Here is a 72,089-nt window from a genome sequence, read left to right as displayed (position 1 = left end):
AATGGTTTTCCAAGCTCATGCCCGGGTCGAGAGATATGAAGTCTCCGACAAATTCTTCAGATGTAAGATGGAGGAAAATAGTTCTGTCAGTGAGCACATACTCACAATGTCTGGGTTACATAACCGCTTGACTCAGCTGGGAGTTAATCTCCCGGATGACGCGGTCATTGACAGAATCCTTCAGTCGCTTCCACCAAGCTACAAGAGCTTTGTGATGAACTTCAATATGCAGGGGATGGAAAATACCATTCCTGAAGTATTTGCAATGCTGAAATCAGCAGAGGTAGAAGTCAAAAAGGAACATCAAGTGTTGATGGTGAATAAAACCACTAAGTTCAAGAAGGGCAAGGGTAAGAAAGCCTTCAAGAAGGACGGCAAGGGAGTTGCCGCGCCCGGCAAGCAAGCTGCCGGGAAGAAGCCAAAGAATGGACTCAAGCCCGAGACTGAGTGCTTTTATTGCAAGGAAAGTGGTCACTGGAAGCGGAACTGCCCCAAATACTTAGCAGACAAGAAGGCCGGCAAAACAAAAGGTATATGTGATATACATGTAATTGATGTGTACCTTACCAGTACTCGTAGTAGCTCCTGGGTATTTGATACCGGTGCAGTTGCTCACATTTGTAACTCAAAGCAGGAGCTGTGGAATAAGTGGAGACTGGCGAAGGACGAGGTGACGATGCGCGTCGGGAATGGTTCCAAGGTCGATGTGATCGCCGTCGGCACGCTACCTCTACATTTACCTACGGGATTAGTTTTGAACCTCAATAATTGTTATTTAGTGCCAAGTTTGAGCATGAACATTGTATCAGGATCTCGTTTAATTTGAGATGGCTACTCATTTAAATCCGAGAATAATGGTTGTTATATTTATATGAGAGATATGTTTTATGGTCATGCTCCGATGGTGAATGGTTTATTCTTAATGAATCTCGAGCATAATGCTACACATATTCATAGTGTGAATACCAAAAGATGTAAGATTGATAATGATAGTCCTACATACTTGTGGCACTGCCGCCTTGGTCACATAGGTGTCAAACGCATGAAGAAGCTCCATGCTGATGGACTTTTAGAGTCTCTTGATTACGAATCATTTGACACGTGCGAACCATGCCTCATGGGTAAAATGACCAAGACTCCGTTCTCAGGAACAATGGAGCGAGCAACCAACTTATTGGAAATCATACATACTGATGTGTGCGGTCCAATGAGTGTTGAGGCTCGCGGTGGCTATCGTTATGTTCTCACCCTCACTGATGACTTGAGTAGATATGGGTATGTCTACTTAATGAAACACAAGTCTGAGACCTTTGAAAAGTTCAAGGAATTTCAGAGTGAGGTTGAGAATCAACGTGACAGGAAAATCAAGTTCCTGTGATCAGATCGTGGAGGAGAATACTTGAGTCATGAGTTTGGCACACACTTAAGAAAATGTGGAATAGTTTCACAACTGACGCCGCCTGGAACACCTCAGTGTAATGGTGTGTCCGAACGTCGTAATCGCACTCTATTAGATATGGTGCGATCTATGATGTCTCTTACTGATTCACCGCTATCCTTTTGGGGCTATGCTTTAGAGACTGACGCATTCACTTTAAATAGGGCTCCGTCGAAATCCGTTGAGACGACACCGTATGAATTATGGTTTGGGAAGAAACCTAAGCTGTCGTTTCTAAAAGTTTGGGGATGCGATGCTTATGTCAAGAAACTTCAACCTGAAAAGCTTGAACCCAAGTCGGAAAAATGCGTCTTCATAGGATACCCTAAAGAAACTATTGGGTATACCTTCTACCTCAGATCCGAAGGCAAGATCTTTGTTGCCAAGAACGGATCCTTTCTAGAGAAGGAGTTTCTCTCGAAAGAAGTAAGTGGGAGGAAAGTAGAACTTGATGAAGTATTACCTCTTGAACCGGAAAATGGCGCAGCTCAAGAAAATGTTCCTGAGGTGCCTGCACCAACTAGAGAGGAAGTTAATGATGATGATCAAGATACTTCTGATCAAGCTCCTACTGAAATTCGAAGGTCCACAAGGACACGTTCCGCACCAGAGTGGTACGGCAACCCTGTCTTGGAAATCATGTTGTTAGACAACGGTGAACCTTCGAACTATGAAGAAGCGATGGCAGGCCCGGATTCCGACAAATGGCTAGAAGCCATGAAATCCGAGATAGGATCCATGTATGAAAACTAAGTATGGACTTTGACTGACTTGCCCGTAGAACGGTGAGCCATAGAAAATAAATGGATCTTTAAGAAGAAGACAGACGCGGATGGTAATGTGACCATCTATAAAGCTCGGCTTGTCGCTAAGGGTTATCGACAAGTTCAAGGGGTTGACTATGATGAGACTTTCTCACTGGTAGCGAAGCTAAAGTCCGTCCGAATCATGTTAGCAATTGCCGCATTCTACGATTATGAGATATGGCAAATGGACGTCAAAACGGCATTCCTTAATGGTTTCCTTAAGGAAGAATTGTATATGATGCAGCCGGAAGGTTTTGTCGATCCTAAGAATGCTAAGAAGGTGTGCAAGCTCCAACGCTCGATTTATGGGCTGGTGCAAGCATCTCGGAGTTGGAACATTCGCTTTGATGAGATGATCAAAGCATTTGGGTTTACGCAGACTTATGGAGAAGCCTGTGTTTACAAGAAAGTGAGTGGGAGCTCTGTAGCATTTCTCATATTATATGTAGATGACATACTTTTGATGGGAAATGATATAGAGCTTTTGGACAGCATTAAGGCCTACTTGAATAAGAGTTTTTCAATGAAGGACCTTGGAGAAGCTGCTTATATATTAGGCATCAAGATCTATAGAGATAGATCAAGACGCCTCATAGGTCTTTCACAAAGCACATACCTTGATAAGATATTGAAGAAGTTCAATATGGATCAGTCTAAGAAGGGGTTCTTGCCTGTGTTGCAAGGTGTGAAATTGAGCTTAGCTCAGTGTCCGACCACGGCAGAAGATATAGAAGAGATGAGTGTCATCCCCTATGCCTCAGCCATAGGTTCTATTATGTATGCCATGCTATGTACCAGACCTGATGTAAACCTTGCTGTAAGTTTGGTAGGAAGGTACCAAAGTAATCCCGGCAAGGAACACTGGACAGCGGTCAAGAATATCCTGAAGTACCTGAAAAGGACTAAGGAAATGTTTCTCGTTTATGGAGGTGACGAAGAGCTCGTCGTAAAAGGTTACGTCGACGCTAGCTTCGACACAGATCTGGATGACTCTAAGTCACAAACCGGATACGTGTATATTTTGAATGGTGGGGCAGTAAGCTGGTGCAGTTGCAAGCAGAGCGTCGTGGCGGGATCTACATGTGAAGCGGAGTACATGGCAGCCTCGGAGGCAGCACATGAAGCAATTTGGGTGAAGGAGTTCATCACCGACCTAGGAGTCATACCCAATGCGTCGGGGCCGATCAAGCTCTTCTGTGACAACACTGGAGCTATTGCTCTTGCCAAGGAGCCCAGGTTTCACAAGAAGACAAGGCACAGCAAGCGTCGCTTCAACTCCATTCATGAAAATGTTCAAGATGGAGACATAGATATTTGTAAAATACATACGGACCTGAATTTAGCAGATCCGTTGACTAAACCTCTCCCTAGAGCAAAACATGATCAACACCAGAATTCCATGGCTGTTCGATTCATCACAATGTAACTAGATTATTGACTCTAGTGCAAGTGGGAGACTGTTGGAAATATGCCCTAGAGGCAATAATAAAAGCATTATTATTATATTTCCTTGTTCATGATAATTGTCTTTTATTCATGCTATAATTGTGTTATCCGGAAATCGTAATACATGTGTGAATAATAGACACCAACATGTCCCTAGTAAGCCTCTAGTTGACTAGCCCGTTAATCAATAGATAGTCATGGTTTCCTGACCATGGACATTGGATGTCATTGATAACGAGATCACATCATTAGGAGAATGATGTGATGGACAAGACCCAATCCTAAACATAGCACAAGATCGTATAGTTCGTTTGCTAGAGTTTTCCAATGTCAAGTATCCTTTCCTTAGACCATGAGATCGTGTAACTCCCGGATACCGTAGGAGTGCTTTGGGTATACCAAACGTCACAACGTAACTGTGTGACTATAAAGGTATACTACGGGCATCTCCGAAAGTGTCTGTTGGGTTGACACGGATCAAGACTGGGATTTGTCACTCCGTATGACAAAGAGGTATCACTGGGCCCACTCGGTAATACATCATCATTATGAGCTCAAAGTGACCAAGTGTCTGGTCACGGGATCATGCATTACGGTACGAGTAAAGTGACTTGCCGGTAACGAGATTGAACGAGGTATTGGGATACCGATGATCGAATCTCGGGCAAGTAACATACCGATTGACAAAGGGAATTGTATACGGGGTTGATTGAATCCTCGACATCGTGGTTCATACAATGAGATCATCGAGGAGCATGTGGGAGCCAACATGGGTATCCAGATCCCGCTGTTGGTTATTGGCCGGAGAGTCGTCTCGGTCATGTCTACATGTCTCCCGAACCCGTAGGGTCTACACACTTAAGGTTCGGTGACGCTAGGGTTGTAGGGATATGTATATGCAGTAACCCGAATGTTGTTCGGAGTCCCGGATGAGATCCCGCACATCACGAGGAGTTCCGGAATGGTCCGGAGGTAAATAATTATATATAGGAAGTGCTATTTCGGCTATCGGGACAAGTTTCGGGGTCACCGGTATTGTACCGGGACCACCGGAAGGGTCCCGGGGGCCCACCGGGTGGGGCCACCTGCCCCGGGGGCCACATGGGCTGTAGGGGTGTGCGCCTTGGCCTGTATGGGCCAAGGGCACCAGCCCCAAGAGGCCCATGCGCCAAGAGATCAAGAAAGGAAGAGTCCTAAAGGGGGAAGGCACCTCCTAGGTGCCTTGGGGAGGAGGGATTCCTCCCTTGGCCGCCGCCCCCCCTAGGAGATTGCATCTCCTAGGGCCGGCACCCCCCCCTAGGCTCCCTATATATAGTGGGGGAAGGAGGGCCTCTCACCCCACGCCTTTGGTGCCTCCCTCTCCCTCTCCAACACCTCCTCCTCCTCCATAGAGCTTGGTGAAGCCCTGACGGAGTACTGCAGCTCCATCACCACCACGCCGTCGTGCTGCTGCTGGATCCATCTTCCTCGACCTCTCCTTCCCCCTTGCTGGATCAAGAAGGAGGAGACATTACGCTGACTGTACCTGTGTTGAACGCGGAGGTGCCGTCCGTTCGGCGCTAGGATCTCCGGTGATTTGGATCACGTCGAGTACGACTTCCTCATCCCCGTTCTTTGAATGCTTCCGCGCGTGATCTACAAAGGTATGTAGATGCAAACCAATCAATCATTGCTAGATGAACTCCTAGATGGATCTTGGTGAAACCGTAGGAAATTTTTTTGTTTTCTGCAACGTTCCCCAACAACTCTTCCGTGAAGCTCTGCTGGATCGGAGTTCGTGGGACGTCATCAAGCTGAACATATGCTGAACTCGGAGGTGCCGTGCGTTCGGTACTTGGATCGGTCAGATCATGAAGACGTTCAACTACATCAACCGCGTTCTCATAACGCTTCCGCCTACGGTCTGCGAGGGTACATGGACGATACTCTTCCCTTCCGAGTTGGCATAGATCGTGATTAGGATTTGTCACTCCGATTGTCGGAGAGGTATCTCTGGGCCCTCTCGGTAATACACATCACTATGAGCCTTGCAAGAAATGTGACTAATGAGTTAGTTATGGGATGATGCATTACAGAACGAGTAAAGAGACTTGCCGGTGACGAGATTGAACTAGGTATGATGATACCGACGATCGAATCTCGGGCAAGTAACATACCGATGATAAAGGGAACAACGTATGTTGTTATGCGGTTTGACCGATAAAGATCTTCATAGAATATGTAGGAACCAATATGAGCATCCAGGTTCCGCTATTGGTTATTGACCAGAGATGAGTCTCTGCCATGTCTACAAAGTTCTCGAACCCGTAGGGTCCGCACGCTTAACGTTCGATGACGATATGTATTGTGAGTTATGTGATTTGATGTACCAAAGGTAGTTCAGAGTCCTGGATATGATCACGGATATGACGAGGAGTCTCGAAATGGTCGAGACGTAAAGATCGATATATTGGACGACTATGTTCGGACACCGGAAGTGTTTCGGGAGGTTTCGGGCATATTCCGGAGTACCGGGGGGGTTACTGGAACCCCCCAGGTAGTATATTGGGCCTAATAGGCCCTAGTGGGAGAATAGGAGGGGCGGCTGAAAGTGCAACTATCCCTAGGTGGTTTTGGTAATTCATAACAACATATAGCTCATTGAGCTAATGCTATTCCAAGATGATTATTTCAGGAAAGCTCAATGATTGGCATGGCATGGATGTGAAAGTGGAACCCTCAAAATGCTAAGGACAAAGGATTGGCTCAAGCTCAAAAGCTCAAGACTCTTCATTTTATATTTTAGTGATCCAAGATCACATTGAGTCCATAGGAAAAGCCAATACTATCAAGGAGGGATGAGGTGTTGCTTAATGAGCCTCTTGCTTCATGTGCTTAGTGATATGCTCCAAAACCCTCAACTACTTTCCCATATCCACATATGACCTAAACCCTAAGCCAAACTCGGTCCTACCGATTCTTCCTATCCGGCGCCACCGAGTTTCACTTGTCATTAGCCACTGCCAAACCCTAGCAATTCGGTTCTACCGATAAGGATCTCGGTCTCACCGAGATGGGATTGCAAACTCTCTGTTTCCCTTTCGTAACTTTTCGGTCTCACCGAAAGAGCGAATCGGTCCCACCGAGATTGCAATGTAAACTCAGTGTTTCCCCTTTGTAACTTTTCGGTCTCACCGAGTTCCACTCGGTCTCACCGAAAGAGCAAATCGGTCCCACCGAGTTTGCCTGACCAACTCTCTGGTTAGCTAATTACCAAATTCGGTCTCACCGAGTTTGTGTAATCGGTCTCACCGAGATTACGTTATGCCCAAACCCTAACCATATCGGTCCTACCGAGTTGCATGTCAGTCCCACCGAAAATCTCTAACGGTCACTAGGTTTACATTTTCGGTCCGACCGAGTTTTTTGATTCGGTCCCACCGAGATTGGAAAACTGTGTGTAACGGTTGGATTTTGTGTGGAGGCTATATATACCCCTCCACCTCCTCTTCATTCGAGGAGAGAGCCATCAGAACACACACACCATTCCAACTCATATGTTCTGAGAGAGAACCACCTACTCATGTGTTGAGACCAAGATATTCCATTCCTACCATATGAATCTTGATCTCTAGCCTTCCCAAGTTGCTTTCCACTCAAATCTTCTTTCCACTAAATCCAAATCCTATGAGAGAGAGTTGAGTGTTGGGGAGACTATCATTTGAAGCACAAGAGCAAGGAGTTCATTACCTACACACCATTTGTTACTTCTTGGAGAGTGGTGTCTCCTAGATTGGCTAGGTGTCACTTGGGAGCCTCCGACAAGATTGTGGAGTTGAACCAAGGAGTTTGTAAGGGCAAGGAGATCGCCTACTTCATGAAGATCTACCGCTAGTGAGGCAAGTCCTGTGTGGGCGATGGCCATGGTGGGATAGACAAGGTTGCTTCTTCGTGGACCCTTTGTGGGTGGTTGCTTCTTCGTGGACCCTTCGTGGGTGGAGCCCTGTGTGGACTCGCGCAACCGTTACCCTTGGGTGGAGCCCTGTGTGGACTCGCGCAACCGTTACCCTTCGTGGGTTGAAGTCTCCATCAACGTGGATGTAGGATAGCACCACCTATCCGAACCACGGGAAAAACATCCGTGTCTCCAATTGCGTTTGAATTCTCCAAACCCTTCCCTTTACATTCTTGCAAGTTGCATGCTTTACTTTCCGCTGCTTATATACTCTTTGCATGCTTGCTTGAATCATGTGATGATTGCTTGACTTGTCCTAAATTAGCTAAAATCTGCCAAGAACTAAAATTGGGAAAAGGTTAAGTTTTTATTTGGTCAAGTAGTCTAATCACCCCCCTCTAGACATACTTTCGATCCTACAGCAGCCAAGGGCAGCCGCGTGCCCCCTCCCCCTCTAGTCCGAATTGGACAAGGGGGGGCCCTTTCCTTCTCTCCCTTCCTTCCCTTCTCCTACTCCTACTAGGAAAGGAGGAGTCCTACTCTCCCCCCTTGGCACGCCCTCCTCCTTGGCCGGCCGCCTCCCCCCTAGCTCCTTTATATACGAGGGCAGGGGGCACCCCATGGACACAACAAGTTGATCATTGATCTCTCCCGGCCATGTGCGGTTCCCCCTCCACCATAATCCACCTTGGTCATACTGTAGCGGTGCTTAGGCGAAGCCCTGCGACGGTAGCTTCATCAACACCGTCACCACACCGTCATGAAGAAGAAACTCTCTGCGAGCTCTACTGGATCGTGAGTTCGCGGGACGTCACCGAGCTAAACGTGTGATGAACGCGGAGGTGCCATACGTTCGGTACTGAGGATCGGTCGATCGTGAAGACATACGACTACATCAACCGCGTTGTCATAACGCTTCCGCTTAACTGTCTACGAGGGTACGTGGACGACACTCTCCCCTCTCGTTGCTATGCATCACCATGATCTTGCGTGTGCGTAGGATTTTTTTTGAAATTACTACGTTCCCCAACACTATAAAGTATGCCATGCTGTATACCAGACCTATTGTGTACCTTGCCATGAGTTTGGCGAAGGGATACAATGGTAATACAGGAGTAGATCACTGGACATCGGTCAAAATTATCCTTAGAGGACTAAGGAAATATTTCTCGGTTATGGAGGTGATAAAGAGTTCATCGTAAAAAGTTACGTCAATGCAAGCTTTAACACCGATCTAGATGACTCTGAGTCTCAATCTGGATACATATTGAAAGCGGGAGCAATTAGCTAGAGTAGCTTCATGTAGAGCATTGTAGACATAGAAATTTGCAAAATACATACGGGTCTGAATGTGGCAGACCCGTTGACTAAACTTCTCTCACAAGCAAAACATGATCACACCCTAGTACTCTTTGGGTGTTAATCACATGGCGATGTGAACTAGATTATTGACTCTAGTAAACCCTTTGGGTGTTGGTCACATGGCGATGTGAACTATGGGTGTTAATAACATGGTGATGTGAACTATTGGTGTTAAATCACATGGCAATGTGAATTGGATTATCGACTCTAGTGCAAGTGGGAGACTGAAGGAAATATGCCCTAGAGGCAACAATAAAGTTGTTATTTTATATTTCCTTATATCATGATAAATGTTTATTATTCATGCTAGAATTGTATTAACCGGAAACTTGATACATGTGTGGATACATAGACAAAACACCGTGTCCCTAGTAAGCCTCTACTAGACTAGCTCGTTAATAAAAGATGGTTAAGTTTCCTAAACGTAGTCATGTGTTGTCATTTGATGAACGGGATCACATCATTAGGAGAATGATGTGATGGAAAAGACCCGTCTGTTAGCTTAGCATGTTGTTCGTTCAGTTTTATTGTTATTGCTTTCTTCATGTCATATACATATTCCTTTGACTATGAGATTATGCAACTCCCGGATACCGGAGGAATACCTTGTGTGTTATCAAAGTCACAACGTAACTGGATGATTATAAAGATGCTCTACAGGTATCTCCGATGGTGTTTGTTGGGTTGGCATAGATCAAGATTGGGATTTGCCACTTCGAGTGTCAGAGAGGTATCTCTGGGCCCTCTCGGTAGTACACATCATGATAAGCCTTGCAAGCAATGTGACTAATGAGTTAGTTGCAGGATGATGCATTACGGAACGAGTAAATAGACTTGCCGGTAACAAGATTGAACTAGGTATGAAGATAACGACGATCGAATCTCAGTCAAGTAACATACCGATGACAAAGGGAATGACGTATGTTGTCATTGCGGTTTGACCGATAAAGATCTTCATAGAATATGTAGGAACCAATATGAGCATCCAGGTTCCGCTGTTGGTTATTGACCGGAGATGTGTCTCGGTCATGTCTACATAGTTCTCGAACCCGTAGGGTCCACACGCTTAACGTTCAATGACGATTTGTATTATGAGTTATGTGTTTTGGTGACCAAAGTTTGTTCGGAGTCCCGGATGAGATCACGAATATGACGAGGAGTCGCGAAATGGTCGAGAGGTAAAGATTGATATATTGGAAGATGGTATTCGGACACCGGAATGATTTCAAGTGGTTCGGGTATTTTTCCAGAGTATCGAGGGGTTACCGGAACCCCCCGAGGGAAGTCATGGGCCTCATGGGCCATGGGAGTGAGAGGGGACAACCCATAAGGGGTGGCCGCGCCCCCCATGGGAGTCCTAATTGGACTAGGGGAGGTGGTGGCGCCCCCCTTTCCCTCTCCTACTCCCTCTCCCTTTCCCCCGTTCCCACTCCGGAAAAGGAAAGGGGAATCCTACTAGGACTAGGAGTCCTAGCAGGACTCCCCCTCATGGCACGCCCCCTAGGGCTGGCATCCTCCCTCTCCCTCCTTTATATACGTGGGCAGGGCATCCCTTGGAGACGCACCAATTGTTCCAAGCCATGTGCGGCGTCTCTCTCCACGGTTTACTCCTCCGGTCATATTCACGTAGTGCTTAGGCGAAGCCCTGTGTGGATCACATCACCATCACCGTCACCATGCCGTCATGTTGACGCAACTCTCCCTCGACCCTTTGCCGGATCAAGAGTTTGAGGGACGTCATCGAGCTGAACGTGTGCTGAACTCGGAGGTGCCATACGTTCAGTACTAGATCGTTGGATCGTGAATACGTTCGACTACATCAACCGCGTTAACCTAACGCTTCTGCTTTCGGTCTATGAGGGTACGTGGACACACTCTCCCCCTCTCGTTGTTATGCATCTCCTAGATAGATCTTGCGTGATCGTAGATTTTTTTTAATTGCATGCTACGTTCCCCAACACTATTAGCAACCCACAAGTACCAATCTGAGATTTTGGGACAAAGATTGCATACAAGAGATGAACTAGGATTTGAGAGGAGATGGTGCTGGTGAAGATGTTGATGAAGATTGACCCTCCCTCGATGAGAGGATCGTTAGTGACGACGATGGCTGCGATTTCCCCCTCCCGATAGAATAGCTTCGCCGGAGCCCTAGATTGCTTCTACCTAGATTTCGCCTCGAGACGGCGGCACTTTGTCCCGAAAGCTTCCTTCTGATTTTTTCTAGGTCAAAACCTTTCATATAGCAGAAGATGGGCACCAGACGATGGCCAGGGGGCTCACAAGCCCTGGGGCATGCCCTGGGGGTAGGGCACGCCCCCCAGGCTTGTGGCCACCTGGTTGGTCCCCTTCTATAGTTTCTTCGCCCAATTTTTTTTATATGTTCCAAAATAATTCTCCGTAAAGTTTCAGGACATTTGGTGTAACATCCCAAAATTCTAAATTTTGGAATGTTATATTAAATAGATAGATTTGATTGATTGTTTGATTGATTGACTGAAAGTGAGTGAATTCGAAACTTTTTGAAAGTTAAATGAGAGGGAATAAAAGGACTTTCCCAAACTTTCATATTTGCTTTCTGATCTCCATGAATTCAAATTCTTTTCAAATACAAATCCCTTGAGCGAAGATGATATGGCTTCTTCCATTTAAATTAAATGAAAGGGTATTTGAAAATAATTGAATTTCATTTGGAAATATTTCAATTCATAAACTTCATGCAGCTCAATGATTTTCATGAGAGAAGATAAAATGACTTCTTCAAATTATATGAAATATGAGTTGGGAGTTTCAAAGAATTAAATTCAAAGTTCTTTTGAATTTATTTTCAATTTGGAGTTATTTGAGTTTTATTCAAATTATTTTTCTCCAAAAATAAAATATATGGAAATTAGGGTAACATGATTCCCTGCAACAGAAAATTGGAGAGAAATAAATTTGAAATCATTTTGATATTTTTAAAATGATTTTTATTGGATTTTATTAGACCAGCAGCACTCTTTGAATTATCTAAATTTGTGTGGATTCTATTTGGCATTATAAAAATGTTCAACTTGTAGAAAATCTTTTTCCGAAAATTTTGATATATAATATGCTTATATAAAGTTTTATTTTTATTTTCTTTTTTCAGTTTATCGCATTCTGTAAAAAAACAAAAAACTGCGCGCTCGCCTGAAACTAACTGTCGCTCACGTGCGCATCATAGTACCAGCGGGCACCCTATTTTTTTTCTTTATCCTATATGGGCCAAGCCCAGCCAGCCTTTTATTTTTTTTCTCTTAGGCCGATTTTTTTTAAAAAAAACACAGCCGTGCGGCCGGCCGAAGGCATCCGCCTCTTTTTTTTCTCTGTTTCGTATATTTTCGTCTACGTTTAGTCTCACATTGCCTAGCCTTTGACCCCTAAGCCTTTTTTCCACCAATAAATATAAACTCATAGAGCCTCCAAAAAATCATCTGATTTGGGTTAAATTAATATTTAGATTTGACTAGATTCATTTAAGAAAAATATTTTTCTCCTCTCCCGCGCGACTTCTGTAAGTTGTCTCCTCTCTCCAAAGTTGTCTTTTCTCTGCCTTCTAAAGGTATCTTTCTTTGTTTTTTTCTTCTTATACCTTCGTAGTTTATTATTTTTAGACTAATATGATAAAATAATTAGATTATCAATTAGTCTACGTATTTATACATTAGACCCTAGCCCGTAGCTATTTTTTTCTTCCGTAAAACAGCTTGGCCCTGATTTTTCAAATAGCCATAACTTTTTACTCGTTTGTCCAAATCCAACGAAATCAACGCCCACTTCTTCGTTATGATCTCCTCTATCCAGTAATCCAACTCAAACATGTTTTTGAAAAGTTTAAAATCTAAATTAGATCAAATTTGAATTCAAACTTCGTTTGATCATAACTTGAGTTTCGTAGCTCCGTTTGAGTTGATTCTTTTGCAAATCGAAGCTCTTGACCTAAACTTTCTGATAAGGCCAAATTCAAATAATTTTGGTACTGTTAGAAATTGTTTTATGTTGCAAGAGCTATTTGCTTGGTTTTGATGTTTTTCGAATCGACTTCTTCGATCTTTCTGGTCTTCTGAGTGATTGCTTATGTGAGGTTCCTATTGCTTGCTCCCGATAGATTGACCGAAGTGTGACGAGTAGAACTATCAAGATTTTTGAGTGCGAATAATCTTCATCAACATTGCAGGCAAGTTCACACTTTGATCATACCATTTTCATACCCAGTTTTATTTGCATTAGATCAAACCTCCAACATTGCATGATTAGGATCTAATTAAATTATGGGTTGGGAAGTAGTTGATGAGGTAGGAACCTATTACCTGTTTATTATCAAACCTTGGGAGTTACTATTACGTTATGCTTATAGTGCCATGCTATGCACGTAGACGTGGATTGGGTTTTGAGAGTATTCATGACAGATGTGAGATTGTTAATTAATGGTTTACTTAAGGTGGCAACTTAAACACACATCTGGGTGGATTGAGGCACCGGGTTATTCCAGGATTGCCTGTCTAGGCACCTGGGTAGACCAGGATTGCCTATTTTCTTTTGGACCGCCACCCAGGCTCAAAGGGATCATGAGATTATTCATGCTAGAAACTTCCGTGTGCAGCCACAAGCTATTATGGGCTCTAGCATACTTGACTAAGTCGTGTGAACTCTTACAGTGGTAGACTAGCAAATGTAGGGGTTGTAGGTGGTACGGTCTACCCATCGTAAGGTGCAAACGCTTCTGAAAGACTATGTCTCAGTCATCCGTCTTCTCAAACACCATGTAGTGCGAGAAACCAAACGGAGGCGATCGAGTCTTGTGGGGAAAAGTGCGCAAACCTCTGCAGAGTGTATAAACTAATCATGATTAGCCGTGTCCCCGGTTATGGACATCTTGAGTATCTAATTCTTGGATTATCCTGTTGATCTCATCATGTTACTTTAAATGAATATTGTTGGGTTTAACGATGTTACTTAATTGGGATTGAGAATGCTGTCAACCATTCTCAATGTTTAACAACTACCATGATAGTTAAAAATAAAATTTATTCCTTTGCAGTAGGGACAAATTGGCTTTTCGCAAAAACCTTATAACCATAGAGCTTTTCTACCAGCCAAATATGCATGTAGTGATAGTCATTGTTCATCATTCTCTATGGTGTGAATTTGCCAGTACATTCAATGTACTGACCCTTTGTGGCTGCAACGTCTCATGTTGCAGGATTTCTTACGACGAGTAAGTGATACGTTAGGGTTACGATTTCTACACTAAACTTTGCCGTTGGTGTTGATGAGAATCCACAACCTTGTTACTTCCGCTATTTTGGATTGAGGTAATAGTATTTACGTTACTTTTTACATGTGATTTACCTTTGTTATAAATCCTCGAGTACTGTGTGTGTCAGCATACCGATCCAGGGATAACACTTAAGCACAGAGACTTGACCGTCTGAGGTTGGGTCGCTACAAGATGGTATCAGAGCACATGTTGACTGTAGGACGTGACCCTAGAAACTGGCAAGCCCATAGCAAAGATTTTCTCTACAACTTTCCCTTTCAAAAGATCTTTTACCTCTCTTCTCTTCTGAGCTTATTCAAATATCCCCTTTTAGTGAGACCATACCCCCTTTTCCCTTTTGACCACACGAAGATTTGACTGATGAGACCACTCCAAGAAGTATGAGATATCGGACAACTAAGGCCACTTCGGAATGAAGAGTATTTTCCGTGCATCTGAATAATGGAAACTACAATGGTTGAAGGCCGAAGACAAGTAGAATTTGAAGGCTCTGAAGAATTCCCAGATTTGTATGACCTAGGAAGGCTACCCTTTTGGAACTTGGCAGACTATGAAAGTTGTCAATACCCGAGATCAAGGTGTATCGGAGAAAGACCGGAGCATGGAGAGTTAAAAACTCAAAGTTCTGCCAAGGAAAACCCTAAGGCAGGAGATATCAACTATGGAATGATAGCTCGAGGAAATGACAAGGGCAGAAACATGGCTATCCATGATGTTATCGCCCGCTTATGCTATTGTCACCGTGCTGAGTTAAGCATGCATATGCATGGAAGGATTGGATGGTAGAAGGCTAATGGAGCATCTGTCAGCAAAAGATGAAGTTTTAACCTTAGCTAGTGTATCACCATGATCTGGAGTATTACATCAAGGATTTTAAGATGGACCTGCAGGAAGCTATATTCGACAAAGAAGCATTCCGTGAAGAACTTAGGACCAAGAAGTTGAAGTAGCAAGCTGGAGGAGCAAAACCTCGAGATACCGGAGATTCGTTAAGAACTGAAGAACAACAGGATCATGGTTCATGTCAAGGATGTTGAAACTCGGAAGTTTGGAATGCAACTCCAGAAATATTAAAGGAGGTCACGAGAGACTTCACGTCAATAGAGATGATCTGGCAAAAGAACTGGAAAAGGACAAGCATGATTGGAAGAAGCCATTGGAGGCATGAACAAGACTTGATGGGTTTGATGACTTTGAAGATTTATTGACCTTTAGAAGACCAAACCCCTGTTATATACCTACGTTAGATGCGACATTTGTTAGCTGTCATTTGTTTGATGTTTTTTCCCGACGGCCACAAATAAAATCTGTCTTTTCAAAACTTTTTTTTGTATTGTATGTATCCCTCTCCCTCTCTCTTATCTTACCCCAAACCCACATGGACCCAATAGAGGATGAATGAAGATGAGCTTATATTTTCTGGACCGATGGGTCAATTGGAGACAGACCAATGGATTCAGAACATGGAGGATCACATGAAGAATAACCCTATAGTTGGAAATGATATGACCCAGCATGCTCTTCAGTGCTTTGAAAGAGGTGCTGCTACTTGGTGGAGGATGTACCAAACCATCAATGGATGGCAAGGAATAACCACTTGGAAAGAATTTAAGTTGACTCTGCAAAGATCTCACCTTGTGTCCCAGAAGTTGAAGCCTTATGGAAAGGATATGAGGAAACCTTGTGCATACAAGATTTGTGGAGAAATAGGACACACCCATAAAGAACACAAGGATGAATGCCCTAATTGTGAAGGAAGTCACCCAGTTGAAGAATGCCCAATTAGGCAGATTACTTGTTTCTTGTGTGAAGGGACTACCCACTACCCTGCTCAGTGTCACATTTACCCCATGGTACAACGAACCATCCAGCAGAAGAAAGAAGTAATGAAAGGAGCCCTCATGGAAATTTTAGAAGAAATTGTGATGAAGGAAGAGATGGAGGACACGCCTAAAAAGACCTGAGTAAACCCTGCACTAAGTCTTGCTATTCATGTGGAGAAGAAGGACACATCTCCCAAAATTGTTTGAATGGGGATCTAGTAGAATTCCCGATGGAGGAAGTAGAGTATGACCCATAGGAAATAGAAGCCCTGATTGAACTGGAAAAGTCCAGGAAGAGAAACCGATTGGAGCCCAGGAAGGACCTGAGTCATATCACCTGTTACAGGTGCAAGGAGTCAGGGCACTACCTCAACAGTTGCCCAAAAAGGAAACCTCGAGACTTGTCAGAAGTGATATGTTTTCGTTGTAATGGAGCAGGGCACTTTGCCAGAGAATGCCCCAAGGAGAAGGAAACTTGTGCTAGATAGTTGAGTTTGCAACAAAAGAAATGGAGTAGTAGAAGTGAGAACATTTTCTTTTATATTGAGGTGTTGAGTTGAGACATGTAATGGAAAAGCGAGAGATTGTAATCACTTGAGAATGAATAAAGTTAGCATCGTTGGTACTGATATGGATTTTATGAGTTGTTACTCTATGAAGAAGAATTTTGGCCATTCTGAGGATATGAGAAATATGGTCTATGGAAGATTCGTGCATTTTAAGGGTGGTAGTACCCTGTAAGAACCGTTGACCCCTGGAAAAGATAAGGATACTCCACTGAGTGGATTTCGGACAAAATGAATACGAGTTTTGTCTCGACATGTGTGATGCCCCAAGAGTATGTGGGATGAAGTTGGAGATCGTCAGTTATTGGACCAAATGTGATCAAGGAGTCAGAAGAGAATGTTAAGTTGATTCGAGATAGACTGAAGGTAGCTCAGTCCAGGCAGAAGAGTTATGCAGACTAAAAAACGTAAGGAGGTAGTCTATGAAATTGGAGACGGAGCATGTCTTCGTGTGCCCCCTCTGCGAGGAGTTAAACGAATTGGAGTTAAGGGAAAATTAGCCCCGAGATTTGTAGGACCATACCGAGTTTTGGAGCGTATGGGAGAAGTGGCCAACAAGTTGGAGTCACCCGAAGGACTGTCAGGAGTTCATGATGTGTTTCACATTTCCCAGTTGAAGAAGTGCCATGCAGAGATGGCCAATATTCCCCTGTAAGGACGCTTGACCCTGGAAAGGATAATGATGTTCCACGAAGTAGAGTATGGACTTCATAAGTATAAGTTTTTACCTCGGTATGTGGGATATCCCACGAGGATGAAGAGATGAAGTACTATTGGATATAAAGGAGGTATGATGTTGGTAATATGGAGCAATGGAAACCCCATGACAAGTCTGAGTACTCACGTCTTAGTTTGGTGCCAATAGAAGGAAGGAAGACAGTACAATTGGATGGATTTAAGAATACTAGGAAGTTGGAACAATGATCAGCTGCCCGATGATAAGTTCAAGGACTACAAGTGATGAGATGGGCCATAACCCACAGGCCCCAGGACCTACCAAGAAGCAAGCACATTCTTGCTGAAGGAAAAACCCTGAAAGAAGTTACGATTTTATCGACAGACGATCTTATAGGAGTTACGCAAAACCTGAGAGTTGTGAAGGAACAATAGATGGTTGTTTGGCTTGCAGAATCTATGGATTTATCCGAACTTGGTTCGTCGACAAGAGAAATTCTGCAATGCTTGTGAGGATGACCGAGTGTTAGAATGCGAGATTCACTAAAGCATATACAGGGTAATGATTTGGGTGCGGGATGGATTGATCACCATACCGACTTACTCTTATTATTCGCCTTGCTATATGGGATGGTAAATCTGAGTGACTTGCCTATAGTAGAGAGACGAAGATATTAAACCTTGTTAAACCTTAGAATGGTATAAGAATTTTTCCCTTGTACACGGCAGCTTTTTGCCAACCGTAGGTTATATGGTGAGGATCAACCCAGACCCATTTCCTGCAGGAGAAACCATAAATTGTTGACCACCATGAGATATCGATAGTTGATTAGTATTGGCGCCAGACCCGTCAGCTAAGAAGATCCAGTCTCGGAATAACCTTACCAGGATGAAAGTACAGAAGAATTGATGAAAAGGTTATGCCACTATCGAAAGAGCCCAGATAATAAATTATCCTAAAAATCTGAGAAGACCGACACTTTTAACAATATGGATGAAGTATATGAGTTTTGATGGAACCGTAACCACGCTTCTAAGGGTGGTAGCACCCCAGACCCCTTGTGATGATCGATGGATTTTAAGAAGACCCCAAACCGAACCTATTTCTTTCTAGCCTCTCTGAATCTCGAGGACGAGATTCATTTTAAGGGTGGTAGGTTTGTAACATCCCAAAATTCTAAATTTTGGAATGTTATATTAAATAGATAGATTTGATTGATTGTTTGATTGATTGACTGAAAGTGAGTGAATTCGAAACTTTTTGAAAGTTAAATGAGAGGGAATAAAAGGACTTTCCCAAACTTTCATATTTGCTTTCTGATCTCCATGAATTCAAATTTTTTTCAAATACAAAACCCTTAAGCGAAGATGATATGGCTTCTTCCATTTAAATTAAATAAAAGGGTATTTGAAAATAATTGAATTTCATTTGGAAATATTTCAATTCATAAACTTCATGCAGCTCAATGATTTTCATGAGAGAAGATAAAATGACTTCTTCAAATTATATGAAATATGAGTTGGGAGTTTCAAAGAATTAAATTCAAAATTCTTTTGAATTTATTTTCAATTTGGAGTTATTTGAGTTTTATTCAAATTATTTTTCTCCAAAAATAAAATATATGGAAATTAGTGTAACATGACTCCCTACAACAGAAAATTGGAGAGAAATAAATTTGAAATCATTTTGATATTTTTAAAATGATTTTTATTGGATTTTATTAGACCAGAAGCACTCCTTGAATTATCTAAATTTGTGTGGATTCTATTTGGCATTATAAAAATGTTCAACTTGTAGAAAAGCTTTTTCTGAAAATTTTGATATATAATATGCCTATATAAAGTTTTATTTTTATTTTAGTTTTTCAGTTTATCGCATTCTGTAAAAAAATAAAAAACTGCGCGCGCGCCTGAAACTAACTGTCGCTCACATACGCATCATAGTACCAGCGGGCGCCCTATTTTTTTTCTTTATCCTATATGGGCCAGGCCCAGCCAGCTTTTCATTTTTTTTTCTCTTAGGCTGTTTTTTTAAAAAAAACGCAGCCGCAGCAGCGTGCGCGTGCTGCCGGCCGAAGGCCTTTAGGCCCATCCGCCTCTTTTTTTCTCTATTTCGTATATTTTCGTCTACGCTTAGTCCCACATTGCCTAGTCTTTGACCCCTAAACCTTTTTTCCATTAATAAATATAGACCCATAGAGCCTCCAAAAAATCATCCGATTCAGATTAAATCAATATTTTGTTTTGACTAGATTCATTTAAGAAAAATATTTTTCTCCTCTCCGGCGCGACTTCTGAAAGTTGTCTCCTCTCTTCAAAGTTGTCTTTTCTCTGCCTTTATATGATAAAATATTTTTAGACTAATATGATAAAATAATTAGATTATCAATTAGTCTACGTATTTATACATTAGACCCTAGCCCGTAGCTATTTTTTTCTTCCGTAAAACAGCTTGGCCCTGATTTTTCAAATAGCCATAACTTTTTACTCGTTTGTCCAAATCCAACGAAATCAACGCCCACTTCTTCGTTATGATCTCCTCTATCCAGTAATCCAACTCAAACATGTTTTTGTAAAGTTTAAAATCTAAATTAGATCAAATTTGAATTCAAACTTCGTTTGATCATAACTTGAGTTTCGTAGCTCCGTTTGAGTTGATTCTTTTGCAAATCGAAGCTCTTGACCTAAACTTTCTGATAAGGCCAAATTCAAATAATTTTGGTACTGTTAGAAATTGTTTTATGTTGCAAGAGCTATTTGCTTGGTTTTGATGTTTTCTGAATCGACTTCTTCGATCTTTCTGGTCTTCTGAGTGATTGCTTATGTGAGGTTACTATTGCTTGCTCCCGATAGATTGACCGGAGTGTGACGAGTAGAGCTATCAAGATTTTTGAGTGCGAATAATCTTCATCAACATTGCAGGCAAGTTCACACTTTGATATACCATTTTCATACCCAGTTTTATTTGCATTAGATCAAACCTCCAACATTGCATGATTAGGATCTAATTAAATTATGAGTTGGGAAGTAGTTGATGAGGTAGGAACCTATTACCTGTTTATTATCAAACCTTGGGAGTTACTATTACGTTATGCTTATAGTGCCATGCTATGCTCGTACACGTGGATTGGGTTTTGAGAGTATTCATGACAGATGTGAGATTGTTAATTAATGGTTTACTTAAGGTGGCAACTTAAACACACATCTGGATGGATTGAGGCACCGGGTTATTCCAGGATTGCCTGTCTAGGCACCTGGGTAGACCAGGATTGCCTGTTTTCTTTTGGACCGCCACCCAGACTCAAAGGGATCATGAGATTATTCATGCTAGAAACTTCCGTGTGCAGCCACAAGCTATTATGGGCTCTAGCATACTTGACTAAGTCGTGTGAACTCTTACAGTGGTAGACTAGCAGATGTAGGGGTTGTAGGTGGTACGGTCTATCCATCGTAAGGTGCAAAACGCTTCTAAAAGACTATGTCTCAGTCATCCGTCTTCTCAAACACCATGTAGTGCGAGAAACCAAACGGAGGCGATCGAGTCTTGTGGGGAAAAGTGCGCAAACCTCTGCAGAGTGTATAAACTAATCATGATTAGCCGTGTCCCCGGTTATGAACATCTTAAGTATCTAATTCTTGGATTATCCTGTTGATCTCATCATGTCACTTTAAATGAATATTGTTGGGTTTAACGATGTTACTTAATTGGGATTGAGAATGCTGTCAACCATTCTCAATGTTTAACAACTACCATGATAGTTAAAAATAAAATTTATTCCTTTGCAGTAGGGAAAAATTGGCTTTTCGCAAAAACCTTATAACCATAGAGCTTTTCTACCAGCCAAATATGCATGTAGTGATAGTCATTGTTCATCATTCTCTATGGTGTGAATTTGCCAGTACATTCAATGTACTGACCCTTTGTGGCTGCAACGTCTCATGTTGCAGGATTTCTTACGACGAGTAAGTGATACGTTAGGGTTACGATTTCTACACTCAACTTTGTCGTTGGTGTTGATGGGAATCCACAACCTTGTTACTTCCGCTATTTTGGATTGAGGTAATAGTATTTACGTTACTTTTTACATGTGATTTACCTTTGTTATAAATCCTCGAGTACTGTGTGTGTCAGCATACCGATCCAGGGATGACACTTAAGCACAGAGACTTGACCTTTTGAGGTCAGGTCGCTACATTTGGAGTTGTGCGGAATAGGTATCTCAGATTTGCTCCTTTCGGATCCAGAATTCCAGCTGCCGGTATTCTCCCTCTTCATGTAAATCTTGTAAAATAAGAGAGAAAAGGCATAAGTATTGTACCACAATATGAAATAACAGACCATAATGCAATAAATATCAACATAAAAGCATGATACAAAATGGACGTATCATTGCGCGGTCCTCTGGTGATGTTTTCACTTGAGAGGTCGCGCTCCCTCGCGGAGGACCAACGAAGAAGGCCGTCGAGAGCCTGTCCACAGTCTCTGCAACCCCCTCGGCTCCTACATCGTTGGTCGCTGCGGCCGCAAGCGCGAAGGACGCCTTAAACGCCTGGCTGGATGGACTTGGCGGCCTCGTTAAAGCCAACTGCTAGGTGAGGGTTTTGCGTGACATTTGGTATGGCACCGGTAGTAGCTCTTCCTCTAAATCTTTCCCTAAAAAGTGCCACGTCGCCACTTTCAGAGTGCGTCATGCCGCTATACCCTTCGTGCTACCGCCACCGACAACCACCACGCCCCCGCCATCGACCACCTCACTGCCACTACCAACCATTGTCGCTGTCACTCGCCCGTCGGTCATAGTCGACCACCGCCGATCATCATCTCTCCGCTGTCGTCCGTCCACCGCCGCCGACCAATGCTTTCTATTGTCCGCCGCATCCCACTGCCCGCCATTGCCGTCATGCCACCACCAAAGACTACTTCTAGAAAAGTTTACAAGCGGACTCGTTGGAGATACTCACCTGCAAACTTGCGCTCATATATACACGCATACATTCACCCCTATGAACGCGCACACACACACCCTACCCCTATGAGCACCTCCGAAAGACTGATCCGGCATATCACCTTGAGATTTTACGAAGTCACCATAGGCGCCCCGCAGTCGAAGGGAACGTCTCCTCCCACTGAACGCTCATCGTCGAAAATCCTAAAATAAATCCAAAATAAATGCAAGCACCGGGACTTGAACCCTGGTGGGCCGTGAATACCACTGTCCACCTAACCATCCAACCACAGATTGGTTCACAATTCCTTTCTGTTTATAGTGATGCTCTTACAAAGACTTCTTTGGACGATAGCCCAACCTCCCCTCCATCTAGGGGAAGATAGCTCTTCCTCTAAACCTTCTCCTAAAAATGCCATGTCAGAGGGCCATCGTCGGAGTACGCGGCGCTGCCACCATACTCACTGCGCCGCCACCGCCAAACCATCGTTGTCGCGACCCGACTGCCCACCATCAACAACCACCATTTGCCCGCCTGCTGCTTCGACCACCGCGTCGCCATTGCCGACCATCCCGTCGCCCGCCACCGCCGACTATCATTCATCCTTGTCTGCTCAGCGGTTGTGCCACCGGCAAAAAACCATTTTTAGAGTCTGTATGCGGACTTGTCGAAGATTCGCACTCGCGACCCTTCACAAATGTTTTTGTTTGAAATTCTTACATGCAATCCTTCACAAACGTTTGATTTGTCATGGTTAAAAATCTAACGTCTGGCAGTTAGCACTGCCGGAATAATATGAACACACCATACAACCATTTAGAAAAAGATTTTAAGGGAGGACTTGTCACGCTCAATATGTGACTCTATCCTAAAAGAACTCGTAGGTCCCACCAAGAATAGAAACGCATATAGGAGACGCTTTTGCAAGGTGGATATCATTATATCGTACCATTACATAATAGTTTGATGTACTCATGTCACCTTGTAAAAACGTCTCCGATATGCACTTATATCTTTGATGGGACCTACAAGTTCCTTTAGAATAATTACATATTAGGCGTGACAAGTTGATATCAAAGCCAGGTTATTTAGTTATGAAATAAATCATTTTTGCATGTCATCTCTTAATTCCGAAGACCGGTTCCCTGTTCCCTCTATTTATAGCGATGCTCTTACACAACGCCGCCAGCCCCGTCTTCTTCCCGCGTAGACATCGCCTTGTCCACCCCGAGCTGCTTCTGTCCCGCTACCGAAGGCGACGCCCCCGTCCTGCTTTGCCTCCTCTCCCTCATTGGGGTATCTCAGTTCCTCCCCTCCCTCGTTCTGCTCTCTTGATGCACGCTGCCACAGTGCCACTGGGGCGTATATGTGGGATGATGCGCGTGCTCGCTGGTGTGTGTTCTAAAATACGAGCGATGGCTCCATGATTTTGTTTGGATATACCCAACTTCCCGTGCAGCTGATAAAGGGAATTTGACAGGGTAGTCATGCTAGAACTGTTGGTTTTGCTACGCTCCATACATTATTTTGATGCAACTTAACAGTTGAATGATCATTGCAGGGTGTTAAATTGTAGCATAGTTAATCTTCTATTTCTAAATAGCTAGCCTCCACTAGTATATTTCTCTGCACATTCACCTCAATATTTGATAGCCATCCGATCGAAATTGTGTGACATGTACTCATATGTTACTTCTTTGCATTAATCCATCCATGCAAACCATGCCACCCAATCAGGTTACGCATGTCTTTTATAGGGGGAATCAAGTCATGAATGCATGTGAGTCACAAGTTAATTTTATTGCGTTAATTTTACCATGGTCATGGATGGCATATGTCATGGAAAGTTGGAGCAAAATATATAATTCATGCTTGCCATTGTGTTAGGTTCAATTAAAAAAATATCTTTGTTAAAATCAGATACTTTGTAGGTTTTATTGTTTTAAAAATGTAAAGCCCAAACACACTTGCATTTGTTTTCCATTAGTTTTAGTTGTTTTTAAGCACCTTTTAATGCATTTCTTTTAATGTGGTTCCTGCGGCAATATGTGGGGCATCATCCAGTTCAAAGAAATATTGGGGGCTTGGGTAGTGATATGAGCTCATTATTTTGGTTGTGCTTATTTTTCTCTCAAGCAAATTTTGTCGTGAATTTCACTGCAGATTGCTGATCTCCACTTGTTAGTTCTTATTCGATATTTCTCCCATCATATGATGCTCTAGCTTATCTATATGGCAAGATAAAATAGAGCTGACATGTTGGATGGTGCGCTGGATTAGTGTAGCACCTCTAATTGCATGGTTCATCCGAGTGTTAGGTGCTTGCTTATAAATTCTTGCAAATTGCAAACTTCCATAGATAAAATGTGGTCTATATGGGCAAGATAAAAAACATTGTGATTCCGCCACCAAAATTCTGCCTATCTGCTGCTGTCGTTTGCAAACTGATTTCAGGTTGCACCATACAACTGCGCAGGCTGAGGCCACCATAAAAATCGCTGACCCGCAAACCTCCTGCCTTGTTCCCTGTGATCCGCCGAAGCAAGAGCCAGCCGAAATAATCTCTGTCCCTGTTTCATCACTCGGTTCCACCCCCCTGACGGTAGGATGCAGAACCCTGGCGGCAATCATCCTGCTCCAGCCGCAGCAGCGCCGGGCAAGTCCAAGTCGTCTGCGCAGGGTGCGGTAGTGGCCTCGGGCCATAGCCATCAGCCCTCCCCAGCCACGCCTGCGGCTGCCAAATCCAAGTCCTCGGCCACGGCAGGGGCCTCCGGCCACTGTCATCACTCCTCCCCGTCCATGCCTGTGGTGGGCAAGCCCAAGCCCTCAGCGCATGCCTTGGCACCGGGCCAGGCGTCCATTTCTCACCAACCACACTCCGTCAGCGTTGCTGATGCAGCTGCATCGAGCCTTAAGCGCAAGCGTAGCGTCTTCCAGAAAGACCGTAAGGCCTTCTTCTGTTTTCTGAACTGTGAGTTCTTTTCTGTTTATTTTTCTCCTTAAGTTCCATACTTATGGTTTACTTCTATTTGTATTCTTGCAGTGCAGCACATGATGTATGGGTTTGGGGACGATCCAAATGTAAGTTGATCCATGACCAATTCTCTCTTTATTTTTCGGATAAGAAATCTGTAGAACAGAATGCAATCAGTGTTGTCTACTTAGAAATTCAGGATGCAACGGGTGATAACTGACACTTTGCAAGAAGGATTGTAGCAAACACGGCGTGGGTTTACCATGTTAATATTTAATGGTTGAAATATCTTTAGATAAAGTAAAAGGGACATAACTGGAAGCGGTACACATTTTCTTAGACTGTGTTTATCAATGATTTTTGGTTGTTGTTTAGCTTACGCCTTTGCAAGCAGACAACAACCAATCCCTATCAAGTGTCAGTTCATATGGGGATAGTGGTCTCATGCAAATCGACAAGGAACCTCATAAATTATGCATGTTGTTCATCTATGTTATGTTAAATCTGTGGAAGGAACTGCTAATATTTTGGTCATGAGTAGCTACTGGTCATTTGGCCTAACCGGATGCCTTTCTGTTGGGCAGGTCCTAGAGAAACCCATAGTTTTTTGCCAGCTAGCATCTATTGCCTCTCATTTCTTTTCGGCACTGCTGTGTGGGCAGCCTGACATGCCTTGTAATAATTTGTTTTCACTCTTTGCATAATAAATAAATAGGAAATGCTCCTACCAAGGATCTCAAAAAGGAATAAGACAGTACAATGAACACGTTCTCATTCTAAAGCTTAGGCGTTCTGCACTTAAGATGCAAGTGACTTCATCTTTTCGCTGGTTTTGCAGCCACTTCCTGAAACAGTTGCACTTGTGGAGGACATTGTTGTAGAATATGTTACTGACCTCGTAAGTTTTTCTTGCATTTGTACAACTATGCAATTTCTGTTTGGCGAGTGCATCTGCACCTTGGTGTGAACAGTAAATCAAATAAAATAGCAAAAAAATCTGATGTTTTTTAGCATCCAAGATGCTCCATTGCGCGATGTGTGTGCAAAAATTTGTGATTTTTGGACATTCAAGGAGTTTGTGGCAAAAAAAAAATCTGTGAAAGAAACTTTGAAAAAGAACACTGTTTGGACCCGATTTTTCCCTTTTTGCCTAGAGGTCCTGGAATGTCCAAACACCATGAAAATTTGCACACTCCTTGTGCACCTGAGCATCTTTGATGTAAAAAAAATCAGCATTTTTTTTCTTTCCTTTTGTGAATTTATTGTTCATCGGGTGCAGATGAGCCCGGGCTCAGACGCTAATTGCCTATGTTTGGCCTGCTAAGATTATACTCCCTCTATAAAGAAATATAAGAGCGTTTAGATCACTACTCATAAGAGCATTTAGATCACTACTCGAGTAGTGATCTAAACGCTCTTATATTTCTTTACAGAGGGAGTACAAACTATTCGCACATAGAAAGGTTTTGTTGAGGGTTGCGTGATCTGTTGAACCATTATTCTTCTTTTCACTAGAGTCCATTAAGTAAACTGAGGAAGTTTTGGCTAGATGCAAACAGATACGATTAGGTAACTGATTTTCTTGATTAAGCATCTTGCACTGTACGATAGTGAGTCAATGTGATTTTGAATAAATGTAGCGTAGACAAATGAGCACCATCTACCTGACACAACTTTCAACACAATCCATTCATGTTTAACCAAGAAATCCAGAGTCACGGCATATTTAGCCAGTTATGCAAGTTTGTTTATAATTCCATAGTTTTTTTTAAGATTAGTTAATGGTTCCATAGCTGAGTGAATCCAGCCTTTTCCCAGGTCCACAAGGCTGAGAATGTGGCTTCAAAGAGGGGAAAGCTCTTGACAGAGGATTTTCTTTACCTTATCAGAAAGGTATGTTTCTGAATTTCACAAGAGTATGTGATTTCCTCTTCACTTGTGCCACCAGAGTTCGCCAAAACTAAGCATTCACACTTCACTTGTTTATGTAGGATATGCGGAAATTGCACCGCTCTACTGAGTTACTCTCCATGAATGAAGAGCTCAAGCAAGCAAGGAAAGCATTTGATGTGAATGAAGAAACACTAGTAGTAACTAACGAGTGATACCTCCTTGAGGAGCCACAGAGACTTCAGTATCTGCAATATCCCACTAACTTGGTCATACGATGCATATTTGCTTCAGTTGGATGCCAGTCAGCATCCATTATGTTTGCAGAAGTTTGTTTCCTGTCAATTTGGCGTCAGGTAGCACTTCCCACTGTACTTAATGGATGATTGTATGCTCCGCTCAGTCATACTAGGCACTAGAACATGAAGCGCACCTGTTAATCTTGTACTCTCTCCGTCCCGTAATGTGAGACGCTTTACTCCTATAAAGGATGTTGTAGTACTCGCCTCCTGAGGGCATCCTCGGTTGTGAGTGTCCCCTGCGCTGTTCGATCCACGCGTGTCTTGTGCCGCTGGCTCCTTGCGCCCCCTGACGTCCGATCTTCATGGGCACTTCTCACCCAGCCGACGTTCTTGGGGTCCATGACGGGTGGGCTGCAGGGGAAACGTATCCGGTGCACCCACACTTATGGTGCTACCGATGCACCGGATGTCATACATTATTTTAAAAAATCTGAAAAATTCTAGCACATTGACAAAACACCAATGTATGTCGTCACAAAGTTTCGTATAAAAATTTGAAATATTTTTTGAGATACAAAAATGACAAAATTGACATCAGTGTAATAATAGGCCAAATCTAAAGCCCAACTTATGTTATGTACTATTCAGTGTTGAATTTGTTATTTTTTGCTTTAATAGCTGTGTTTTGATTTTTCACTTGAAATTTTGTGAAAATCTACATTAATATTGTCTGAATGTGCTACATTTTTCTCAAAAAATTTCAAACATTTAAAATGTGCAACTTGAGTTCGGTGCACCGGTAGCACCACAAGCACCGGTGCACCAGATATTCTCCCGGGCTGCAGGCATGCCTGGGGCCACATTTTTGTGGTATATCATGTCTTTTCTCTGCGTGGCCATTTCCTGTGTTGGGTAAGAGCAGATATCGTTCTGTCCTGCGTGGGCATGAGCCTCTTTCCACCACTAGGCTTGGAGGGGGTTGCTAAGCGTGTGTTGGGTCATTTTCCTCGGTCCGGTACACGGGTTGTACCCGGCTCGGTCAGTGGTTCTCGGTATTCCATGGACCAGAGCCGCTGCGAGTACTCTGCGTGGGGATAGCCAGGGAGGGTTCTCGGTTTGCGCTAATCTGAGTCCCGGGGTCGGCCATTTCTCGGCGCTTGCCGGATTCTAGGCGTTTGCCGAACCAGACGCGTTGTGTGTGTGCGGGGGGGGGGGGGGGGGGGGGGGGGGGGGGGGGGGGGGGGGTCCTTGATATCTTTGGGGAGGTTATTCGGCTTGCACATAGTTGCGGTTGCATTGCACGGGAAGTGGATATGTTGTGTGCTTGGTCGATACATTGTTTGACTGTTTGTTTGTCTCATTGTACTTTGCCATCATATGTCATTGCTTTTTGGGGTGTTCTATCTCTGCTACTAGCCCCGTGGCCACGTGTTGTGTGGTGGGTTTAATCGTTTTGCTTGCCTGCGTGGTCACATTGCTCGCATGTCTTTTTCTTAAGGCGGTTGTGTTTTTCTTTGCATTTGTTATTTTATGTCGTGCGTCGGGCGTCACACACACTGGCCTACCTCTCGCTTCACTTTGTAGCTCCTGGTTCGTCCAACTTTGTCACTGGTGATGATGTTCTCGTCGGCCGGTGTGTCGTTTACTCCTCCCATCGATTGAGGATTGGATATTTTCACACTTACTCGTGACTGATGGACACCACACACACTAGCCTACCTCTCGCCTCGCTTTTGCAGCTCCTGGTTCGTCCAACTTTCGCTGGTGGTGATGTTCATCGTCGGTCGGTGCACCATTTGCACCTCCCATCAACTGAGGTTTTGATATTGTTCCGCTTGCTTGTGACTGATATGTGCCTTTGCTCACCGTCCCTCTCATATCCTCTTTTTTAACGAAAGACTGTAAGGGAGGCCCCTTATAATATAATTCGTGCAAGAAACCCAAATTGCAAGTATCATGTCTTGAACTTGGGTGCGTGGGAAGGCATCGATCCCTTTCCACCACTAGGTCATGCCTTAGTTTGCTCTCCTCTCTACGTGTTAGCAGATGTTCGGGTTGGTTGCTCTATTCTTCGGTTCTGGTTGTTCTTCTCTCTTACTCCTCACGTTGCCTAAGGTTTAGGTTTGGTTTGCCTCTTATCCATGCTCGATTCAATTTTACTTACCGTGCTCTTTTTTCATGTAGTTGCCTGCAGGTTTTGGAGGCATAGGTTTGTTGTTCGGTTGTATATGGTTCGTTGAGCTTTGTCGGTTGGTGAATGCAGCTCCGAGGCACCCAAAACCGAAGGCACCTATTCGTTTGCTCTTCTTTGCTTCATCAGCCGCATCTATTTGCTCCTCCCATCGGCTGAGGTTTAGGTGTTTTCTGGCTTGCTTGTCATTGATATGTTGCCTTCGTTCGTCGTCCCTCTTCTCTCTTCATGTTTGCAGGTGTTCGGGTCGGTTGCCTTCTTCTTTGGTTTTCGTTGTGTTCTCTTCTATTGGTGTCTTTTTCCTTCCACTCATGGCACCAGAAGACACCAGACTCTATAATGGGTACTGCACAATTTGAAAGTTCTTTGTGTTGTTTCCTCCGTTTATCTTTTTGTCATTTTTTACACTCAAGAATGGAAGTTATGGCAGATGCATTTAATATTGTGTTTTAAGAAAGGTTCACTCAAGGATTTAACCATCCACCATGTCTAGAATTTTGACGTTGTTTCATGCAAGAGATTATTCAAAACAAAGAATTAGGCGTGCATTACAAATATGGTTTGAACACCCATCTAGGTTATGATCTTGTGCTAGGGTGTGAGCTATGGACTCTTCTTCCATTTGGAAGCAACCTCATAGATGGGGGAGGCTTCAGGTGCTTCGGTTTCCATGCCCACACCTTGGACGAACACGTGTGTGTCCTGGATGCGGGATAAGGCCACACTTTGAGGATCAGCGTGAGCGTGGAGTCCATTTCTTCCCATGACACCATGTTCACTTGCTCAAAGTAGGCGAGAGCGATGGGACACCGGGAGTGCTAGGCGGCTGTTTCGGCCTTATGGCGCTTGTCTTGCTCGACCCACTCGGAGTACTCCCAAGCTATCTCCCAGAGCCCTCTCTCAACGCGGTCCTCTTTAGTTTCACCGGGGAAAGGGCGGGAGGAGGCCGCGCTGAGAGTGGCATGGTCTATGGGGGTGACTATGGCGGCGAGTTTTGCAACGATGATGATGGGTTAGGCCATGCTGCATTTTTTGCCGCCGTCGTAGTCCGAGGGGAGGGGGTATATAGGTGCAAAGCATAACAGTGATGGGTTTTGGCCTCGGGGTGGCATTGGCTCTAATGGTATGAACCATATCATTTTGGGTGTCGGGGTTGTGTTCGCTCTAATGCGTTGGCTACCAGCTTGTTGGTTCACCACGACGTTGATGATTCCAATTTCTTACCACTTTTTACCTTTTGTTTTGCTTCGTAGTTTTAGATTTTTTTTCTAGATTTTATTGCACTCGTGCACACCTTTTTGTCCATTTTTCACCAGGATCCCAACCACAAGGAGTTTTGAGGCATTAGGAGGAAAGCCCAAGAATATGGGGTAAAAATCACGTTAATTTGTGTGATAGATGTTGGGAAATGTAGCATGCAATTTTAAAAAAATCCTACACTCATGCAAGATCTATCTAGAAGATGCATAGCAACGAGAGGGGAAGAGTGTGTCCACGTACCCTCGTAGACCGAAAGCGAAAGTGTTTGACAACGTGGTTGATGTAGTCGAATTTCTTCTCGTTCTGACCGATCAAGCACCGAACGTACGGCACCTCCGATTTATGCACACGTTCAACTCGATGACGTCCCTCGAACTCTTGATCCTGCAAAGTGTTGAGGGAGAGTTACGTCAGCATGACGGCATGGTGACAGTGATGGTGAAGTGATCCACGCAGGGCTTCGCCTAAGTACTACGACAATATGACCGGAGGCATAAACTATGGAGGGGGGCGCCCCACACGGCTAACATTTGTTGTTGTATGTTCTAGCGGTGCCCCCCTCATATATATATATATATATATATATATAGGTTGGAGGGTGTGACGCCCTCGATTCAATCGTACACTAAGGACTGACGGGAAAATATCACAACACAACTCTAGACACAAATTAAAAAAAATACAAGCTTTATATTACAAGCCAGGGGCCTCGAGGGCTCGAATACATAAGCTCGAATACACAAGAGTCAGCGGAAGCAACAATATTTGAGTACAGACATAGGTTAGACAAGTTTGCCTTAAGAAGGCTAGCACAAAAGCAATATCGATCGGAAAGGCAAGGCCTCCTGCCTAGGAGCCTCCTAACTACTCCTGGTCGTCGGCGGTCTCCACGTGGTAGTAGGCATCCTCGGGGTAGTAGCAGTTGTCGGTGGGGTCGTCTGTATCCTGGGCTCCACCATCTGGTTGCAACAATCGGGTATGGGGGAAAAGAAGTAGCAAAGCAACCGTGAGTACTCATCCAAAGTACTCGCAAGACTTACATCAGATCTAAACTAAGTATGCATCTGTATCAAAGGAATGGGTTGTATCTGTGGACTAAACTGCAGAATGCCAGAAGGGAAGGGGAAAGCCTAGCCTATCGAAGACTAGCATCTTCTGGAAACCACCATCTTGCAGCAACAGGAGGGAGTAGAGTAGCATAAAGTAAAGTAGCAATAATGTTATCAACCTCGGCCAGAGATCCTTTCTTGACTCCCTGTGAGAAAGCAATCCCAGAGCCATACTATTCATTTCTCATCACAATCCATTTCTCATATCCATTTCTCATATCCATTTCTCATCTCAAGTATCCAGTTCTAGTTGTATCGATCGGGATACAACTCCAAGTGTCCGTTACCGTAGGACAGGCTATCGATAGATGTTTTCTTCCCTGCAGGGGTGCACCAACTTACCCACCACACTCGATTAACTCCGGCTGGACACACTTTCCTGGGTCATGCCCGGCCTCGGCCAAACAATATGCCCCAACCCGACCTAGGCTTAATAGAGAGGTCAGCACGCCGGACTAAACCTATGCCCCCAGTGGTCATGGGCCATCTCCCCGGGAACTCCTGCACGTTGCGTGGGCGGCCGGTGAGCAAACCTAGCTACCTCCTTCAAAAAGGTAGGTGCTTACCAGTCCAACCTGGCGCGCGCCGCTCAGTCGCTGACGTCTATTAAGCTTCGGCTGATGTATACGACGCAGAACGCCCATACAATGCCCACGTGATGGTTAGTGCTATCAGGCCAGAGGCCCCTCGGATCAAATATCCAAATCGTAGTGGATAAGGAACGCGTGGTAACAAGCAGAGACTCACAAAAGATGTGACCCCGTCGCCCCGTCTCGAGTACTTGCGGCAAGGGCTAAGAATGCACGGCCACGCCTCTTAAGTATCTCGCGGGCACCTTCCAGGTCAACCCGACTCCACATCACTCGCTATTAAGCTCGCGCGGGTACCCCTCAGGGCCGACCCGTCTTTAGTAACATGGTTCAGTGTAAAGTCATAGTAACCATAGTAATTGTGTGTCTAACACCAAAGAGGAAACCCGACGAATCACCCTCGGAGAATTCCACTCAATGTTATCATCAAGGTGAACGTAAGAGGATCCACCCTCGAGGTTCACACTTGAGGGGTTGCACGACAGAGCCGTGACGGAAGTGGTTAAGGAGGAAATCACCCTCGATGACCTTGACCGTATAGCTACACTACAGATATCTCATTAGGAGTGATGTAAGAGGTTCCACCCTCGGCACTCGATGGTAACTCTGCAGAGTCGTACAACTAGGGGGGTTACATGCGGTGTCGGGGCTTGGACGTCGATCACGATGATCGAGTCATCGAACATAAAGCAGGCAACTGGGACAAGGTGGGGGTCACTGATGTATCTCTAACCAACCTATGCTAAGCAGTTTAGGATAAGCAGGTAAGGTATGAAAGCAGGTAACAAAAACAGGCTATGCATCACAGTAGGATCATACAGAAAGCAGTAGCAGTTCTAATGCAAGCATGAGAGGGAAAGAAATGGGCGATATCGGAATGCTCAAGGGGGGTTTGCTTGCCTAGTTGCTCTGGCAAGTAGGGGTCATCGTCGATGTAGTCGATCATAGGGGCGGCATCGGTCTCGGGGTCTACCGGAGAGAAGAGGGGGAAGAAAGAGTAAATACATAGCAAACAATGCATCACAAGGCATAACATGGCAATAAGATGTGCCGGGTGTGACCTAATGTATGGCTACACGATAAAGGTGAAGGGGGAAAACAACCGGGAATGTGTTCCCGATTCCGGACCTGTGTCAGACAGATGACTGGAGGGGGAAAGTTCCATGTTCAGATAGTTAGAGGCATCTGACAGGTATGTGGGTAGTGTAATCGGGTTCGTCTCGTCGTTCTGAGCAACTTTCATATATAAAGTTTTTTGATCCGAGCTACGGTTTATTTTCTATGATTTTTCAAAGTTTTAAACATATTCTGGAATTATTTAAAATAACAGAAAAGAAAATATGGCGTCAGCATGACGTGTCGATGACGTTGGCAGTCAACAGACTTGCTGACCAGGTCAAACCTGTCCTGTGGGACCCACATGTCAGCCTCTGTTAGTCTAACAGTGCATTAAACTAACAAACCTAGGTTAATTAGCTACTGGACCCCACCTGTCATAGACTAGTTAGCTAAACTAATTAGTTTTAATTATTAAAACATTTTAATTAGTTTAATTTACGGTGGGGCCCGCATGTCAGTGCCATTAGGCGGCCCAGTCAGTAGTTGACTGGGTCAACCCAGTCAACTGGGCCATCAGGGCCCACTGGTCAGCGATCTAGGGGCAGGGCCCACCTTGCCACGTCGGGTCAGCGCCGGAGAGAGCTCCGGCGAGCCTCTCCCGTGGCGGCCCTTCGCCGGAGACGGCCGGAAGACGAGCACAGGGCTCCGTTTCACACCCAGCCAGGTGCGTTCGAATGAGGACGGTGTCGCGCGTCGAGTGGTGGCGGTAGCGCGGCCGGAATCATCGCCGACGATGAGCAGAGGCAGTGGCGCGTACGGGTGCTCGACGGAAACGGCGCTACGGTGGCTCAAATCGGACGCGGCTAGGCTCGTTCGGATGCGGGAGAAGCGGCGCATCCAACTGCGACCTTAGCTCGAGCGGGGGCGGGTTGCAACGACGACGGCGTCGAGCGGGGCGGACGGCCGGAACGGGCGTTGGCGGGGATCGGGCTACGGGGCACGGGGAGGGGCGTGCACGTGCGCTTTGGTCTCCTGGGAACACCAGGAGCATGGCAGAGGCCTCAGGCGAGCGTGACAAGGGCCATGGCCACGGCCATGAGCTCGTCGGCGGCGAACAGAGCTCGGGCGTGGCAGCAGCTAGCTACGGCATGTGAAGGGGGTAAACCAAGGGGAGCAGGAGACAGAGGAGCTCACCTAGCGGCACGCACGGTGGCCCTTGAAAGATTAGGAGCAGCAGGAGCGTCGGGAGGAGGAAGATCGCCGGTGACCGAGGTGGAAAGGGGGCGGCTTGATCTGTGGCCTGCGGTGCTCCTCGAGCTAGATGGCGAGGCGTAGACGAGGTAGAGGTTGCCGGCGCGTCTCGTGGACGTTCTGGCGAGGCGCGGGGTGGCCGGTGGCCGCGGTGACATGGAGAACGGCGGCGGCCGTGCTCGGAGGTGGACAGAGGAACGAGGGGGGAGGCGAGGAGGAATCTGCCGGGGAGAGGGAGAGGCGGAGCGAGCAGGCGAGTGGGGGGTGGCAGAGCAAGTGGAAGGGGAGCCCGAGGCGTCGAGGGGATCTTTATCCCCCTCGTCGACGGCGAGGTGGTTCGGTGGTGACGCGCGGGCGTGCACCCCTCGGTCGGTTGAACAGGGGGAGGGGAGAGCGACCGGGGAGGGGTAGTTGGGCCAGCCTGCTGGGATGGACCGAAGCCCAAGGGGAGGCCAGGGGCTCTCCCACCCCTTCTCCTTTTCTTTCCCTTTTTCTTTTTCTTTCTTTTTAAGCTTTTTCTGCTTCAGCTATTTTAGGCCGCATAGGCATTATGCAAAAATGTTGGCTCACCACCAATATTACTTGTGGAATATTTGGCACATGATGAACATTTTAGTTTTCATGTTTCAGCATTTTGAATTTCACTCATAATTTGAAAATGAATTCAACTGGAATTTGAAAGAGAGAGGAGACAATGATGATCAAACACTTATTTAGCAAAATGATTAACTTAACCCCAGGGGTTTGTTGGGGATCGTAGCAGAAATTCAAAAAATTTCCTACGTGTCACCAAGATCAATCTAGGAGATACTAGCAATGAGAGAGAGGGAGTGCATCTTCATACCCTTGAAGATCGCTAAGCGAAAGCGTTACAAGAACGCGGTTGGTGGAGTCATACACGCAGCGATTCAGATCGCGGTCGATTCCGATCTAAGCGCCGAACAACGGCGCCTCCGCGTTCAACACACGTACAGCCCGGTGACGTCTCCCATGCCTTGATCCAGCAAGGAGAGAGGGAGAGGTTGGGGAAGACTCCGTCCAGCAACAGCACGACAGCGTGGTGATGGTGGAGGAGCGCGGTACTCCAGCAGGGCTTCGCCAAGCACTACGAGAGACGAGGAGGGAGAGAGGTAGGGCTGCGCCTTGGGAGAGAGAGACTCGTGTGTTGTGCAGCCCCAAAACCTCCACTATATATAGGGGCAAGGGCAGGGGGAGGCGCCCTAGGGTTTCCCCTAGGGGGGCGGCGGCCAGGGCAGATGGGATCTCCTCTTTGGGTGACTTGGCCCCCAAGCCAGGAGGTGGGAACCCTAGATGGGGCGCCCCAAACCCCCTGGTCACGTGGGATTAGGTGAGGGGGGCGCACAACCCCTTAGTGGGCTCGTTTGCCCCCTTCCCTTGGCCCATGAAGCCCCCCAACACTTGTCGGGGCTCCCGAAACACCTTTCGGTCATGCTGGTCATCACCCGGTACCTCCGGAACACTTCCGGACTCCAAAACCCTTCGTCCAATATATCAATCTTCACCTCCGGACCATTCCGGAACTCCTCGTGACGTCCAGGATCTCATCCGGGACTCCGAACAACATTCGGTAGCCGCGTACATACTTTCCCTATAACCCTAGTGTCATCGAACCTTAAGTGTGTAGACCCTACGGGCTCGGGAATCATGCAGACATGACCGAGACATCTCTGTGGTCAATAACCAACAGCGGGATCTGGATACCCATGTTGGCTCCCACATGTTCCACGATGATCTCATCGGATGAACCATGATGTCAAGGATTCAATCAATCCCGTATACAATTCCCTTTGTCTACCGGTATAGTACTTGCCCGAGATTCGATCGTCGGTATCCCGATACCTTGTTCAATCTCGTTACCGGCAAGTCTCTTTACTCGTTCCGTAACACATCATCACGTGATCAACTCCTTGGTCACATTGTGCACATTATGATGATGTCCTACCGAGTGGGCCCAGAGATACCTCTCCGTTTACACGGAGTGACAAATCCCAGTCTCAATTCATGCCAACCCAACAGACACTTTCGGAGATACCCGTAGTGCACCTTTATAGCCACCCAGTTACGTTGTGATGTTTGGTACACCCAAAGCATTCCTACGGTATCCGGGAGTTGCACAATCTCATGGTCTAAGGAAATGATACTTGACATTAGAAAAGCTTTAGCAGACGAACTATACGATCTTGTGCTAGGCTTAGGATTGGGTCTTGTCCATCACATCCTTCTCCTAATGATGTCAATGACATCCAATGTCCATGGTCAGGAAACCATGACCATCTATTGATCAACGAGCTAGTCAACTAGAGGCTTACTAGGGACATGTTGTGGTCTATGTATTCACACATGTATTATGGTTTCCGGTTAATACAATTATAGCATGAACAATAGACAATTATCATGAACAAGGAAATACAATAATAACCATTTTATTATTGCCTCTAGGGCATATTTCCAACAGTCTCCCACTCGCACTAGAGTCAATAATCTAGTTCACATCACTATGTGATTGTAATGAATCCAACACCCATGGGGTTTGTTCATATCTTTCTTGTGAGAGAGGTTTATCAGTCAATGGGTCTGAACCTTTCAGATCCATGTGTGCTTTACAAATCTCTATGTCATCTTGTAGATGCAGCTACCACGCACTACTTGGAGCTATTCCAGATAACTGCTCTACTATACGAATCCGGTTTACTCCTCGGAGTCATCCGGATTAGTGTCAAAGTTTGCATCGCCGTAACCCTTTACGACGAACTCTTTTACCACCTCCATAATCGAGAAAATTCCTTAGTCCACTAGTTACTAAGGATAAGTTCGACCGCTGTCATGTGATCCATTCCTGGATCACTCTTGTACCCCTTGACTGACTCATGGCAAGGCACACTTCATGTGCGGTACACAGCATAGCATACTATAGAGCCTACGTCTAAAGCATAGGGGACGACCTTCGTCCTTTCTCTCTCTTCTGCCGTGGTCAGGTCTTGAGTCTTACTCAATACTCACACCTTGTAACACAGCCAAGAACTCCTTCTTTGCTGATCTATTTTGAACTCCTTCAAAATCTTGTCACGGTATGTATTCATTTGAAAGTACTATTAAGCGTTTTCTATCTATCCTTATAGATCTTGATGCTCAATGTTCAAGTAGCTTAATCCAGGTTTTCCATCGAAAAACACTTTTCAAATAACCCTGCATGCTTTCCAGAAATTCTACATCATTTTTTATCAACAATATGTTAACAACATATACTCATCAAAAATTCTATAGTGCTCCCGCTCACTCCTTTGGAAATACAAGTTTCTCATAAACTTTGTATAAACCCAAAAAATCTTTGATCATCTCATCAAAGCGTACATTCCAATTCCGAGATGCTTACTCCAGTCCTTAGAAGGATTGCTGGAGCTTTGCATACTTGTTAGAATCTTTCAGGATTGACAAAACCTTCTAGTTGTATCACATACAACCTTTCCTCAAGAAAAACCTCGAGGAAACAATGTTTTGACATCCTATCTGCAATATTTCATAAATAATGCAGTAACTGCTAACATAATTCCAACAGACTCTTAGCATCGCTACGAGTGAGAAAGTCTCATCGTAGTCAACTCCTTGAACTTGTCGGGAAACATCTTAACGACAAGTCGAGCTTTCTTAATGGTGACACTTACCATCATTGTCTGTCTTCCTTTTAAAATCCATCTGCACCCAACAGCCTTACGACCATCAAGTAGTTCTTTCAAAGTCTATACTTTGTTTTATACATGGATCCTCTCTCGGATTTTATGGCCTCGAGCCATTCGTCGAAATTCGGGCCCACCATCGCTTCTCCATAGCTCGTAGGTTCATTGTTGTCTAGCAACATGACTTCCAAGACAGGATTACGTACCTCTCTGAAGTAGTATGCATCCTTGTCGACCTATGAGGTTTGGTAGTGACTTGATCCGAAGTTTCATGATCACTATCATAAGCTTCCACTTCAATTGGTGTAGGTGCCACAGGAACAACTTCCTGTGCCCTGCTACACACTAGTTGAGGTGATGGTTCAATAACCTCATCAAGTCTCCACCATCCTCCCACTCAATTCTTTCGAGAGAAACTTTTCCTCGAGAAAGGACCCGTTTCTAGAAACAATCACTTTTGCTTCCGGATCTGAAATAGGAGGTATACCCAACTATTTTTGGGTATTCTATGAAGATGCATTTATCCGCTTTGGGTTTGAGCTTATCAGCCTGAAACTTTTTCACCTAAGCATCGCAGCCCCAAACTTTTAAGAAACGACAGCTTAGGTTTCTCTAAACCTATAGTTCATACGTTGTCGTCTCAATGGAATTGTGTGGTGCCCTATTTAAAGTGAATGCGGCTGTCTCTAATGCCTAACCCATAAACGATAGTGGTAATTCGATAAGAGACATCATGGTATGCACCATATCCAATAGGGTATAGTTGTGATGTTCGGACACACCATCACACTATGGTGGTCCAGGCGGTATTAGTTGTGAAACAATTTCCACAATGTCTTAATTGTGTGCCAAACTCGTAACTCAGATATTCATCTCTATGATCATATCATAGACATTTTATCATCTTGTCACGACAATCTTCAACTTCACTCTGAAATTACTTAAACCTTTCAATAATTCAGACTTGTGTTTCATCAAGTAAATATACTCAGCATCTACTCAAATCATCTGTGAAGTAAGAACATAACGATATCCACTGCGTGCCTCAACACTTATTGGACTGCACACATCAAAATGTATTACTTCCAACAAGTTGCTTTCTTGTTCCATCTTACTGAAAACGAGGTTTTTCAGTCATCTTGCCCATGTGGTATGATTTGCATGTCTCAAGTGATTCAAAATCAAGTGAGTCCAAACGATCCATCTGCATGGAGTTTCTTCATGCATATCTACCAATAGACATGGTTCGCATGTCTCAATCTTTTCAAAAATGAGTGAGTCCAAAGATCCATCAACATGGAGCTTCTTCATGCGTTTTATACCAACATGACTCAAATGGCAGTGCCACAAGTATGTGGTACTATCATTACTATCTTATATCTTTTGGCATGAACATGTGTATCACTACGATCGAGATTCAATAAACCATTCATTTTAGGTGCAAGACCATTGAAGGTATTATTCAAATAAACAAAGTAACCATTATTCTCCTTAAATGAATAACTGTATTGCGATAAACATAATCCAATCATGTCTATGCTCAACGCAAACACCAAATAACAATTATTTAGGTTTAACACCAATCTCGATGGTAGAGGGAGCATGCGATGCTTGATCACATCAACCTTGGAAACACTTCCAACACATATTGTCATCTCACCTTCAGCTAGTCTCCGTTTATTCCATAGCCTTTATTTCGAGTTACTAACACTTAGCAACTGAACCGGTATTTTAATACCCTCGTGCTACTAGGAGTACTAGTAAAGTACACATTAATATAACGTATATCCAAAATACTTCTGTTGACCTTGCCAGCCTTCTCATCTACCAAGTATCTGGGGTAGTTCTGCTTCAGTGACCGTTCCCCTCATTACAGAAGCACTTAGTCTCGGGTTTGGTTCAACCTTGTGTTTCTTCACTAGAGCAGCAACTGATTTGCCATCTCATGAAGTATCCCTTCTTTCCCTTGCCCTTCTTGAAACTAGTGGTTTAACCATCAACAATTGATGCTCCTACTTGATTTCTACTTTCGCGGTGTCAAACATCGCGAGTTGCTCAAGGATCATCATGTCGATCCATGATATGTTATAGTTCATCACGAAGCTCCAATAGCTTGGTGGCAGTGACTATGGAGAATCATCACTATCTCATCTGGAAGATTAACTCCCACTCGATTCAAGCGATTGTAGTACTCAGACAATTTGAGCACATGCTCAACGATTGAGCTTTTCTCCCTTAGTTTGCAGGCTTAAGAAACTTGTTAGAGGTCTCATACCTCTTGACATGGGCACTAGTCTGAAGTCCCAATTTTAGTCTTTGGAACATCTCATATGTTCTGCGACGTTTCAAAAACGTCTTTGGTGCCACAATTCTAAACCGTTAGTATTACGTACTGAACTATCACGTAGTCATCAAAACGTGTATGTCAGATGTTTCCCAACATCTACAGACGATGCTCGAGGTTCAACACACTGAGCGGTGCATTAAGGACATAACCCTTATGTGAAGCAATGAGGACAATCCTCAGTTCACGGACCCAGTCCGCATAATTGCTACTGTCAACTCTCAACTAAATTTTCTCTAGGAACATATCTAAAACAGTAGAACCAAAGCGTGAGCTATGACATAATTTGCAAAGACCTTTTGACTATGTTCATGATAATTAAGTTCATCTAATCAAATTATTCAATGAACTCCCACTTAGATAGACATCCCTCTAGTCATCTAAGTGATACATAATCCGAGTCAACTAGGCCGTGTCCGACCATCACGTGAGACGGACTAGTCATCATCGGTGAACATCTTCATGTTGATCGTATCCACTGTACGACTCATGTTTGACCTTTCGGTCTTTCGTGTTCCGAGGCCATGTCTGTACATGCTAGGCTCGTCAAGTTAACCTAAGTGTATTGCGTGTGTAAATCTGGCTTACACCCGTTGTATGCGAACGTTAGAACCTATCACACCCGATCATCATGTGGTGCTTCGGAACAACGGACCTTAGCAACGGTGCACAGTTAGGGGGAACACTTTCTTGAAATTATTGCAAGGGATCATCTTATTTATGCTATCGTCGTTCTAAGCAAATAAGATGTAAACATGACAAACATCACATGCAAATCATAAAGTGACATGATATGGCCAATATCATCTTGCGCCTTTGATCTCCATCTTCGAGGCGCGGCATGAACACCATCGTCACCGGCATGACACCATGATCTCCATCATCGTGTCTTCATGAAGTTGCCTCGCCAACTATTACTTCTACTACTATGGCTAACGGTTAGCAATAAAGTAAAGTAATTACATGGCGTTTTCATTGACACGCAGGTCATAAATAAATTAAGACAACTCCTATGGCTCCTGCCGGTTGTCATACTCATCGACATGCAAGTCGTGATTCCTATTACAAGAACATGATCAATCTCATACATCACATATATCATTCATCACATCCTTTTGGCCATATCACATCACATAGCATACCCTGCAAAAACAAGTTAGACGTCCTCTAATTGTTGTTGCATGTTATACGTGGCTGCTATGGGTTTCTAGCAAGAACGTTTCTTACCTACGCAAAGCCACAACGGTGATGTGCCAATTTCTATTTACCCTTCATAAGGACCCTTTTCATCGAATCCGATCCGACTAAAGTGGGAGAGACAGACACCCGCCAGCCACCTTATGCATCAAGTGCATGTCAGTCGGTGGAACCTGTCTCACGTAAGTGTACGTGTAAGGTCGGTCCGGGCCGCTTCATCCCACAATGTCGCCGAATCAAGATAAGACTAGTAACGGCAAGCAAATTGAACAAATCATCGCCCACAACTACTTTGTGTTCTACTCGTGCATAGAATCTACGCATAGACCTAGCTCATGATGCCACTGTTGGGGATCGTAGCAGAAATTCAAAAAATTTCCTACGTGTCACCAAGATCAATCTAGGAGATACTAGCAACGAGAGAGAGGGAGTGCATCTTTATACCCTTGAAGATCGCTAAGCGGAAGCGTTACAAGAATGCGGTTGGTGGATTCGTACACGCAGCGATTCAGATCGCGGTCGATTCTGATCTAAGCGCCGAACAACGGCGCCTCCGCGTTCAACACACGTACAGCCCGATGACATCTCCCATGGCTTGATCCAGCTAGGAGATAGGGAGAGGTTGGGGAAGACTCCGTCCAGCAGCAGCACGACGGCGTGGTGATGGTGGAGGAGCGCAGTACTCCAGCAGGGCTTCGCCAAGCACTACGAGAGACGGGGAGGGGGAGAGGTAGGGCTGCGCCTTGGGAGAGAGAGACTCGTGTGTTGTGCAGCCCCAAAACCTCCACTATATATAGGGGCAAGGGCAGGGGGAGGCGCCCTAGGGTTTCCCCTAGGGGGAGGGGGGTGGCGGCCAGGGCAGATGGGATCTCCTCTTTGGGTGACTTGGCCCCCAAGCCAGGAGGTGGGAACCCTAGATGGGGCGCCCCAAACCCCCTGGTCACGTGGGATTAGGTGAGGGGGGCGCACAACCCCTTAGTGGGCTCGTTTGCCCCCTTCCCTTGGCCCATGAAGCCCCCCAACACTTGTCGGGGCTCCCGAAACACCTTTCGGTCATGCTGGTCATCACCCGGTACCTCCGGAACACTTCCGGACTCCAAAACCCTTCGTCCAATATATCAATCTTCACCTCCGGACCATTCCGGAACTCCTCGTGACGTCCAGGATCTCATCCGGGACTCCGAACAACATTCGGTAGCCGCGTACATACTTTCCCTATAACCCTAGTGTCATCGAACCTTAAGTGTGTAGACCCTACGGGCTCGGGAATCATGCAGACATGACCGAGACATCTCTGTGGTCAATAACCAACAGCGGGATCTGGATACCCATGTTGGCTCCCACATGTTCCATGATGATCTCATCGGATGAACCATGATGTCAAGGATTCAATCAATCCCGTATACAATTCCCTTTGTCTACCGGTATAGTACTTGCCCGAGATTCGATCGTCGGTATCCCGATACCTTGTTCAATCTCGTTACTGGCAAGTCTCTTTACTCGTTCCGTAACACATCATCACGTGATCAACTCCTTGGTCACATTGTGCACATTATGATGATGTCCTACCGAGTGGGCCCAGAGATACCTCTCTATTTACACGGAGTGACAAATCCCAGTCTCGATTCATGCCAACCCAACAGACACTTTCAGAGATACCCGTAGTGCACCTTTATAGCCACCCAGTTATGTTGTGACGTTTGGTACACCCAAAGCATTCCTACGGTATCCGGGAGTTGCACAATCTCATGGTCTAAGGAAATGATACTTGACATTAGAAAAGCTTTAGCAGACGAACTATACGATCTTGTGCTAGGCTTAGGATTGGGTCTTGTCCATCACATCATTCTCCTAATGATGTGATCCTGGTATCAATGACATCCAATGTCCATGGTCAGGAAACCATGACCATCTATTGATCAACGAGCTAGTCAACTAGAGGCTTACTAGGGACATGTTGTGGTCTATGTATTCACACATGTATTATGGTTTCCGGTTAATACAATTATAGCATGAACAATAGACAATTATCATGAACAAGGAAATACAATAATAACCATTTTATTATTTCCTCTAGGGCATATTTCCAACAGGGTTACTATAGCATCATTACACCGGGGTGTTACAACTCTCCTCCTCTAAAAAAAATTCTCGTCCCGAGAATTAAGAGGTAGAAGGGAACAGATCGGGGTATTCAGCACGGAGGTTATCCTCGCGTTCCCAAGTGGCTTCATCTTTAGAATGATTTGACCATTGCACTTTGAGGAACTTGGTAACCTTCTGGCGTGTTTGACGTTCAGCTTCTTCAAGAATGCAGATCGGATGCTCCTTGTATGTGAGATCATCTTGCACTTCAATCAGTTCCGGATCCACTTCATGTTCCGGATCCTTGAAGCATCGACGAAGTTGCGACACGTGGAAGACATCATGGACGTGAGAGAACTGAGGTGGCAACTCCAATTGATAAGCCACTAGTCCACGACGGGCGAGGATGCGGAAGGGACCAATGTAGCGCGGAGCTAGCTTACCCTTGACTCCGAACCGATGAGTGCCTCTCAAAGGAGTGACACGCAGATAAGCTTGTTCACTAGGTTGATAAGTTGAACCCCAGTGTTTCCGGTCATAGTTGCTCTTCTGGCGGGACTGGGCCGCCTTGAGATTATCCCGGACAATGCGAACCTGCTCTTCAGCTTGTTGAATAATGTCTAGACCAATGAGCCTCCGTTCCCCAGTTTCTGACCAATTCAGAGGGGTTCGGCGCTTACGTCCATAAAGCACTTCAAAGGGTGCCATCTTCAAGCTGGCTTGATAGCTGTTGTTATAAGAGAACTCCGCATAAGGGAGAGATTCTTCCCAATTCTTGCCGAAAGAAATAACACAAGCTCGAAGCATGTCTTCATGGATTTGATTGACTCGCTCAACTTGGCCTTGGGATTGGGGATGATAAGCAGTGCTCCAGGTAATATGAGTTCCCATTGCCTCTTGGAAAATATCCCATAACTTCGAAGTGAATAAACTGCCACGGTCTGAACTGATCTCCTTCGGAATGCCGTGGAGTGACACAATTCGGGAGATATACAAGTTTGCTAATTGACTAGCAGTGATAGTCTCCTTGACTGGCAGAAAGTGAGCGACCTTCGAGAATTGGTCGATGACGACAAAGATAGCATCGTTACCTTTCTGAGACCTGGGAAGGGCAGTGAAGAAGTCCATTTGGATCTTATCCCACTTCCATTCAGGAACCGGAAGCGGTTGTAGAAGTCCGGTCGGTTTCTAATGTTCTTCTTTGACGCGACGACAAACGTCACATTCTTCAATATATCGAGTAATGTCTTGCTTCATATTAGACCACCAGTACTTCTGACGGATGTCTAGATACATCTTGGTACTTCCCGGATGAATAGAGAGAGGGGTATCATGCGCTTCTTTCATCACCTTCTCTGTCATAAGCTCGAACCGGGGTACGACAATGCGATCTCTGAAGTATAAGGTTCCATCTTCACAAAGTGAGAAATCTCTGGATTTCTCTAAGGCAAGATCCTTTTTAATCAAATCCACGTGAGCATCTTTGGCTTGAGCAGACTTAATTGCTTTCAGCAGAGTTGGTTCCAGGACAAGGTTATTCAGAGAACCTTGTGGAACTAGTTGAAGGTTCAGCTTGCATAGCTCTTCATAAAGGCGGGGTTGAGCTTTGAAGACCATGTGATTGTTGCAATAAGACTTACGGCTCAGGGCATCGGCCATTACATTAGCCTTACCAGGGGTATAGGATATACCACAGTTGTAGTCAGCAATAGCTTCCATCCATCGCTGCTGACGGAGGTTCAGATATGGCTGAGTAAATAGGTACTTCAGACTCTGATGATCGGTGAAGATCTCGCAACGATTACCCAGAAGGTACTGTCGCCATAGCTTCAGTGCATAGATAACCGCAGCAAGCTCGAGGTCATGAACTGGGTAGTTCTCTTCATGAGGACGCACTTGATGGGAGGCATAAGCAATCACTCTGCGCTCTTGCATTAGGACACAACCTAATCCTTGACGTGAAGCGTCGCAATAGATGACAAAGTCCTTGCGAGAATCAGGGGAGCAAGCACTAGGGCAGATGTCATCTTGTCTTTGAGTGCCTAGAAACTTTCCTGACATTTGTCTGTCCAATCGAACTTAACGCCTTTGTGAAGCAGTTTGGTCAATGGCTTGGCGATCTTGGAGAAGTTCTCTGCGAAGCGGCGACAATAGCTGGCTAGACCGAGAAAGCTTCTGACTTGCTTGACAGTCTTCGGAGGGGTCCAGTCAAGAATAGCCTGAACTCGCTCTGGGTTGACGGCAATGCCATCCTTGGATATTACATGACCAAGGTAGGTGACTTCGGGTAACCAGAATTCACACTTGGAATACTTAGCATAAAGTTGATGTTCTCGAAGCTTCTCTAGAACAAGTCGAAGATGTGCAGCATGTTCTTCTTTGTTCTTTGAATATACCAGGATATCATCCAGATAGACTACGACGAACTTGTCGAGGTAATGCATGAATATGTAGTTCATCAGACGAGAGAATGTGGCTGGGGCATTGGTCAAGCCAAAAGACATGACGGTGTACTCGTAAGAACCATAACGAGTTACGAATGCGGTCTTTGGAATATCCTGTTCACGAACACGGATCTGGTGGTAACCCAACCTCAAGTCGAGTTTAGAGAATATTGATGATCCAGCAAGTTGATCATACAGATCATTGATCCGAGGAAGGGGATATTTATTCTGAATTGTAGCTTGGTTGATAGGACGATAGTCTTGGACCAAATAGTTCGTTCCATCCTTCTTCTTTACAAAGAGAGAAGGTGCTCCCCAAGCTGAGGAACTTGGACGAATGAAACCACTACGAAGTGATTTGTCGATTTCCTCCTTAAGTTCAAGGAGTTCGTGAGGCGGCATCTTGTAGGGTCGTTTGGCAATAGGAACGGTGCCTGGTTTCAAATCAATGACGAACTCGACAGCCCGGGCAGGGGGTATTCCTGGAAGTTCTTCCGGGAAGACATCGAGGAAGTCGCAAACAACTGGAATTTTTTCAATTCCCTTAAGAGGTGCTGCGTTCAATGCATTCAAGGCATAAAGTCGTGCTTCAGCATTTTGAACAATCTGAGCATCGTAGCTTACCGTCTCATTGGAAGGATGTAGGAGATGAACGACTTTGGTGGCACAAACGATAGAGGCAGTATGTGTTTTCAACCATTCCATTCCCAGAATGAGGTCAATGTTGGAAGACTCCAGAATAATGGGAGAAACATGAAATTCCAACCCTTCAATTTCAACGGGGACATCGCGACCAATCATGGTAGTTCGACACTGACCCGCAGGGGTGCGTACCACCATCAGAGTGTTCATGGGCTCACATCGAATGTCGTGTGCATATGCAAAATTTTCTGACATGAATGAATGTGATGCTCCTGAATCAAATAAAACAGATGCTAGCATTGAATTAACAAGGAGAGTACCCATCACAGTAGCAGGCTGGTCTTGAGCTTCATTCAGATCAACATGATTAGCCTGACCACGACCATAAGGTATGGCATTGTTGTTGTGGGGCTAGTTGTTACGGCCAGTTGAAGGCAAAGCCAGCTGGTTCCTTTTCTGATTGCACTCTTTGGCAATGTGACCTGGACGGCCACATCTGAAGCACAGACCATCATTGGGATTGGTAGCAGGCGCTTGGGGTGGTGCAGTCCAAAGAGGCTGCCTCGTTGGCGGAGGAGGCAAACACGGAGCGGCATAGGACTGTCTTGGTGTAGGTGTAGTTGGACGATACATGCTGTGGGGAATCCATATCCGACGCTTCTGTGTTGACGGGCCTGAAGATGAGCCAACGTCACGGCTACGCCTGAGGGATCCCTGGTGTTCCTGAAGACCAGTCTCAACCTGAATAGCCTTGTTCACCAAGGTGGCAAAGTCGGCAAAGTCATGAGCGAAAAGTGCTAGCTTAATATCAGGGTGAAGTACATCACGGAACTTTTCTTGCCTACGAGCATCGGTTGCAATGTCTTCTTCAGCATAACAAGACAAGTCCAGAAATTCCCGCTGATAAGCATCTACAGTATTGTTGCCTTGGGTGAGGTTGCGGAACTCTCGCTTCTTCCTGTCCATGATTCCCTGAGGAAAATCCGGCCGAGTGATGACCGTTCCAGCAAGCAGGGTACGCTTGTGGCTGTCCCACCATTGAGCGGCGGGACCCTTCAGAAAGAAAGATGCGAAAGTGACATAATTAACAGGGGCCACACTAGCAGACTCCATTTCATATGTGATGTCGCGGAGCCAGTCATCAGCATCAAGGGGTTGAGTTGAGCTGCGGTAAATAGTTGGGTTGAGACGCATGAAGTCTGTAGAGTTACTGGGGTTGGCTGTTGATTCATGTTCGGACGAGGAAAATGAGCCATCATTCCTTCCATGAACTGGCGGTTCAGCTCAAATTGTTGCATCATTCCAGCAAAGAATTCAGGCGGTGGTGGATCGTTAGCACCACGGCCACGACCAGCGGGTCTAACCATCCTGCTAACAAGTAACAGGGGGTAGTTCGACATTGAGCATTTGCAAAAACAAAGGATCATTCATGATGAAACATGCATAATGAAAGAGGTACGATGGATACCACTTCATTGTCACCACGATAGTGTGTGTACTATCCAGAATACTATTCTAAGGAGAAACTATGGCTTATCCAGCTTTGGGGTGAATGTGGTCACGGGATCCTAATGTTAGAGTTAGTAAAACCATTTTTACCCGAATAGAAGAGAGATCAGAGTCCCAGAGTAAAGATCGAGGAGTAAAAGATCCTAATACCACCCATATGGCGACGTGGGCCCGTAAGACACAAAGACATGTTAGTAAAAGTTTTTGTAGTGACTAGACTCAACTTCGGCCAAGGAGTTGGAAAGGGGGCTACCTACAGGCAGTCGGCTCTGATACCAACTTGTGACGCCCTCGATTCAATCGTACACTAATCATACACACAAATGTGTACGATCAAGATCAAGGACTCACGGGAAGATATCACAACACAACTCTAGACACAAATTAAAAAAAATACAAGCTTTATATTAAAAGCCAAGGGCCTCGAGGGCTCGAATACATAAGCTCGAATACAAAAGAGTCAGTGGAAGCAACAATATCTGAGTACAGACATAGGTTAGACAAGTTTGCCTTAAGAAGGCTAGCACAAAAGCAACATCGACCGAAAAGGCAAGGCCTCCTGCCTGGGACCCTCCTAACTACTCCTGGTCGTCGGCGGTCTCCACGTGGTAGTAGGCACCCTCGGGGTAGTAGCAGTCGTCAGTGGGGTCGTCTGGATCCTGGGCTCCACCATCTGGTTGCAACAATCGGGTATGGGGGGAAAAGAAGTAGCAAAGCAACCGTGAGTACTCATCCAAAGTACTCACAAGACTTACATCAGATCTAAACTAAGTATGCATCTGTATCAAAGGAATGGGTTGTATCTGTGGACTAAACTGCAGAATGCCAGAAGGGAAGGGGAAAGCCTATCCTATCGAAGACTAGCATCTTCTGGAAACCACCATCTTGCAGCAATAGGAGGGAGTAGAGTAGCATAAAGTAAAGTAGCAGTAATGTTATCAACCTCGACCAGAGATCCTTTCTCGACTCCCTACAAGAAAGTAATCCCAGAGCCATACTATCCATTTCTCATATCCATTTCTCATCACAATCCATTTCTCATATCCATTTCTCATCACAATCCATTTCTCATATCCATTTCTCATCTCAAGTATCCAGTTCTAGTTGTATCGATCGAGATACAACTCCAAGTGTCTGTTACCGTAGGACAGGCTATCGATAGATGTTTTCTTCCCTGCAGGGGTGCACCAACTTACCCACCACGCTCGATTAACTCCGGCCGAACACACTTTCCTGGGTCATGCCCGGCCTCAGCCAAACAATACGCCACAACCCGACCTAGGCTTAATAGAGAGGTCAGCACGCCGGACTAAACCTAGGCCCCCAGGGGTCATGGGCCATCTCCCCGGGAACTCCTGCACGTTGCGTGGGCGGCCGGTGAGCAGACCTAGCTACCTCCTTCAAAAAGGTAGGTGCTTACCAGTCCAACCCGGCGCGTGCCGCTCAGTCGCTGACGTCTATTAAGCTTCGGCTGATGTATACGACGCAGAACGCCCATACAATGCCCACGTGATGGTTAGTGCTATCAGGCCAGAGGCCCCTCAGATCAAATATCCAAATCGTAGTGGATTAGGAACGCGCGGTAACAAGCAGAGACTCATGAAAGATGTGACCCCGTCGCCCCGTTTCGAGTACTTGCGGCATGGGCTAAGAATGCCCGGCCACGCCTTGTAAGTATCTCGCGGGCACCTTACAGGTCAACCCGACTCCACATCACTCGCTATTAAGCTCGCGCGGGTACCCCTCAGGGCCGACCCGTCTTTAGTAACATGGTTCAGTGTAAAGTCATAGTAACCATAGTAACTGTGTGTCTAACACCAAAGAGGAAACCCGAGGAATCACCCCCGGAGAATTCCACTCGATGTTATCATCAAGGTGAACGTAAGAGGATCCACCCTCGAGGTCCACACTTGAGGGGTTGCACGACAGAGCCGTGACGGAAGTGGTTAAGGAGGAAATCACCCTCGATGACCTCGACCGTATAGCTACACTACAGAGATCTCATTAGGAGTGATGTAAGAGGTTCCACCCTCGGCACTCGATAGTAAGTCTGCAGAGTCGTACAACTAGGGGGTGATGTGTGGTGTCAGGGCCTGGACGTCGATCACGATGATCGAGTCATCGAACATGAAGCGAGGCAACTGGGACAAGGTGGGGGTCACTGATGGATCTCTAACCAACCTATACTAAGCATTTTAGGATAAGCAGGTAAGGTATGAAAGCAGGTAACAAAAACAGGCTATGCATCAGAGTAGGATCATACAAAAAGCAGTAGCAGTTCTAATGCAAGCATGATAGGGAAAGAAATGGGGGATATCAGAATGCTCAAGGGGGGTTTGCTTGCCTAGTTGCTCTGGCAAGGAGGGGTCGTCGTCGACGTAGTCGATCACAGGGGCGGCATCGGTCTCGGGGTCTACCGGAGAGAAGAGGGGGGAGAAACAGTAAATACAGAGCAAACAATGCATCACAAGGCATAACATGGCAATAAGATGTGTCGGGTGTGACCTAACGTATGGCTACACGATAAAGGTGAAGGGGGAAAACAACCGGGAATGTTTTCCCGGTTCCGGACCTGTGTCAGACAGATGACCGGAGGGGGAAAGTTCCATGTTCAGATAGTTAGAGGCATCTGACAGGTATGTGGGTAGTGTAATCAGGTTCGTCTCGTCATTCTGAGAAACTTTCATATATAAAGTTTTTTGATCCGAGCTACGGTTTATTTTCTATGATTTTTCAAAGTTTTAAACATATTCTGGAATTATTTAAAATAACAGAAAAGAAAATATGATGTCAGCATGACGTGTTGATGACATCAGCAGTCAACAGACTCGCTGACCATGTCAAACCTGACCTGTGGGTCCAGTGGGACCCACATGTCAGCCTCTATTAGTCTAACAGTGCATTAAACTAATAACCTAGGTTAATTAGCTACTGGACCCCACCTGTCATAGACTAGTTAGCTAAACTAATTAGTTTTAATTATTAAAACATTCTAATTAGTTTAATTCACGGTGGGGCCCGCATGTCAGTGCCATTGGGTGGCCCAGTCAGCAGTTGACTGGGTCAACCCAGTCAACTGGGCCATCAGGGCCCACTGGTCAGCGACCTAGGGGCGGGGCCCACTGAGCCACGTCGGGCCAGCGCCGGAGAGAGCTCCGGCGAGCCTCTCCCGCGGCGGCCCTTCGCCGGAGATGGCCGGAAAACGAGCACAGGGCTGTGTTTCACACCCAGCCAGGTGTGTTCGAACGAGGATGGTGTCGCGCGTCGAGTGGTGGTGGTAGCGCGACCGGACTTGGCTGGAATCGTCGCCGGCGATGAGCAGAGGCGGCGGCGCGTATGGGTGCTCGGTGGAAACGGTGCTACGGTGGCTCAAATCGAACGCGGCTAGGCTCATTCGGACGCGGGAGAAGCAGCGCATCCAACTACGACCTTAGCTCGAGCGGGGGCGGGTTGCAACGACGACGGTGTCGAGCGGGGCGGACGACCGGAACGGGCATTGGCGGGGATCGGGCTACGGGGCAAGAGGAGGGGCGTGCGCATGCGCGTTGGTCTCCTGGGAACACCAGGAGCATGGCCGAGGCCTCAGGCGAGCGTGACAAGGGCCATGGCCACGGCCACGAGCTCGTCGGCGGCGAACAGAGCTCGGGCGCGGCAGCAGCTAGCTACGGCGTGTGAAGGGGGTAAACCGAGGGGAGAAGGAGACGGAGGATCTCACCTAGAGGCACGCACGGTGGCCCTTGAAAGATTAGGAGCAGCAGGAGCATCGGGAGGAGTAAGATCGTCGGGGACCGAGGTGGAAAGGGGGCGGCTCGATCCGTGGCATGCGGTGCTCCTCGAGCTCGATGGCGAGGCGTAGACGAGGTAGAGGTTGTCGGCGCGTCTCGTGGACGTTCTGGCAAGGCGCAGGGTGGCCGGTGGCCGCGGTGACGACGGAGAACGGCGGCGACCGTGCTCGGAGGTGGACGGGGGAACGAGGGGGGAGGCGAGGAGGAATCTGCCAGGGAGAGGGAGAGGCGGAGCGAGCGGGCGAGTGGGGATGGCATAGTAAGTGGAAGGGGAGCTCGAGGCATCGAGGGGATCTTTATCCCCCTCATCGACGGCGAGGTGGATCGGTGGTGACGCGCGGGCGCGCGCCCCTCGGTGGGTTGAACAGGGGGAGGGGAGAGCGACTGGGGAAGGGTAGTTGGGCCGGCCTGCTGGGATGGGCCGAAGCCCAAGGGGAGGCCAGGCGCTCTCCCACCCCTTCTCCTTTTCTTTCCCTTTTTCTTTTTCTTTTTAAGCTTTTTCTGCTTTAGCTATTTTAGGCCACATAGGCATTATGCAAAAATGTTGGCTCACCACCAATATTACTTGTGGAATATTTGGCACATGATGAACATTTTAGTTTTCATGTTTCAGCATTTTGAATTTCACTCATAATTTGAAAATGAATTCAACTGCAATTTGAAAGAGAGAGGAGACAATGATGATCAAACACTTATTTAGCAAAATGATTAACTTAACCCCAGGGGTTACTGTAGCATCATTACACCGGGGTGTTACAGAGGGGAGGAGAGGCAGCCAAGGGGGCGCCCCAAGTAGGAGGAATCCTACTTGGGCGCCTCCCAATTTGGCCTCCCCCCTTTCCATATCCATCAGAGGGGGGAGGAAGGAGGAGGGAGGAGGGAAGGAAGGGGGAGGCCGAATCGCTCCCCTTTCCTTCTCTCTTCTCCTCTTTCCTTCCCCTCCTATTTCTTCCTACATGGGGCGCACCAGCCCGTCCCCCTTTTGGCCCATTAGGCCCATATAGTGGCCGGGGGGATGCCTGGAACCCCTTCCGGTGACGTACCCGGTACCCCCGGAACACTTCCGGTGTCCGAATATCATCGTCCTATATATGGATCTTTACCTCTCGACCATTTCGAGACTCCTCGTCATGTCTGTGGTCTCATCCGGGACTCCAAACAACATTCAGTCACCAAATCACATAACTCATATAATACAAAATCGTCATCGAACGTTAAGTGTGCGGACCCTACGGGTTTGAGAACTATGTAGACATGACAGAGACACCTCTTCGGTCAATAACCAACAACGGAACCTGGATGCTCATATTGGTTCCCACATATTCTACAAAGATTTTTCTCGGTCGTACCGTAATGACAACATACGTTATTCCCTTTGTCATCGGTATGTTACTTGCCCGAGATTCGATCGTCGGTATCTTCATACCTAGTTCAATCTTGTTACGGGCAAGTCTCTTTACTCATTCTGTAATACATCATCCCACAACCAACTCATTAGTCACATTGCTTGCCAGGCTTATTATGATGTGCATTACCGAGAGGGCCCAGAGATACCTCTCCTATACTCGGAGTGACAAATCCTAATCTCGATCTATGCCAACCCAACAAACACCTTTGGAGATACCTGTAGAGCATCTTTATAATCGCCCAGTTACGTTGTGACGTTTGATAGAACACAAGGTATTCCGCCGGTATCTGGGAGTTGCATAATCTCATAGTTGAAGGAATATGTATGTGAACGTAGAGCTTATCACACCCGATCATCACGTGGTGTCTCAGCACGACGAACTGTCGCAACGGTGCATATGAGGGAGAACACTTATACCTTGAAACTTTAGAGGGATCATCTTATAATGCTACCGCCGTACTAAGCAAAATAAGATGCATAAAAAATAAACATCACATACAATCAAAATATGTGACATGATATGGCCATCATCATCTTGTGCCTTTGATCTCCATCTCCAAAGCACCGTCATGATCTCCATCGTCACCGGCTTGACACCTTGATCTCCATCATAGCGTCGTGGTCGTCTCGCCAACTATTGCTTCTACAACTATCGCTAACGCATAGTGATAAAGTAAAGCAATTACATGGTGTTTGCATTTCATACAATAAAGCGACAACCATAAGGCTCCTGCCAGTTGCCGATAACTTTTACAAAACATGATCATCTCATACAATAATATATATCACATCATGTCTTGACCATATCACATCACAACATGCCCTGCAAAAACAAGTTAGACGTCCTCTACTTTGTTGTTGCAAGTTTTACGTGGCTGCTACGGGCTTCTAGTAAGAACCATTCTTACCTACGCCTCAAAACCACAACGGTGATTTATCAAGTTTGCTATTTTAACCTTCAACAAGGACCGGCCGTAGTCAAATTCGATTCAACTAAATTTGGAGAAATAGACACCCGCCAGCCACCTTTATGCAAAACTAGTTGCATGTCTGTCGATGGAACTGGTCTCATGAACGTGGTCATGTAAGGTTGGTCCGGGCCACTTCATCCAACAATACCGCTGAATCAAAATAAGGCATTAGTGGTAAGCAGTATGATGATCACCGCCCACAACTCTTTGTGTTCTACTCGTGCATATCATCTACGCATAGACTTGGCTCTGATGCCACTGTTGGGAAATGTAGCATGCAAGTTCAAAAAAAAATCCTACGCTCACGCAAGATCTATCTAGGAGATGCATAGCAACGAGAGGGGAAGAGTGTGTCCATGTACCCTCGTAGACCGAAAGCGGAAGTGTTTGACAACGCGGTTGATGTAGTCGGACTTCTTCTTGTTCTGACCGATCAAACACCGAACGTATGACACCTCCGAGTTCTGCACATGTTCAGCTCGATGACGTCCCTCGAACTCTTGATCCAGCAAAGTGTCGAGGGAGAGTTACGTCAGCACGACGGCGTGGTGACGGTGAATGGTGAAGTGATCCACGCAGGGCTTCGCCTAAGCACTACGACAAAATGACCGGAGGTGTAAACTGTGGAGGGGGCGCCGCACACGGCTAACAATTGTTGTTGTATGTTCTAGCGGTACCCCCTCATATATATAGGCTGGAGGGGAGGAGAGGCAGCCAATGGGTCGCCTCAAGTAGGAGGAATCCTACTTGGGCGCCTCCCAATTCGGCCTCCCCCCTTCCATATCCATCCGGAGGGGGAAGGAAGGAGGAGGGAGGAGGGCAGGGAGGGGGAGGCTGAATCCCTTGTTGGGGAACGTAGTAATTTCAAAAATTTCCTACGCACACGCAAGATCATGGTGATGCATAGCAACGAGAGGGAAGAGTATTGTCCACGTACCCTCATAGACCGTAAGCGGAAGCGTTATGAGAACGCGGTTGATGTAGTTGAACGTCTTCATGATCCGACCGATACAAGTACCGAACGCACGGCACCTCCGAGTTCAGCATACATTCAGCTCGATGACGTCCCACAAACTCCGATCCAGCAGAGCTTCATGGGAGAGTTCCGTCAGCACGACGGCGTGATGACGGTGATGATGTTGCTGCCGACGCAGGGCTTCGCCTAAGCACCGCTACGATATGATCGAGGTGGATTATGGTGGAGGGGGGCACCGCACACGGCTAAGGGATCAATGATCAACTTGTGTCTAGAGGTGCCCCCCTGCCCCCATATATAAAGGAGCAAGGGGGGAGGCCGGCCGGCCCTCCTAGGGCGCGCCAGGAGGAGGAGTCCTCCTCCTAGTAGGAGTAGGACTCCCCTTTCCTACTCCTACTAGGAGGAGGAAAGGAAGGGGAAGGGGAGAAGGAAGGAGAGGGAGGAAAGAAGGAAAGGGGGACGACCCCTTAGTCCAATTCAGTTTGGGCTAGGGGGGCCGCGCGCGTTGCCTCCTCTCTTCCACCACTTGGCCCATGAGGCCCAATACTTTTTCCCCGTATTCCCGTAACTCCCCGGTACTCCAAAAAATACCCGAATCACTCGGAACCTTTCCGATTTCCGAATATAGTCGTCCAATATATCGATCTTCACGTCTCGACCATTTAGAGACTCCTCGTCATGTCCCCGATCTCATCCGGGACTCCGAACTACCTTCGGTACATCAAATCACATAAACTCATAATACCGATCGTCACCGAACGTTAAGTGTGCGGACCCTACGGGTTCAAGAACTATGTAGACATGACCGAGACACGTCTCCGGTCAATAACCAATAGCGGAACCTGGATGCTCATATTGGTTCCTACATATTCTACGAAGATCTTTATTGGTCAAACCGCATAACAACATACGTTGTTCCCTTTGTCATCGGTATGTTACTTACCCGAGATTCGATCGACGGTATCTCAATACCTAGTTCAATCTTGTTACCGGCAAGTCTCTTTACTCATTCCGTAATGCACTATCCCGCAACTAACTCATTAGTTGCATTGCTTGCAAGGCTTATAGTGATGTGCATTACCGAGAGGGCCCAGAGATACCTCTCCGACAATTGGAGTGACAAATCCTAATCTCGATTTATGCCAACTCAACAAGTACCATCGGAGACACCTGTAGAGCACCTTTATAATCACCCAGTTACGTTGTGACGTTTGGTAGCACAGAAAGTGTTCCTCTGGTAATCGGGAGTTGCATAATCTCATAGTCATAGGAACATGTATAAGTCATGAAGAAAGCAATATCAGTAAACTAAAACGATCAAGTGCTAAGCTAACGGAATGGGTCAAGTCAATCACATCATTCTCTAATGATGTGATTCCGTTAATCAAATGAAAACTCATGTCTATGGCTAGCAAACTTAACCATCTTTGATTCAACGAGCTAGTCTAGTAGTGGCTTACTAGGGACATGGTGTTTTGTCTATGTATCCACACATGTATCAAGTTTCCGGTTAATACAATTCTAGCATGAATAATAAACATTTACCATGATATAAGGAAATATAAATAACAACTTTATTATTGCCTCTAGGGCATATTTCCTTCAATAGAAACCTAACATATGAAGCCTTGATAAAACAGGGAGAAAACCAGCCTCATAGGGGAATCCAGATAAGAAGACGACCTCTCGTACCAGCTGCCTCCGCCGCCCCTGGTCGACTATATTATTCTCATGCCTTCAAACGGGGGTATGACAAAAAGAGAGAACAGAAACTCCACCAAAATGAAGAACCCTAGCCTACGGAAGGGATTCGAATGTGGAATCGACGGGAAAGGCTCTGCCGCGCCATCACCTCATTCAAGGAGACTCCGACATCTACCATCTTCATCAGCATTCCCACTTCCATCTCTTTGTAATACCGAACCTTAGTGGATTCTTACATGTATTACTTTGATCTATCATTCATGATTATCACAATTATCCATAAGATGCTTATTGTTTCTATGCCTAGGTGATTCCCTAGTTCTCGGGAATATGAACGAACCATAGTATGTTTAGGTGTTGAGCGCCGATAGGATATGACACCCTCATTTGAATTTTTGAGTTAATAATGTGTAAGGATGCCCACTCAACATTTTTTCCTTCAATGGCTATGAAGCGTATTACTGTCGTTGTAGAGGTAAAGAGGTGACTGTAATATACTCACATCATTCTCTTTGCAATTGATAGGGAAGCAATGGAGAGCATTTGCTGCGTCCACAAGGTGACTCTTAATTATCCCTGTCGTAACCTAAATATGGGGAGGAACGATAGTGACGTGTGCAATATAGAGACTATGATTGTAGATGAAGGAAATATGCCCTAGAGGCAATAATAAAGTTGTTGTTTATATTTCCTTATATCATGATAAATGTTTATTATTCATGCTAGAATTGTATTAACCAGAAACTTAGTACATGTGTGAATACATAGACAAACAGAGTGTCCCTAGTATGCCTCTACTAGACTAGCTCGTTAATCAAAGATGGTTAAGTTTCTTAGCCATAGACATGTGTTGTCATTTGATGAACGGGATCACATCATTAGAGAATGATGTGATGGACTAGACCCATCCATTAGCTTAGCACTATGATCGTTTTAGTTTATTGTTATTGCTTTCTCCATAACTTATACATGCTCCTATGACTATGAGATTATGAAACTCCCGAATACCGGAGGAACACTTAGTGTGCTATCAAAAGTCACAACGTAACTGGGTGATTATAAAGATGCTCTACATGTGTCTCCGATGGTGTTTGTTGAGTTGGCATAGATCGTGATTAGGATTTGTCACTCCTATTGTCGGAGAGGTATCTCTGGGCCCTCTCGATAATACACGTCACTATGGGCCTTGCAAGCAATGTGACTAATGAGTTAGTTATGGGATGATGCATTACGGAACGAGTAAAGAGACTTGCCGATGACGAGATTGAACTAGGTATGATGATACCGACGATCGAATCTCGGGCAAGTAACATACCGATGACAAAGGGAACAACATATGTTGTTATGAGGTTTGACCGATAAAGATCTTCGTAGAATATGTAGGAACCAATATGAGCATCCAGGTTTCGCTATTGGTTATTGACCAGAGATGAGTCTCGGCCATGTCAACATAGTTCTCGAACCCGTAGGGTTCGCACGCTTAACGTTCGATGACGATGTGTATTGTGAGTTATGTGATTTGATGTACCGAAGGTTGTTCGGAGTCCCGGATGTGAACACGGACATGACGAGGAGTCTCTAAATGGTTGAGACATAAAGATTGATATATTGTAAGGTTATGTTTGGACACCGGAAAGGTTTTGGATAGGTTCAGGCATTTTCTAGAGTACCGGGAGGTTACCATAACCCCTCGGAGGGTTAATGGCCTTTCACGGGCCTTAGTGGAAGAGAGGAGGAGGTGGCCAGGTGGAGGCGCCCTCCCAAGCCCAATCCGAATTGGGGGGGGCTTTCCTTCTCTCCCTCTTCCTCTTTCCTTCCCCTCCTAGTTGGACTAGGAAAGGGGGAAGCTACTACTAGTAGGAGCAGGATTCCCCCCCTTGGGGCACGCCCCATGAGGCCGGCCGGCCCCCTCCTCCCCTCCTTTATATACAGGGGAGGGGGGCACTGAAAGGATCGATATGGTTGACTAGAGGGGGTGAATAGGAAACTAACAATTTTTAACTTTTCTTTACCAAATTAAACTTTGCATCAAAGTAGGTTGTCTAGATGTGCAACTAGGTGAGCAACCTATATGATGCAACAACAACAAACAAACAAACAAGCCAGAGAAGTAACATTAAAGAGCTTGCACAAGTAAAGGTAAGAGATAACCAAGAGTGGATCCGGTGAAGACGAGGATGTGTTACCGAAGTTCCTTCCTTATGAGGGGAAGTACGTCTCCGTTAGAGCGGTGTGGAGGCACAATGCTCCCCAAGAAGCCACTAGGGCCACCGTATTCTCCTCACGCCCTCACACAATGCTAGGTGCCGTGATTCCACTATTGGTGCCCTTGAAGGCGGCGAGCGGACATTTACAAACAAGGTTGGGGAAATCTCCACAACTTAATCGGAGGCTCCCAACAATACCACGAAGCTTCACGACAAAGGACTATGGCTCCGTGGTGACCTCAACCGTCTAGGGTGCTCAAACACCCAAGAGTAACAAGATCCGCTAGGGATAGGTGGGGGAATCAAAAAAAACTCTTGGTGGAAGTGTAGATCGGGGCCTTCTCAACCACTCCCAGGCAAATCAACAAGTTTGATTGGCTAGAGAGATAGATCGGGCGAAAATGGAGCTTGGAGCATTAATGGAGCTTGAGGGGGAAGAAGTAAGTCAACGGGGAAGAAGGGGACCCCCCTTTTATAGTGGGGGCAACAATCCAACCGTTGCCCCACTAAACAGCCCCGCAGAGGGCGGTACTACCGCGGGAGACAACGGTACTGCCGCTCCCTTCGGCGGTACTGCCGCGCAGAATGAAAGGCGAAGGGAACGAGGGAACCGGACGGTACAGCCGCGGAGGAAGGGCGGTATTGCCGCAAATGAGCGGTACTGCCGCACTACTGCCGCAGCGAGGTACCGCACAATCCGACACAGAAAAAGACCCCTCGAATCGACGCGGTAGGGACCTGGCAAGCCAGCGGTAGTACTGCTGCGGAGGCACCGACGGTACTACCGCTGCGGAGCGGTATTGCCACTTGTGACCCCTCAGCGGTACTACCGCTAGGTACCACGGCACTACCGCTGGGACCCAGACAAAACCCACAAGAAGACAGAAGATCTCTCCATAGAAGCGGAAGGGCTCGGAGGGTGAGAAGCGGATGTGTATGTGATGATTCCACCCAAGCAATACCAAAGCAGACCCCCTCTTGATAGTATGGTGCCCTCTACGCAACTGGTCCACCGAGAAAGAAATGAAAGAGCTACGCTGTCTTGAGTGACACTCCAAGGGAAGGAAATCGTCTCGTGCCAAGGATGAATCTCTGGAATGCTCAAAGCACACGATTAGTCCACAAACACGTTGTCATCAATCACCAAAACCACATCGAGAGAGATATGCCTCAACAATCTCCCCCTTTTTGGTGGATTGATGACAACTAGGGATTTGCACAAGGAAAATATATAAAAGAAAGAATACTTAGAACTACAAAATATAGACGGGCTGCCCCTGAATGTGTGCACCTAGTTAGTGGAGCCTTTGGAATGCAAGACACACACATTCGGATCAACACTCCCCCTATATTTTATAGTCCAACAATTCTAAGCACATGATATATGATAGCAGGGTATAAAACAGGATAAGCATGCAACTCATAAGATACTACAGTACTGAATAGACATAAGTAATAAGGTAGCGATAGGGTAGCATATGTCTCACACCATATGTCTAGAACTTAGGTCTTACTGGCACCAAACCAAACCAAACAAAGACAACGAGAAGACACACGAGAAAACACAAGACACAAAACACAAGACACAAAGACACACTCGCAACACGGCAACAACACAAATCCCTAAACTCTCTCCCCCTTTGGCATCGAGACACCAAAAGGGCAAAGAGCGACGCTACGGCTCCAGGTGATGGCAAGCTGAGGATCTCGAACATCACATCTCAGCGTGATCGTCTGCATATTCGTCGTTGGTCGGAAACTGCTCGGCATCTAAATCGATCCAAGGGCAATGCTGGTGAATCCATTCCTCCTCTTCAGTGATCTGTCCCTCAGAACCACTAACAACGGTTGCACCCAACTGACACATGAGCTCCTTGTGACTCCCCCTGGCCTTCTTCTCTGCCACATGGGTCATGTACTGGCCGTGTGACTCCATGCAGAAGAGCTTCCTCATCTTGTGCTTGAGTTTCTTTGCCCAAGAGGGCTCTGTCCCAGACGGCTCATAGTCCTCATCGTCAACATCAGCCTCAGCCTCAGTCTCAGTCTCCATGGCAGCGGCAGCAGTAGATGGGCCCCCGGGTTTAGGCACTGAGGTGCCCCAATTGTCCTTCCGCGGACGCTTGATCTCATGAGAAACCAAGTCTTAAGTTTCCAGCATCACTCTAGGATAGACACGTGCCCAGGCCTTCTCAATGAGCCTCATGATGAATGGACCATATATCGGGCACTTGCGCTCAGAAACAGCAGAGAGAAGTTCAGACCACATCACATGAGAAATGTCCAGGCTCTCTCCAGTGTTTGCTTCCTTCTCATGCTGGCAGAAAAGAAGCATGTCCACGAGATAGGAGTGGACCATATCCAGATTCCCGATGCGAGGGAAGAGATTCTCATGGAAGACACGATGAAGAATGTCCAGATAGGCAGACAGCTCATAGGTTTCCTTCTTAGTCACCGGGTGAACCTTCACAGTACAGTAGGGCCAAAGGGCTTGCTTGTGAGTGGATGTAGCATTGCGGTGAGGGCGGAAGCCGACTGGAGTCTCAAGCCCGTGATCTTCCACATCAAGTAACTCCATGAAGGCCTGCCACTTGACGGAAAGCAATTTGCCATTGGTCATCCAAGTCAGAGTTCTGTCGGCATCAGTTCCAAGATGAACGGTAGCAAAGAATTGAGCCACCAAATCTGCATCAAAATCCTTGTTGAACTGCATGATCCTGAGAATGTTCAGCTGAGAACACATCTGAAGGGCTTCGCCAAAGTACTTAGGGTCCTTCTCCATAGCATCCGTGTCGATGGAGCGTACATCAACATAGAGATTCTTCTTGGCCTTGATCACATCAAAATAGATGGCAAACTGAAAGCGGTTCCAGAACGGGCGGTTGACCAAAGTGGGATCTTGGTCTTCCTCATAGGGGTTGCGGCGACGCTTTGCCCAAAACTCCTTGGAAGTCATCTCAGTCACAGTCTTTCCCTTTGGCTTGTTGGCAGATCTCTTCGACTACTGAGGTGGTGGTGGAGCACTTGAGGATGCGCTTGCTGGTGGAGGTTGAGTACTAGAGGAACCACCTGCTGGCTCTGAGGTGCGGTAGCGCTTTGACGTTGCACACTCGGGGTTGACACGGCAGACCTGCTGCTCAGGATGATCATCACCTGGAACCAAACACACGACCAGAAGAAACAAACGAAAGAAGAGAGCATAAGCCACCAAACGAGACAAAAGAGGATCAAGGTGAGGTAGAAAATATTGGAACTGGGCATCCGACGGTAGTACTGCCATCTACCTGCGGCAGTACCGCTCGTGCGGCAGTACCGCTCATGGTGAGCAGCAGTACCGCTCAAGGTGAGCGGTAGTACCGCTCAGAATGGGGAACATCAGTTTTCTACTACCGTGGTCAGATCCGGCACTACCGGGATGCCAAATTCAAAAATTTATCCTACCAAACATCAATCCAAAGAGCCTAGAAGCAAACTCCATCCACCACAAGCCTCTTCATTGCCAAAAAACTAGAAAACAATGCCTATTGCCCCTAAGAACTAGATGCAAGATCTAGGCAAAGAGAAACTGAGAACAGAGGCAATACCGGCATCCATGGTTGGAGGACGAGATGGAGAACGACTCCACCGAAGGAATGGAGAGAAGCGGCCGGAAAACGGCGGCCAGCCGGTGCCCTCCCGCGGCGAGGCGTCGCTGGAGCGACGAGGAAGACGAGCGAGTGGGGGCGAATGGGTATGGGGAGAAAATAACTCCCCTGCCCCGATATAACCCCCAGTGCCCGCCCCTCAGCGGCAGTACCGCTGGTGAGGGTGGTAGTACCGCTTAACCCTCATAAGCGGTAGTACCGCAACCGCAGCGGTAGTACCGCTCAGCCGCAAAGAGGGCTAGGAAAAAAGGGCTTAACTCTCAGAAAAAGACGAAAAGAAAACAGGAACAAAACACACACACAAAAACGACAAAGAGAACGAGAAACACACACCTCTCTAAGAGAGGTCGGTGGCCGAGGCCACCTATGTTTGAGTTTAGAGGTATGGCGCCACGAAGATTTTAACCTTGGGCCCATGACCATCACTCATCTTTGAAGCACAAGTGCCATAAAGAAATGGCTAATGTGAAAGAGTTTGGTTAGTTTATGCATTATGATGGGAGGGAAAGTTCATTGAGAGAACAACACTCCCCCTATGTCCATGCGTACACCTAAACTAGACAACACGTTGAGTGAGGTGGGGTGTGCAGGGGTTCAAGTCACATTGCTCGAATCAATGATATTTAGATCATGCCTTAACTCACGAAATCTTGCTTCATCCAAAGGCTTCGTGAAGATATCTGCAAGGTTATCATGAGTGTTGACATAGTTGAGCTCGATCTCCCCTCGCCTAATGTGATCCCGGATGAAGTGATACCTAATCTCAATATGCTTCGTCTTGAAGTGTTGCACCGGGTTGAGAGAGATCTTGATGGCACTTTCATTGTCACACCAAAGAGGCACTTTGTCACAAGTGACACCATAATCCTTTAAAGTTTGCCTCATCCATAGGAGTTGTGCACAACAACTACCGGCGGCAACATACTCCACCTCAGTGGACGAGAGAGACACACAACTTTGCTTCTTGGAAGACCAACTTACCAAAGAGCAACCAAGAAACTGGCACCCTCCGGAAGTGGACTTCCTATCCACTTTGTCTCCCGCCCAATCCGAGTCTGAATAACCTACAAGCTTGAAATTTGCTCCTCTTGGGTACCACAAGCCAACGTTTGGGGTATGATCCAAATATCGAAAGATTCGTTTGACCGCCACATAGTAACTTTCCTTACGTGCGGCTTGAAACCGTGCACAAATTCCCACACTCAACATGATATCCGGTCTAGATGCACAAAGGTAAAGCAAGGAGCCAATCATGGAGTGATATACCTTTTGATCCACCGCTTTACCATTGGGATCAATGTCAAGTTGGCACTTGGTGGGCATGGGAGTGGACGCTGGCTTGACATCACTTAGCTTGAATCTCTTAAGCATGTCTTGAGTGTATTTGGCTTGGTTGATGAAAGTTCCCTCTCTCCTTTGCTTCACTTCGAACCCGAGAAAGAACTTCAACTCTCCCATGGAAGACATCTCGAACTTTGAGGTCATGAGAGCAGCAAATTTCTCATTGAAAGCTTTGTTAGGGGAACCAAAGATAATATCATCAACATATAATTGGCACACAAACAACTCCCCTTTGACCTTCTTAGTAAAAAGAGTGGGGTCGATTAGCCCAACTTCAAAGCCACGGTCTTGTAACAACTCAGTAAGGTGGTCATACCACGCACGTGGGGCTTGTTTAAGGCCATAGAGTGCCTTATCGAGTTGATACACATGATCGGGAAAGTAGGGATCCTTGAACCCGGGGGGTTGCTTGACATAAACCAATTCATTAATAGGACCATTAATAAAAGCACTCTTCACATCCATTTGTTGTAACTTAAAGTTATGATGAGAAGCATATGCAATCAACATGCGAATGGATTCAAGATGAGCAACGGGAGCAAAGGTTTCACCGTAGTCGATACCCTCGACTTGGGAGTAGCCTTGTGCTACCAAACAAGCCTTATTGCGAATGATAATCCCATGGGCATCTTGCTTGTTCTTAAATATCCACTTGGTTCCAATGACATTGTGGTTCCCCGTCGGTTTTGGCACCAATCCCCACACTTTGTTGCGCTCGAAGTTGTTGAGTTCTTCATGCATGGCATTGAGCCAATCCGGATCTTCGAGCGCCTCATAGACCTTGTGGGGTTCGACACGAGAGACAAACACGTGATGTTCACAATAGTTTGCTAATTGTTTACGAGTGCTTACCCCCTTTCTTAAGCTTCCAAGCACATTCATCATGAGATGATCCTTGGTGGAGAGCTTGGAAGCAACCTTGGCGGCACGACGCTCCAATTCCTCCTCGGGGGTGAGACAAGGAGTGGTCACTTGATCATCTTGAGCGTCGTCTTGAGCTTGTTCTTGATCACGTGGGACTTGATTTTGAACTTGCTCGGAGGAGGGAGCTTGACCTTGGGCATCACTTGATGTTACAACACCATCTTGAGATTGATCTTGCCCTTGGTCTTGTTCTTGAGGTTGAGGGCCCTCACTTTGTTCTTCGGAAGTGTGTGGGTCTTGGGTTGGTGAAGGTTCCACTTGAGTAGAACATTGTCCTTCTCCTTCGGCCACAAGGGGTTCCTCAATGGGTAGGATATGACCAATACCCATTCTTCTTATGGCTTGGGGAGGAATTTCATCACCTACATCACAAGTACCACTTTGCTCCACTTGGGAGCCGTTATTCTCATCAAACTCCACGTTACATGTTTCCTCAATAAGTCCTGTGGACTTATTGAGAACACGGTAAGCATGAGAGTTTGTAGCATAACCAACAAATATGCCCTCATACGCTCTAGCCTCAAATTTAGACAAACGGACACCTTTCTTGAGAATGAAGCACTTACACCCGAACACTCGGAAGTACTTGAGGTTGGTCTTGTTACCGGTGAGTATCTCATATGGAGTCTTGTTCAAGCCCTTGCGGAGGTAGAGCCGATTAGATGCATGGCATGCGGTGTTGATGGCTTCGACCCAAAAGTTGTATGGAGACTTGAACTCCGCCATCATGGTCCTTGTCGCATCCATCAACGTCCGGTTCTTCCTCTCCGCTACACCATTTTGTTGAGGGGTATAGGGTGCGGAATATTGATGCTTGATTCCCTCATCACTCAAAAACTCATCCAAGGTGTAGTTCTTGAACTCGGAGCCGTTGTCACTTCTTATTATCAAAATCTTTGCATTGTGTTGTCGTTGAGCTTCATTTGTAAAGTCGATGACGGTTTGTTGGGTCTCGCTCTTCCTCTTGAAGAAATATACCCAAGTGTATCTTGAATAGTCATCCACAATCACCAAGCAATACTTTCTACCCCCGAGACTATCAAAGGATGGAGGTCCAAAGAGATCCAAGTGAAGGAGCTCCAAAGGCCTCTTCGAGTAGATGATAGTCGTGGGAGGGTGAGCCTTCTCATGTAGCTTTCCTTCAATGCAAGCACTGCAAGCACGATCTTTGGCAAAACTAACATTTGTTAGTCCACGGACATGGTCCCCCTTGAGAAGACTTTGCAAAGATCTCATATTGACATGGGCTAAACGGCGATGCCAAAGCCATCCCACGTCAACTTTAGCCATTAGGCATGTCGCGGTCTTAGTGGGTCGCTTCAAAAAGTTAATCACATAGAGACCGTTCTCGACATGCCCAACAAAGGCTACTTTAAGAGTCTTGCTCCACAAGAGGGCCACAGAATCAATATCAAAGAAAGTGGCAAAGCCCATGAGTGCTAGTTGACGAACGAAAAGTAAATTGTATGCAAGGGACTCAACAAGCATGACCTTCTCGATCGTAAGATCATGAGAAATGACAACTTTGCCAAGTCCCAATACCTTAGAAGACGAGGCATCATCCGACTCAACATTGGCGGGCATGGATGGAATCTTTTGCACGTCCATCACCAAGTCCTTTCTTCCGGTCATATGATTAGTAGCTCCACTATCGAGCAACCATGATCCCCCACCGGAAGCAAACACCTACAAGAGATCAACGCTTGGTTTTAGGTACCCATTTTGTAATGGGTCCTTTGATGTTAGTAACAAGGGTCTTAGGAACCCAGATAGACCATTCAATGTACTCATAAGGAGAACCAAAAAATTTGGCATAAACATGCCCATCTCTAGCGCGGCACAACACATAAGAAGGGTTAAAGTCGCCGGCCTTGTTGGGAAGGGGAGCGTTTCCCTTCTTGGCACTACTACCCTTCATGGAGTTTTTCTCCTTCTCCTTAGTAGCACCCTCACCCTCCCTCACAAAGGTTTGCTTGAGAGGAGGAGGTCGTTTGGCCTTGTCATTCTTCTTCTCGTTCTTGGACTTGGACACATACCCAATCCCTTCCTTGGCCACAACTTCCTTTTGGTTGGTCAAGAGGTCATTGAGGCTCTTCTCGCCTTGTATGCAAGACACAAGACCTTTCTCAAGTTGCACCTTTATCTTAGCGTTCTCCTCAACAAGATGCACATGCTCACAACACGGGTTAGTAGCATTTGCATTATCAACTAACATCATACGAGGAAAGGTGGCTTTCTCCTTGGTTAGCTTTACTTGGAGTTGATCATGAGACTCTTTGAGGGTAGCATGAGCACCCTTCAAGACCTTGTGAGCCTTGTCAAGTAGATCAAACTCCTCTTTGAGTCTAGCAAGATCAACCCCAAGTTTGGCCTTCTCGGAGTTTAGCACATGAGAAACCACGAGAGCATGATCAAAATCTTTCTTTAACTTAGCATGATCGTCATTGTATTACTCCTCAAGAGCTAAACGAAGACCACGCTCTTCCTCAAGAGCATTGGAAAGATCCAAAATCTCATCGGCATAGTCACGACTATGCCCCTCCATCTTGGAGATGGTATCTTCATGAGACTCGATCACGTCATTGGCTTCACCAAGTTGTTCCAAGAGAGCAACAAAATGCTTCTTGGATTTACCCTTGAGTTTACCCATAAAGGACTCAAACTCATTTTCCTCCACATTAGATCCCTCACATTCATCAATGCAATCCGTCAAGGAAGGATTATTAATGATGGTAGTTTTGATGTTGGGAGTTACCTTGTTGGTGGCTTTAGCCATGAGGCACTTGGTGGTGATGTTCTCATTGGGTGAGTCGAAGAGAGATTGTCGTGGAGTTTTTGCAATGGCAACGGAGGCCATGGCAACCGACTCACCATCATTATCATCATCATCATCATCATCATCATCCTCATGGTACTCTTCTTGAACCACCAATGCCTTGTGAGGGGTTTTCTTGATGAAGTTGCTCTTGTTGGGGAAAGACTTGGATTTGTCCTTTCGAATGATCTTACCACCATTGTCTTCTCTCTTCTCATACGGGCACTCCACAACAAAATGACTCACATTGCCAGAATTGTAGCAAGTCCTTACACGTTGCTTGCTGTTCGTGCCACTTGAGTTGTTCTTGTTGAAGTTTGGCCTTGAGTTTTTCTTACTCCAAAATTGCCTTGAAGCAAGTGCCATGTGTTCATGATAGGCATACTTTGTATCTTTGGGGTTGCTTTACTCTTCTTCCTCTTCTTCTTCTTCAACGCAAACCTTGGCCTTCAATGCAAGGTTGGGCTTCTTTGCCCTTTGAGAACGAAGCACCGCATTGTCGGCAGTCTTGTCCAAGATGTTCATAGCCACAAACTCATCCAACACTTCACTTGAGGTCAAAGTGTGGAAGTCCGGCCTTTGACGAATGACGGAGGACATGGCCTTGTGGTAAGGAATCATTGCCTTGAGGAATTTGCGCTTGATCCAATTTTCATCCATGTCCTTGCTCCCGTGATCTCGGAGTGAGACCGCGAGCTTGGTTACTCTCCGATGAAGCTCATGGGGTTCTTCATCTTCTTTCATTGCAAACTCATCGGCTTCATCTTGCACTACTTCATAGTTGGAGCGTTGAATGCTTGCGCTTCCCCGGTAGAGAGAGACAACACAAAGCCATGCATCTTTGGCCAAGGCGAAGGGCCGAAGGTGAGGTAGATCTTCGGGTGGAATTGCATATTGAATGATAAAGAGAGCATTCTCATTGAATTGATTATCCGCGGCTTCTCGAGGAGTGAAGTTTCTTGGATCATGCGGATGGAAACCTTCTTCAATGGTTCTCCAAAGATTAGTGTTCACATGATTTAAATGATGCTTAAAGCGATAAACCCAAGAATCAAAGTCCTCATTTTTCACAGTCTTAGGGGGAGGACCGACATGATTCAAATGAGTGGAAGGAACCGGTCCACCATAAACAAGTGGTGGTTCCACATGAGCAAAGATGTCGGTGCCATTCTTACCACTAGAAGAAGGAGCCTTTTCACTACTAGCTTCCCCCTTGTCGGAGATAGCATCCGTCACCTTGTCAGTGGGAACACCCGCTTTCAACGGTGCGGTGGATAGTTTAAGCCCTTCAATGAATTTGGTAAACATGCTTTCAACCTCGGTCGTCATGGAGGTTTTCAATGTCTCCAAGGCCACATTGAACTCCTCACGAGAGACCGAGGTTCCCCCATCGCCCGTAGACGAGATCAGATTCACACCGGAGTGTTCCTCCACACCGTCTACGGTATCAACCATACTCTTCGGATGGCAAAGTCCTTAGTAAAGAGACGAGGCTCTGATACCAATTGAAAGGATCGATATGGTTGACTAGAGGGGGGTGAATAGGCAACTAACACTTTTTAACTTTTCTTTACCAAATTAAACTTTGCATCAAAGTAGGTTGTCTAGATGTGCAACTAGGTGAGCAACCTATATGATGCAACAACAACAACAAACAAACAAGCAAGCAAGAGAAGTAACACTAAAGAGCTTGCACAAGTAAAGGTAAGAGATAACCAAGAGTGGATCCGGTGAAGACGAGGATGTGTTACCGAAGTTCCTTCCTTATGAGGGGAAGTACGTCTCTGTTAGAGCGGTGTGGAGGCACAATGCTCCCCAAGAAGCCACTAGGGCCACTGTATTCTCCTCACGCCCTCACACAATGCGAGGTGCCGTGATTCCACTATTGATGCCCTTGAAGGCGGCGACCGGACCTTTACAAACAAGGTTCGGGAAATCTCCACAACTTAATCGGAGGCTCCCAACAATACCACAAAGCTTCACCACAATGGACTATGGCTCCGTGGTGACCTCAACCGTCTAGGGTGCTCAAACACCCAAGAGTAACAAGATCCGCTAGGGATAGGTGGGGAAATAAAAAAACTCTTGGTGGAAGTGTAGATCGAGGCCTTCTCAACCACTCCCGAGCAAATCAACAAGTTTGATTGGCTAGAGAGATAGATCGGGCGAAAATGGAGCTTGGAGCATTAATGGAGCTTGAGGGGGAAGAGGTAAGTCAACAGGGAAGAAGGGGGCCCCCTTTTATAGTGGGGGCAACAATCCAACCGTTGCCCCACTAAACAGCCCCGCAGAGGGTGGTACTACCGCGGGAGATAGCGGTATTGCCGCTGGGTTAAGCGGTACTACCGCTCCCTTCAGCGATACTGACAGCAGAATGAAAGGCGAAGGGAACGAGGGAACCGGACGGTATAGCCGCGGAGGAAGGGCGGTACTGCCACATATGAGCGGTACTGCCGCACTACTACCACAGCGAGGTACCGCACAATCTGACACAGAAAAAGACCCCTCGAATCGACGCGGTAGGGACCTGGCAAGCCAGCGGTAGTACTGCTGCGGAGGCACCGGCGATACTACAGCTGCGGAGTGGTACTGCCGCTTGTGACCCCTCAGCGGTACTACCGCTGGGTACCACGGTACTACCGCTGGGACCCAGACAAAACCCACAAGAAGACAGAAGATCTCTCCATAGAAGCGGAAGGGCTCGGAGGGTGAGAAGCGGATGTGTACGTGATGATTCCACCCAAGCAATACCAAAGCGGACCCCCTCTTGATAGTACGGTGCCCTCTACGCAACTAGTCCACCGAGAAAGAAACGAAAGAGCTACGCCGTCTTGAGTGACACTCCGAGGGAAGGAAATCGTCTCGTGCCAAGGATGAATCTCTGAAATGCTCAAAGCACACGATTAGTCCGCAAACACATTGTCATCAATCACCAAAACCACATCGAGAGAGATATGCCTCAAGAGGCACCCCATAGACACATAAGTTGATTTCCTAGCCATGTGCGGTGCCCCCCTCCATAGATTTCCACCTCGGTCATATTGTCGTAGTGCTTAGGCGAAGCCCTGGATCAGTAACTTCATCATCACCGTCAACACGCCGTCGTGCTGACGAAACTCTCCCTCGGCCTCAGCTGGATCTAGAGTTCGAGGGACGTCACCGAGCTGAACGTGTGCAGATCGCGGAGGTGACGTGCGTTCGGTACTTGATCGGTTGGATCGCGAAGACGTTCGACTACATCAACCGCGTTACTCAATCCTTCTGCTTTCGGTCTACGAGGGTATGTAGACACACTCTCCCCTCTCATTGCTATGCATCTCCTAGATAGATCTTGCGTGATCGTAGGATTTTTTTTGAAATACCGCGTTCCCCAACAGTGGCATCAGAGCCAGGTCTATGCGTAGATGTTATATGCACGAGTAGAACACAAAGGAGTTGTGGGCGTGGGTATATACATATTGCTTGTCGTCACTAGTTGTTTCTTGATTCGGCGGTATTGTTGGATGAAGCGGCTTGGACCGACATTACATGACTGC

General features: G+C 46.1%; 2 protein-coding genes across 2 annotated transcripts; one reads left to right on the top strand and one right to left on the bottom strand.

Moving 5' to 3' along the window:
• The first annotated feature begins 24,718 nt into the window (after positions 1–24,718).
• Positions 24,719–27,628, top strand: LOC147971240 (uncharacterized). Its single transcript, XM_087522753.1, has 5 exons — positions 24,719–25,243; positions 25,343–25,380; positions 26,112–26,171; positions 27,092–27,166; positions 27,265–27,628. Exons 1-5 carry the CDS (start codon positions 24,907–24,909, stop codon positions 27,376–27,378), a joined length of 624 nt encoding a protein of 207 aa, XP_087378879.1. The 5' UTR covers positions 24,719–24,906; the 3' UTR covers positions 27,379–27,628.
• Positions 27,629–47,683: 20,055 nt separating this feature from the next.
• LOC147971239 (uncharacterized) lies at positions 47,684–48,466 on the bottom strand. Its single transcript, XM_087523882.1, has one exon. It carries the CDS (start codon positions 48,464–48,466, stop codon positions 47,684–47,686), a length of 783 nt encoding a protein of 260 aa, XP_087380008.1.
• Between the last annotated feature and the right edge of the window lie 23,623 nt (positions 48,467–72,089).

Source organism: Triticum urartu, chromosome 5A, assembly GCF_056163025.1.
Source record: "Triticum urartu cultivar PI428250 chromosome 5A, HENAU_Tu73, whole genome shotgun sequence".
Taxonomy (NCBI): Eukaryota; Viridiplantae; Streptophyta; class Magnoliopsida; order Poales; family Poaceae; genus Triticum; species Triticum urartu.
The sequence above is the reverse complement of the archived record's forward strand: the minus strand, read 5'-3'. Positions and strand labels throughout refer to the sequence as shown.

Bases quoted from the DNA above. Each gene is read 5' to 3' on its own strand.
- LOC147971240 (XM_087522753.1), top strand. From the start codon at position 24,907: ATGCAGAACCCTGGCGGCAATCATCCTGCTCCAGCCGCAGCAGCGCCG. The intron at 25,244-25,342 runs GTAAGGCCTTCT...GTATTCTTGCAG, and splicing joins TAGCGTCTTCCAGAAAGACC to TGCAGCACATGATGTATGGG. The intron at 27,167-27,264 runs GTATGTTTCTGA...TTGTTTATGTAG, and splicing joins TTCTTTACCTTATCAGAAAG to GATATGCGGAAATTGCACCG.
- LOC147971239 (XM_087523882.1), bottom strand. From the start codon at position 48,466: ATGCGTCTCAACCCAACTATTTACCGCAGCTCAACTCAACCCCTTGAT.